Raw genomic sequence first — 72089 nt, forward strand, 5'->3', positions numbered from 1 at the left:
ATTGCAATTGCTTCAATGACTAAGATTATAGTTTATCGGAGCCCAATAAGGTTTATGATTTATACTTTTGCATTGTGAATAGATCATCACTTGAACATAAGTAATCATATGACAAAATCTATATATGTTGCTGTTATGAGAATAATCATGATGCCTTCATGTCCGTATTTTATTTTTATCGACGCCTCTACCTCTAAACATGAGGACATATTTATTGTTATCGGCTTTTCGCTTGAGGACAAGCGAGGTCTAAGCTTGGGGGAGTTGATACGTCCATTTTGCATCATGCTTTTATATTGATATTTATTGCATTATGGACAATACTTATGGCTATTCTCTCTTATTTTATAAGGTTTACATAAGGAGGAAGAATGCCGGCAGCTGGAATTCTGGGCTGGAAAAGGAGCAAATATTAGAGACCTATTCTGCGCAACTCCAAAAGTCCTGAAACTCCACGGAACATCTTAAAATAAATAAAGAAAAATCCTTGCCAAAGATGAAGGCCAGGGGACCCACACCCTGCTCACGAGGGTGGGGGGCGCGGTCCCCCTCCTAGGGCGCGCCCCCTACCTCGTGGGCCCCATGGTGGCTCTCCGACGTCCATCTTCTCCTATATGAAGTCTTTCGATGAGAAAAAAAAGAAGAAGGAACTTTTCGGGACGAGACTCCGCCGCCACGAGGCGCAACCTTGGCGGATCCAATCTAGAGCTCCGGCAGAGCTGTTCTGCCGGGGATACTTCCCTCCCGGAGGGGGAAATCATCACCATCATCATCACCAACGCTCCTCTCATCGGGAGAGGGCAATCTCCATCAACATCTTCACCAGCACCATCTCATATCCAAACCCTAGTTCATCTCTTGTATCCAATTCTTGTCTCAAAGTCCGGGATTTGTGCTAGTAGGTTGCTAGTAGTGTTGATTACTCCTTGTAGTTGATGCTAGTTGGTTTATTTGGTGGAACATCATATGTTCAGATACTATATGCATATTATTACCCCTCTGATTATGAACATGAATATGCTTTGTGAGTAATTACATTTGTTCCTGAGGACAAGGGAGAAGTCTTGCTATTAGTAGTCATGTGAATTTGGTATTCGTTTGATATTTTGATAAGATGTATGTTGTCTAGCCTCTAGTGGTGTTATGTGAACGTCGACTACATAACACTTCACCATTATTTGGGCCTAGAGGAAGTCATTGGGAAGTAATAAGTAGATGATGGGTTGCTAGAGTGATAGAAGCTTAAACCCTAGTTTATCCGTTGCTTCGTAAGGGGCTGATTTGGATCCACATGTTTCATGCTATGGTTAGGTTTACCTTAATACTTTTGTTGTAGTTGCGGATGCTTGCAATAGAGGTTAATCATAAGTGGGATTCTTGTTCAAGTAAGAATAGCGCCCAAGCACCGATCCACCCACATATCAAATTATCAAAGTATCGAATGCGAATCATATGAACGTGATGAAAACTAGCTTGACGATATTCCCATGTGTCCTCGGGAGCGCTTTTCCTTATATAAGAGTTTGTTTTGGCTTGTCCTTTGCTACAAAAAGGATTGGGCCACCTTTCTGTACTTTATTTACTCTTGTTACTTGTTGCTCGTTACAATTTATCTTATCACAAAACTATATGTTACCACTTATTTCAGTACTTGCAGAGAATACCTTGCTGAAAACCGCTTATCATTTCCTTCTGCTCCTCATTGGGTTCGACACTCTTAATTATTGAAAGGACTACGATAGATCCCCTATACTTGTGGGTCATCAGTACACTGGAGGCATTCACGTAGAGTCATATCTTGTTCTAAGTATCGAGTTGTAATTTTTGAGTTGTAAGTAAATAAAGTGTGATGATCATCATTGTTAGAGCATTTTCCCAGTGAGGAAAGGATGATGGAGACTATGATGACCCGACAAGTCGGGATGAGACTCCGGACGAAAAAAGAGGCCCAGAAAAGAGAAGAAAAAAAGAAAATGAGAGAAAAAGAGAGAAGGGACAATGCTACTATCTTTTTTCCACACTTGTGCTTCAAAGTAGCACCATGATCTTCATGATAGAGAGTCTCCTATGATATCACTTTCTTATACTAGTGGGAATTTTTCATTATAGAACTTGGCTTGTATATTCCAATGATGGGCTTCCTCAAATTGCCCTAGGTCTTCATGAGCAAGTAAGTTGGATGCACACCCACTTAGTTTCTTTTGTTGAGCTTTCATACACTTATAGCTCTAGTGCATCCGTTGCATGGCAATCCATACTCACTCACATTGATATCTATTAATGGGCATCTCCATAGCCCGTTGATACGCCTAGTTGATGTGAGACTATCTTCTCCTTTTTGTCTTCTCCACAACCACCATTCTATTCCACATATAGTGCTATATCCATGGCTCACGCTCATATATTGCATGAAGTTTTAAAAAGGTTGAGAACATCAAAAGTATGAAACAATTGCTTGGCTTGTCATCGGGGTTGTGCATGATTTAAATATTTTGTGTGGTGAAGATAGAGCATAGCCAGACTGTATGATTTTGTAGGGATAACTTTCTTTGGCCATGTTATTTTGAGAAGACATGATTGCTTAGTTAGTATGCTTGAAGTATTATTATTTTTATGTCAATATTAAACTTTTGTCTTGAATCTTATGGATCTGAACATTCATGCCATAATAAAGAAAAATTACATTGAGAAATATGTTAGAAAGCATTCCACATCAAAAATTCTTCTTTTATCATTTACCTACTCGAGGACGAGCAGGAATTAAGCTCGGGGATGCTTGATACATCAACAACGTATCTATAATTTTTGATTGCTCCATGCTATTATATTATCTATTTTGGATGTCAATGGGCTTTATTTTACACTTCTATATCATTTTTGGGACTAACCTACTAATCGGAAGCCCAGCCCAAATTGCTGTTTATTTTTTGCCTATTTTAGGGTTTCGAAGAAAAGGAATATCAAACGAGTCCAAACGGAATGAAACCTTCGGGAACGTGATTTTCTCAACAAACATGATCCAGGAGACTTGGAGTGGGCGTTAAGAAACAACAGAGGAGGCCACGAGGTAGGGGGCGCGCCTACCCCCCCTAGGCGCGCCCTCCACCCTCGTGGGGCCCCCGTTGCTCCACCGACGTACTTCTTCCTCCTATATAAGTCCACGTACCACCCAAACATCCAGGAGCACCACGAAAACCTAATTCCACCGCCGCAACCTTCTGCACCCGAGAGATCCCATCTTGGGGCCTTTTCCGGAGCTCCACCGGAGGGGGAATTGATCACGGAGGGCCTCTACATCAACTCCATGGCCTCTCCGGTGATGTGTGAGTAGTTTACTTCAGACCTTCGGGTCCATAGTTATTAGCTAGATGGCTTCTTCTCTCTCTTTGGATCTCAATACAAAGTTCTCCTCGATCTTCTTGGAGATCTATTCGATGTAATCTTCTTTTGCGGTGTGTTTGTCGAGATCCGATGAATTGTGGGTTTATGATGCAGTTTATCTATGAACAATATTTGATTATCCTCTGAATTCTTTTATGTATGATTGGTTTATCTTTGCAAGTCTCTTCGAATTATCAGTTTAGTTTGGCCTACTAGACTGATCTTTCTTGCAATGGGAGAAGTGCTTAACTTTGGGTTCAATTTTGCGGTGTTCGATCCCAGTGATAGAAAGGGAACCGACACGTATTGTATTGTTGCCATCGAGGATAAAAAGATGGGTTTTATATCATATTGCATGAGTTTATCCCTCTACGTCATGTCATCTTCCTTAAAGCATTACTCTGTTCTTATGAACTTAATACTCTAGATGCATGCTGGATAGAGGTCGATGTGTGGAGTAATAGTAGTAGATGCAGAATCGTTTCAGTCTACTAGTCGCAGACGTGATGCCTATATACATGATCATACCTATATATTCTCATAATCATTCGCTTTTCTATCAATTGCTCGACAGTAATTCGTTCACCCACCGTAATACTTATGCTCTTGAGAGAAGCCACTAGTGAAACCTATGGCCCCCGGGTCTATCTTCTATCATATTAATCTTCCAACACTTAGTTATTTCCTTTGCCATTTATTTTACTTTGCATCTTTATTTCTCTTTATCGTAAAAATACCAAAAATATTATCTTATCATATCTATCAGATCTCACTCTCGTAAGTGACCGTGAAGGGATTGACAACCCCTTTATCGCGTTGGTTGCGAGGTTCTTATTTGTTTGTGTAGGTGCGTGGGGCTTGAGCGTGATCTCCTACTAGATTGATAACTTGGTTCTCAAAAACTGAGGGAAATATGTACGCTACTTTACTACATCACCCTTTCCTCTTCAAGGGAAAACCAACGCAGTGCTCAAGAGGTAGTAGAGGCAACCCAATTTTATTTTTGTTTCTTTCTTTCTGTTCCAGTTTAATAATAAATAATTCATCATGCTACAGCTATGATTGTGTTTTTTATGTTTTAATTAGTGTTTGTGCCAAGTAAAGCCTTTAGGATCTTCTTGGATGATTGTTGTTTGATCTTGCTGAAAAAACAGAAAGTATGCGCTCACGAGAATAATTTTCATTTTTAATCAGAGAGCGATAAAATACCAATTCTAACTGAAGCATATTAACATACAAATTACCCAGGCCTTCCTAATTTGGTAGAATTTTTGGAGTTACAGAAGTATTTGAAACTTACAGATTGCTACAGACTGTTCTGTTTTTGACAGATTCTGTTTTTGTGTGTTGTTTGCTTATTTTGATGAATCTATGGCTAGTATCGGGGGGTATGAACCATAGAGAAGTTGGAATACAGTAGGTTTAACACCAATATAAATAAATAATGAGTTCATTACAGTACCTTACAGTGGTGATTTGTTTTTTTATACTAACGGAGCTCATGAGATTTTCTGTTGAGTTTTGTGTTGTGAAGTTTTCAAGTTTTGGATAAAGATTTGATGGATTTTGGAATAAGGAGTGGCAAGAGCCTAAGCTTGGGGATGCGCAAGGCACCCCAAGGTAAAATTCAAGGACAACCAAAAGCCTAAGCTTGGGGATGCCCCGGAAGGCATCCCCTCTTTCGTCTTCGTCCATCGGTAACTTTACTTGAGGCTATATTTTTATTCACCACATGATATGTGTTTTGCTTGGAGCGTCTTGTATGATTTGAGTCTTTGCTTTTTAGTTTACCCCAATCATCCTTGTTGTATACACCTTTTGGAGAGACACACATGAATCGGAATTTATTAGAATACTCTTTGTGCTTCACTTATATCTTTTGAGCTAGATAATTTTGCTCTAGCGCTTCTCTTATATCTTTTAGAGCACGGTGGTGGTTTTATTTTATAGAAATTATTGATCTTGTTGGGAAATGAAGTAATTTAAAAAATTTCCTATGCACACGCAAGATCATGGTGATGGATAGCAACGAGAGGGGAAGAGTGTTGTCCACGTACCCTCGTAGACCGTAAGTGGAAGCGTTATGACAACGCGGTTGATGTAGTCGTACGTCTTCACGATCGACCAATCCTAGTACCGAAAGTATGGCACCTCCATGATCTGCACACGTTCGGCTCGGTGACGTCCCATGAACTCACGATCCAGCAGAGTGTTGAGGGAGAGCTTCGTCAGAATGACGACGCGATGACGGTGATGACGATGTTACCGGAATAGGGCTTCGCCTAAGCACCGCTACGATATGAACGAGGTGATTATGGTGGAAGGGGGCATCGCACACGACTAAGAGATCAATGATCAACTTGTGTATCCATGGGGTTCCCCCTCCCCCGTATATAAAGGAGTGGAGGAGGGGAGGGGCCGGCCCTCTCTATGGCGCGCCCTAGGGGAGTCCTACTCCCACCGGGAGTAGGATTCCCCCCTTCCCTAGTTGGAGTAGGAGAGGAAGGGAAGGAGGAGTTGGAGAGAAGGAAAGCCCCCCCCCCCCAAACCTATTCCAATTTGGCCTCCTGCCCAAGGGGGGCGCACCAGCCCCTTGTGGGCTGGTGTACTTCCTTCTTATGGCCCATAAGGCCCATAACTTCTCCCGGGGGGGTCCGGTAACCTCCCGGTACTCTGGAAAAATGCCCGAACCACTCGGAACCATTCTGATGTCCAAACATAGGCTTCCAATATATCGATCTTTATGTCTCGACCATTTCGAGACTCCTTGTCATGCCCTTGATCACATCCGGGACTCCGAACAACCTTCGGTTCATCAAAACACATAAACTCATAATACCGATCGTCACCGAACGTTAAGCATGCGGACTCTACGGGTTCGAGAACTATGTAGACATGACCGAGACTCACTTCCGGTCAATAACCAATGGCGTAACCTAGATGCTCATATTGGTTCCTACATATTCTACGAAGATCTTTATCGGTCAAACTGCATAACAACATACATTGTTCCCTTTGTCATCGGTATGTTACTTGCCCGGGATTCGATCATCGGTATCTCAATACCTAGTTCAATCTCATTACCGGCAAGTATATTTACTTGTTCCATAATGCATCATCCCGCAACTAACTCATTAGTCACAATGCTTGCAAGGCTTATAGTGATGTGCATTACCGAGAGGGCCCAGAGATACCTCTCCGATAGATGGAGTGACAAATCCTTATCTGGATCTATGCCAACTCAACAAACACCATTGGAGACACCTGTAGAGCATGTTTATAATCACCAAGTTAAGTTGCGACATTTGATAGCACACAAGGTGTCCCTCCGGTATTCGGGAGTTGCATGATCTCATAGTCATAGGAACATGTATAAGTTATGGAGAAATCAATAGCAACAAACTAAACGATCATCGTGCTAAGCTAACGGATGGTTCAAGTCAATCACATCATTCTCTAATGATGTGATCCCGTTAATCAAATGACAACTCATGTATATGGTTAGGAAACATAACCATCATTGATGCAACGAGCTAGTCAAGTAGAGGCAAACTAGTGACACTCTGTTTGTCTATGTATTCACACATGTACTAAGTTTCCGGTTAATACAATTTTAGCATGAATAATAAACATTTATCATGATATAAGGAAATATAAATAACAACTTTATTATTGCCTCTAGGGCATATTTCCTTCAGTCTCCCACTTGCACTAGAGTTAATAATCTAGTTCACATCATCATGTGATTTAACACCAATAGTTCACATCTTTATGTGATTAGTTCACATCTCCATGTGACTAACACCCAAAGGGTTTACTAGAGTCAATAATCTAGTTCACATCGCTATGTGATTAACACCCAAAGTGTGATCATGTTTTGCTTGTGAGAGAAATTTAGTCAACGGGTCCGCCACATTCAGAGTCGTATGTATTTTGCAAATTTTCGATGTCTACAATGCTTTGCATGGAGCTACTCTAGCTAATTGCTCCCACTTTCAATATGTATCTAGATCGAGACTTAGAGTCATCCAGATCGGTGTCAAAGCTTGCATCGACGTAACTCTTTACGACGAAATCTTTGTCACCTCCATAACCGAGAAACATTTCCTTATTCCACTAAGGATATTTTTGACCGCTGTCCAGTGATCCACTCCTAGATCACTATTGTACCCTCTTGCCAAACTTATGGTGAGGTACACAATAGGTCTAGTACACAGCATATCATGCTTTATAGAACCTATGACTGAGGCATAGGGAATGACTTTTCATTCTCTTTCTATTTTCTGCTGTCGTCAGGTTTTGAGTCTTTACTCAACTTCACACCTTGCAACACAGGCAAGAACTCCTTCTTTGACTTTTCCATTTTGAACTACTTCAAAATCTTGTCAAGGTATGTACTCATTCAAAATATATCAAGCGTTTTTATCTATCTCTATAGATCTTGATGCTCAATACGTAAGTAGCTCCATCGAGGTCTTTCTTTGAAAAACTCTTTTCAAACACTCCTGTCGGTGTCAAAACCGGCGGATCTCGGGTAGGGGGTCCCGAACTGTGCGTCAAGGCCGGATGGTAACAAGAGACAAGGGACATGATGTTTTTACCCAGGTTCGGGCCCTCTCGATGGAGGTAATACCCTACTCCTGCTTGATTAATATTGATGATATGGGTAGTACAAGAGTAGATCTACCACGAGATCAAGGAGGCTAAACCCTAGAAGCTAGCCTATGGTATGATTGTTGTATATGGAGTTGATGTCCTACGCACTACAACCCTCTGGTTTATAGATAGGGTTAGGGTTACACAGAGTCGGTTACAATGGTAGGAGATCTTGAATATCCGCATCGCCAAGCTTGCCTTCCACACCAAGGAAAGTCCCATCCGGACACGGGACGAAGTCTTCAATCTTGTATCTTCATAGTCCTGGAGTCCGGCTGAAGGTATAGTCCGGCTACCCGAACACCCCCTAATCCAGGACTCCCTCAGTAGCCCCTGAACCAGGCTTCAATGACGACGAGTCCGGCGCGCAGATTGTCTTCGGCATTGCAAGGCGGGTTCCTCCTCCAAGTCCTTCATAGAAGATTGTAAACACCAAGAGTAGTGTCCGGCTCTGCAAAATAAGTTTCCACATATTGCCATAGAGAGAATAATATTAACACAAATCAAATCTGTTGACGTATTCCGCAGTGCGTCATCACACTACGACCAAGTCCTTTACTCAAATCGTTTTTACTTTTCCACCTCAGCACGTTTTGCGAGGCGGTTTCCTTGGCACGTCTTGTCAAAGCAGAGATCGTGTACCCCTTTTACGGGATTCTCATCAATACGGACGTGGGTAACCTAACCGCGCCATTTATCATGACGCTTGGGAGGCGGGCGAGTTTTACTAGGCTGGTGGGGACGCACAACCGCATCCGCCCATATAAGGGGATAAGGATCCACCTTTTTACCTATGCCTTCTTCCTCCTTTGCCTATCCATCTCCTGCGCGCTCGAGCTCCAGCGCCCAAGCCCGCACTTCCCACCTCAACCTTCTCCAGCAATGTCCGGAGCGGGAGGCAAGTGGATGGTCTCCTCCGCTATGGAGGGCCAAGTCAAGAAGCTAAGGAAGGCCGGATACCTGTCTAAGGACATCGCGCACCGGCTTCCCGAAAAGGGGCAGCTTCTCCCCACCCCGAGGCCCCATGAGAGGGTAGTATTTCTTCCCCACTTCCTCCGCGGACTGGGTTTTCCACTCCACCCATTTGTCCGGGGGCTCATGTTCTACTACGGCCTGGATTTCCACGATCTGGCCCCGAACTTCATCCTCAACATCTCGGCGTTTATCGTCGTGTGCGAGGCTTTCCTCCGCGTCCGCCCTCATTTCGGCCTCTGGCTCAAGACCTTCAACGTCAAGCCCAAGGTGGTGCGCGGCAGCCAGGCGGAGTGCGGAGGCGCCATGGCGGGCAAGATGGCCAACGTCCTATGGTTCGAGGGCTCTTTTGTGGAGACCCTAAAGGGGTGGCAATCCGGGTGGTTTTACATCACCGAGCCACGTGATCCGAACTGGATCGCAGCCCCCGAGTTCCGATCCGGACCCCCCATGCGGCTTATGTCCTGGAAAGAGACGGGCCTGTCGTGGGGTGACAAAAAAGAGGTGACCAGATTGCAAACATGCATCCAGTCCCTGGTGAACAAGCCAATCTGGCTTGTTAATGTAATCCAGGTTATGCTCGTCCACCGGATCCTCCCGTGCCAACAACGGGATTTTAATCTGTGGGAGTTCGACCCGGCGCAGCACCAAACCCTTAGCAGGCTCTTCGACACGATGTACGAAGATGCCTGGAAGGTGCTATTAAAGGGCGCCGAGGCTCCCGCATCCGCTTCTGAGGACCGCGGATACAGCTCGCAGCGTCACGCTAGCGAGGTAAGCTATCTTCACCTTTTACAGGATGTTAAGCTTTTTTCATAGTTTGACTCTATGCGGGATCTAAACTCCCTTACCTTTGACAGGCTTGGTGGGCGATATCCGTACCGATTAACTGTCCGGCTCCGCTGCCCGAAGACCCAGCCCCAGCTCTACTAGTGAAGCTGCTGGTTCCGGTGCCCTATGTGGTGCCGGAGAAGAAGGCCAAGAAGAAGAAGACCACGGGGACTCGAAAGAGTGCCCGTAATGTGGTGGTGTCGGACTCGTCATCCGACGAGTCCGAGACACCCTCTTCCCGTGAAAACGAGGAGGAGGAAGAAGAAAACTCTCCCCCCCAGCGGAGGGAGGAGAGAAGAGGAAGGCCGCCCCAATGGGGGAGGCCGAGGGGTCTAGGAAAAGGAAGACCCCTCCGCCGGACTACTCCCCCGACGCCGAAGAGGGCGAAGAGGAGTGGCCAAACAGGGCCAAGCGTCCAGCGAAATCGTAAGTTCGGATATCATAGTAACTCATGATGTTCCTTTGTTGCATAGCTTTCCCTAATGTCGAACATAATTATGCAGCCCGCCCCGGGCCGAATTCAACGAATCGTCGGGTGGCTCCCTGGACTCATCGGACGTGAACTCAGTTCCGCCCGCTGTCTCCCCCCGCACTGCAGACGACGCCGAAGTGGCGTCGCGACAAGCTCCGGGGCAGGAGGAGGTGGTCCCGGAGGAGCCGCAAGGCAACCTCCCGGACTCCAGGAGTGAAGGGGATAAGGCCCCCCAGGGCTCCAAGTCCGGCTTTGTGCCGGACACCGCACCGGAATCTTCCACAGTTCCGGACCGTGGTAGGCGAACTCCTTCCAAGAGGAGCAAGCCTTCTGAGCCGGCGGCCTCCGTCCAACCGGAGGTGCCGGACAATCTGCTAGAGGTGCTTGACGGCGCCTCCATCGACGAGGGGCACCGTAATATTATGAGTACGGTGATCCAGAAGGTTCGGTCCGCCAAGAGCGGACTGACTGAAGCTTGCGCTAGCCTTCTAATAGGCTTCGAGGTAAGTAAAAATATGTAAAAATATTACCGCATAGACAGTAGCCCCTGATGCTCTGTTTGGCGTTCGGAAAGAAAAGCCGAATAGAGGATCTATTAAATATCGCAGGAGTCTAACAAAAAAGAGTCAATATGCGTATGCAGGCTTCGCTGCTATCCACCGCCGCACTGACTGCGGAGGTGAGTGTCCTGAAGCAGGACCTCGAGCGGACCGAGCAAGAGCTCGGTCTTGCCAAGCGGCGGCTCGAGGAGAAAGAAGGTAAGAAATACCTTACAGAGAAGGTGCCTATAAAAAGGCGTGATTGCAAAAAAATAACAGGATTGTACTGCTTATTGTAGGGGCCACGACTGAGGTGGCGACCCTTAAGCAGGTGTTATCTGAGGCCGAAAAGAAAACGGCCATGGAGCGCACCGAGCGAGACAGACTTGGGGCTCAGGTCGGCAAGGTGCAGCAAGAGCTTCAAGCTCTCATAAAAAAACATGAGGGTTTGGAGCTTGAGTCAAAGGCGCAAGCATCCGAGCTCACGACGGCCCTTGAGACTGCCAAGTCTGCCAAGGCCGAAGCCCAAAAGGCCCTCCAAGAGTTGGAGGAGATGAGGAAGATAGCAGCGGGTAAGGCATTCTTTATGCAAAGCAGAAATATAAAAGTAAACTACTTGTTACTTACCCGAATCCGGAGCTCTCCAGGGGCATTCGCAGATCTTCCCCGCAGCGTATCCGACGCTGACGCATTCTACCGAGCTGAAGAGGGCAGCTCGACAGAGAAGGTGTTCTGGTCTCAGTATTCTGAGGCCGGACACCATGTGCCCTTGAGCGACCAGCTGAAATAGTTGGTCGAGCTCCACAAGGCGGCCGAACAGGCCATGAAGGGCTTCATAGTTCGGCTGTGGCCCAGAGAGGCCCTGCCTGGGAGCTATTTCGGGCTGGTGCGGCGGCTGGTGGAGGCCTGTCCGAGGCTCGAGGTCATCAAGCGCTCCGTCTGCATCGAAGGTGCCCGTCGGGCCCTTGCCCGTGCAAAGGTGCACTGGGGTAAGCTGGACGGTGAGAAGCTTGTGAAGGACGGGCCGCCGCCGGGGAAGGAGCATCGCAAGCCCGAGAACTACTACAAGGATGTTCTTGCAGGTGCCCGTCTTTTGGCGTATGAATGTACCAAGGATGTGATTTTTGAATGAACTCGCTCGTGTTTATCCTGTGCGGTGAAAACTTGTTCATATGCGCTAAGCAATGCTTATTTAATTTAAAATATTACTTTCTCCGCGGCCGTTTATCAAAAAATTGAGAGATGGCCAGTCGTCGGCTTCTGCCCCCATGCCACTAGTGCTGGGGTGTTCGGGATAAACCTGAGCGCTCTTTTTCCCATAGTTGGGTCCTTCGAGGGAGGCGCTCAGCACAACGAACCAGGCAATCGGACTATAATGCTTGAACACTCTCACTTAGCCATAGAACTCTATAATTTTAAATTTCGGCGAAGCCCCTAGTTCGGAAGACCGAGTTTGGGGCGCTATCCACGCCTTGGCCGGACAAAGCCAGCTCCTCGCTCGAAGCGGCATAAGTCTTTAGGGACTAGAAAAACTTCTCGAACAGCGACCGGTCTCTCACCTCATCATGACAGTCAGTTTTAGCTTTCTCCACTGAGGTGCTTAACCCAGCTGAACCGGGGCACAATCGCAGTGGTTCTCCTAGTGCTACCTTAGCCGATATAGCGGAATGTAAGGCACCAAAACATAGGAGCCGGGCAAACCCAACTATTGACCCAAATCATGATTCGGAGCCGATGCATATAGTGCTATAAGTTCGGGGTGCGGCACTTGTGAAAGTGTACGGACTTCTCACACCATAATGAGGGGTACTGAAGCCCCTGGCGTGTTTGCCGTACCATGGTGTACGGGTGCAATCATGTCATTTAATAAACATATATGTGAAAAGAGGATAATGCAAAAAATAGACAAAAAGCTATGCATTGTTTATAGAGAGGCTATTTATCAAAGCCGAACGATATAAATAGTGCGATAAGCAAAAAGATATTGGACTATTTAACATGTCCTGACCAGGGGTAGGCCGCGGAATTGTATTCAAAACAGGTATATTGCTCGTAACAGAGACCACCTGGGAGTTCCATAATGCGGCATGGCTTGTCTGCCTCCCTGGATCTTGCATCGTTTGTGCGGCAGTCGAATTGCCGAACAGGTCGTCCGAAGTATGGAGTCCTGAAAGTAAGAAAAAATTAAAAAAATTAAAAAAAGAATTCGGCAGCCCCTAGTACGTTTTAAGCCGTATTTTGGGCGTGCCGTTATTGTGCCCCTTCCCCTGTGCCCATGGTATTTCAAGGGAGTAGTTATGTATGCGAGGCACTGGTTTCGCTATGTCGCAAGAGCTGGGGTTGGGGCCGCATTGCTACGCTTGCTCAGAGCGTGCCAGGCGGTCCTGCTGTGGGTTACTCCGGGCGCGCTTGGCAGTGTCTGGCTTTTTAACGGCCGGACTGGAGAATTGCCTAAGAAGGCTACTTTGTACTTCCACTGCGAGAGCCACCGTGTGCTCCTCCGTACGGAGGGAGCGTTCGGTGTTTCCGTTGACCGTGATTACTCCTCGAGGGCCTGGCATCTTGAGCTTGAGATATGCGTAGTGCGGCACCGCATTGAACTTTGCGAATGCGGTTCGTCCGAGCAGGGCATGATAGCCACTGCGAAACGGGACTATATCGAAGATTAACTCTTCGCTTCGGAAATTGTCCGGGGATCCGAAGACCACGTCAAGTGTTACTGAGCCTGTACAGTTGGCTTCTACACCTGGTATAACGCCTTTAAAGGTCGTTTTTGTGGGCTTAATCCTTGAGGGATCTATGCCCATTTTCCGCACTGTATCCTGGTAAAGCAGGTTCAGGCTACTGCCGCCGTCCATGAGGACTCTTGTGAGATGAAATCCGTCGATGATTGGGTCGAGAACCAATGCGGCGAAGCCGCCATGACGGATGCTAGTGGGATGGTCCCTTCGATCAAAAGTGATCGGGCAGGAGGACCATGGGTTGAACTTTGGGGCGACTGGCTCCGTCGCGTATACGTCCCGTAGCGCACGCTTCCGCTCCCTCTTGGGAATGTGGGTTGCGTATATCATGTTCACCGTCCGCACTTGTGGGGGAAAGCCCTTCTGTCCATTGTTGTTCGGCGGCCTGGGCTCCTCCTCGTCGTCGCTGTGTAGCCCCTTGTCTTTATTTTCGGCTCTTAACTTGCCTGCCTGCTTGAACACCCAACAATCCCTGTTAGTGTGATTGGCTGGCCTTTCGGGGGTGCCATGTATCTGGCACAAGCGGTCGAGTATTCGGTCCAAACTGGACGGGCCCTGAGTATTCTTTTTGAATGGCTTTTTCCGCTGACCGGATTTATAGCCTCTGAATCCGGCATTGACTGCCGTGTCTTCATTGCTGTCGCTGCTAACGTGACGTTTTTGCTTATTCCGACGTGTCCTGCCACTTTTGTCCTTGGTATCCAAATTACCAGGGTTCTTTGATAAGTTGTTACTGCGAGCTAGCCAGCTGTCTTCTCCCGCGCAAAAGCGGGTCATGAGTGTCGTGAGGGCTACCATAGATTTCGGCTTTTCCTGTCCCAGGTGCCGGGCAAGCCACTCATCGCGGATGTTATGCTTGAAGGCTGCTAGGGCCTCTGCGTCCGGACAGTCGACTATCTAGTTTTTCTTTGTTAGGAACCGTGTCCAGAATTGCCTGGCCGATTCCTCTGGATGCTGAATTATGTGGCTTAAGTCGTCGGCATCCGGTGGTCGCACGTAAGTGCCCTGGAAGTTGTCGAGGAATGCGGTTTCCAGGTCCTCCCAAGAACCGATTGAGTCTGCTGGCAAGCTGTTAAGCCAATGCCGGGCCGGTCCTTTAAGTTTGAGCGGGAGGTATTTGATGGCATGTAGATCATTGCCGCGTGCCATGTGGATGTGAAGGAGATAATCCTTGATCCATACCGCCGGATCTGTTGTGCCATCGTATGATTCGATGTTTACGGGTTTGAAACCCTCTGGGATTTTATGATCCATTACTTCATCCGTGAAGCATAGCGGGTGTGCGGCGCCTCTGTACTGGGCTATATCACGACGCAGCTCGGAAGAGCTATGTATGTTGTGTTCGGCCCGGCCAGATTTGTTGTATCCGAAGTGAAGATCATTGTTACGTGCCGTAGGGCGCCTGCGCGATCCGTAGATCGATCTTGTTTGTCTTGCCTTATCCTCCAGTATGTCTTGCAGGCTGGCGCATTTTCCCGTGCCTTAGTCGAGCGGCGTCGGGGCATGGCTTGGGTGGAGGGCCAAGAGGCCTCTCTGTCGCGGCCGCAAGGTGGCCGGTCTGCCATGTCGTGTGCTAGTGATGTAGGTGCTTCCTCCTCTGATCGGGGTAGCGGCCTGCGCTTTGGGTAACTCTTGGAGGGGCGTTCGAGTTCATACTCTTCAGCCGCAAGGACTTCAGTCCATCTGTCAGCTAGCAAGTCTTGGTCAGCTCTAAGCTGTTGCTGCTTTTTCTTGAGGCTGCTTGCCGTGGCTAAAAGCCTGCGTTTGAAACTCTCTTGTTCGGCGGGGTCTGATGGTACGACGAATTCGTCGTCATCGAGGCTTGCCTCGTCTTCAGAGGGAGGCATATAGTTATCATCCTCGACCTCTCGGTCTGCCGCTCTCTCATGAGGGCTGGCTTCTCCATCTTCCTGTGCCGAATCTTGCTGGGGTGGGTGTTCTTCGGCGCTATCCGGGGTAGTATTATCTCCCGTGCCGGAATCACCGTTTTTGCTTTGGCGGGATTTAGAGCGGCGCCGCTGACGCCGGCGCTTTGGCTGTTTCTTGGAGGTGTCATCCCCCGCTGTTCCATCGCCATCTCCATCTTTTGGAGTATCCACCATATATATGTCATATGACGAGGTGGCCTTCCAGCGCCCTACAGGTGCTGGTTCCTGTTCGTCTCCTACATCGTCGTCCATACCGTCGATGTCTTCGGAGCCGAAGTCAAGCATGTCGGTTAAATCGTCGACAGTGGCTACAAAGTGGGTGGTGGGTGGGCTTTGAACTTCTTCATCGTCTGTATCCCATCCTCGCTGACCGTAATCCGGCCAGGGCTCTCCTGATAAAGAGAGAGACTTGAGAGAATTCAGGATGTCGCCAAAAGGCGAGTGCTGAAAGATGTCCGCGGCGGTGAACTCCATTATCGGCGCCCAATCGGATTCGATTGGCAGGGGCGCGGGGGGTTCGGAGTCCAGGGAGGAGTCCGGATCCTCGGAGTCACGGGTCATGCAGAGTGCGGGGATGGCGCTCGGCTCGATCGCCTTTGAGATCGCAGCCCCCGAGGTGACGTCCAACCGCTCATCCTCGATTAGCGCAATAGGCTCCGAGTTAGGGGTCGGAACCGGTGCGTGTGCGGCCTCTAGGACACTGTCCGGAGGCAGAGCTAGATCATGCCCCTCGAGACAGTGTGGCGCGCTTGGCCGTGGCTCGAACCCGTCGAAGATCAAGTCTCCGCGGATGTCAGCCGTGTAGTTTAAGCTTCCAAACCTGACTTGATGGCCAGGGGCGTAGCTTTCGATCTGCTCCAGGTGGCCAAGCGAATTGGCCCGCAGTGCGAAGCCGCCGAAGACGAAGATCTGTCCGGGGAGAAAAGTCTCACCCTGGACCGCATCGTTGTTGATGATCAAAGGGGCCATCGGGCCTAAAGGTGACGACACAGAGGAACTCTCAATGAAAGCACCAATGTCGGTGTCAAAACCGGCGGATCTCGGGTAGGGGGTCCCGAACTATGCGTCAAGGCCGGATGGTAACAGGAGACAAGGGACATAATGTTTTTACCCAGGTTCGGGCCCTCTCGATGGAGGTAATACCCTACTCTTGCTTGATTAATATTGATGATATGGGTAGTACAAGAGTAGATCTACCACGAGATCAAGGAGGCTAAACCCTAGAAGCTAGCCTATGGTATGATTGTTGTATATGGAGCTGATGTCCTACAGACTACAACCCTCCGGTTTATATAGACACCGGATAGGGTTAGGGTTACACAGAGTCGGTTACAATGGTAGGAGATCTTGAATATCCGCATCGCCAAGCTTGCCTTCCACGCCAAGGAAAGTCCCATCCGGACATGGGATGAAGTCTTCAATCTTGTATCTTCATAGTCCCGGAGTCCGGCTGAAGGTATAGTCCGGCTACCCGAACACCCCCTAATCCAGGACTCCCTCAACTCCTCTATGCTTTCCAAAAAATTCTACATTATTTTAGATCAACAATATGTCACTCACATATACTTATCAGAAATGTTGTAGTGCTCCCACTCACTTTCTTGTAAATACAGGCTTCACGGCAAGTCTGTATAAAACCATATGTTTTGATCACTTTATCAAAGCATATATTCCAACTCCGAGATAATTGCACCAGTCCATAGATGGATCGCTGGAGCTTGCACACTTTGCTAGCACCTTTAGGATTGACAAAACCTTCTTGTTGCATCATATACAACTCTTCTTTAAGAAATCCATTAAGGAATGTAGTTTTGACATCCATTTGCCAGATTTCATAAAATACGGCAACTGCTAACATGATTCGGGCAAACTTTTAAGCATCGATACAAGTGAGAAAATCTCATCGTAGTCAACACCTTGATCTTGTCAAAAACGTTTTGCGACAATTCAAGCTTTGTAGATGGTAACTCTACTATCATCGCCCGTCTTCCTCTTGAAGATCCATTTATTCTCAATGACTCACCGGTCATCGGGAAAGTCAATCAAAGTCCATACTTTGTTCTCATACATGGATCCCATCTTAGATTTCATGGCCTCAAGCCATTTTGCGGAATCTGGGCTCATCATCGCTTCCTCATAGTTCATAGGTTTGTCATGGTCTAGTAACATGACTTCTAGAACAGGATTACCGTACCACTCTGGTGCAGACCGTACTCTGGTTGACCTACGAGGTTCGGTAGTAACTTGATCTGAAGTTTCATGATCATCATCATTAGCTTCCTCACTAATTGGTGTAGGAATCACTGGAACTGATTTCTATGATGATCTACTTTCCAATTCAGGAGAAGGTACAATTACCTCATCAAGTTCTACTTTCCTCCCACTCACTTCTTTTGAGAGAAACTCCTTCTCTAGAAAGGATCCATTCTTAGCAACAAAATATCTCGCCTTCGGATCTGTGATAGAAAGTGTACCCAACAGTTTCTTTTGGGTCTCCTATGAAGACGCACTACTCCGATTTGGGTTCGAGCTTATCAGTTTGAAACTTTTTCACATAAGCATCGCAACCCAAAACTTTCAGAAACGACAGCTTTGGTTTCTTGCCAAACCATAGTTCATACGGTGTCATCTCAACGGATTTAGATGGTTCCCTATTTGACATGAATGCAGCTGTCTCTAATGCATAACCCCAAAACGATAGTGGTAAATCGGTAAGAGACATCATAGATTGCACTATATCCAATAAAGTATGGTTATGACATTCGGACACACCATTATGCTGTGGTGTTCCAGGTGGCATGAATTTGTGAAACTATTCCACATTGTTTTAGTTGAAGACCAAACTCGTAACTCAAATATTCGTCTCCATGATCAGATCATAGAAACTTTATTTTCTTGTTACGATGATTTTCCACTTCACTCTGAAATTCTTTGAACTTTTCAAACGTTTCAGACTTATGTTTCATCAAGTAGATATACCCATATGTGCTCAAATCATCTGTGAAGGTCAGAAAATAACGATACCCGCCGCGAGCCTCAATACTCATCGGACTGCATACATCAGTATGTATTATTTCCAATAGGTCAGTTATTCGCTCCATTGTTCCAAAGAACAGAGTCTTAGTGATCTTGCCCTTGAGGCATGGTTCGCAAGCATCAAGTGATTCATAATCAAGTGATTCCAAAAGCCCATCCGCATGGAGTTTCTTCATGCACTTTACACCAATATGACCTAAACGGCAGTGCCACAAATAAGTTGCGCTATCATTATTAACTTTGCATCTTTTGGCTTCAATATTGTGAATATGTGTATCACTACGATCGAGATTCAATAAACCATTTATTTTGAGTGTATGACCATAGAAGGTTTTATTCATGTAAATAGAACACCAATTATTCTTTGACTTAAATGAATAACCGTATTGCAATAAACATGATCCAATCATATTCATGCTCAACGCAAACACCAAATAACATTTATTTTAGGTTCAACACTAACCCCGATGGTAAAGGGAGTGTGCGATGGTGATCTTATCAACCTTGGAATCATTTCCAACACACATCGTCACCTCGTCCTCAACTAGTCTTTGTTTATTTTGCAACTACCGTTTCGAGTTACTACTCTTAGCAACTGAACTAGTATCAAATACTGAGGGGTTTGCTATAAACACTAGTAAAGTACACATCAATAACATGTATATCAAATATACCTTTGTTCACTTTGCCATCCTTATTATCCGCCAAGTATCTAGGGCAATTCCACTTCCAGTGACCATTTCCTTTGCAGTAGAAGCACTCAGTTTCAAGCTTGGGTCTAGCTTTGGGCTTCTTCATGGAGGTGACAACTTGCTTTCCATTCTTCTTTAAGTTCCCTTTCTTTCCCTTACCCTTTTACTTGAAACTAGTGGTCTTGTCAACCATCAACACTTGATGCTTTTTCTTGATTTCTACCTTCGCCGGTTTTAGCATCGCAAAGAGCTTTGGGAATTGTTTCCGTTATCCCTTGCATATTATAGTTCATCATGAAGTTCTAGTAACTTGGTGATAGTGACTAGAGAAATCTGTCAATCACTATCTTATCGGGAAGATTAACTCCCACTTGATTCAAGTGATTGTAGTACTCAGACATTCTGAGCACATGCTCACTCGTTGAGCTATTCTCCTCCATCTTGTAGGCAACTGTCAGAGGTCTCATGCCTCTTGACATGGGCATGAGTATGAGATACCAATTTCAACTCTTGGAACATCTTATATGCTTCGTGGCGTTCAAAACATTTCTGAAGTCCCGGTTCTAAGCCATAAAGCATGTTGCACTAAACTATCAAGTAGTCATCATACCGAGCTTGTCAAACATTCATAACGTCTGCATCTGCTCCTGCAATAGGTCTGTCACCTAGCGGTGCATCAAGGACATCTGTGCAGCAATGAGGATAATCCTCAGATCACGGACCTAGTCCGCATCATTCCTATTATCATCTTTCAACATAGTTTTTCTCTAGGAACATATCAAAATAAACGGGGAGCTACATCGCGAGCTATTGATCTACAACATAGTTATGCAAATACTATCAGGACTAAGTTCATGATAAATTAAAGTTCAGTTAATCATATTACTTAAGAACTCCCACTTAGATAGACATCCCTCTAGTCATCTAAATGATCACGTGATCCAAATCAACTAACCATGTCCGATCATCACGTGAGATGGAGTAGTTTTCAATGGTGAACATCACTATGTTGATCATATCTACTATATGATTCACGCTCGACCTTTTGGGTCTCCAGTGTTCCGAGGCCATATCTGCATATGCTAGGCTCGTCAAGTTTAACCTGAGTATTCCACGTGTGCAAAATTGGCTTGCACCCGTTGTATGTGAACGTAGAGCTTATCACACCCGATCATCACGTGGTGTCTCAGCACGACGAACTGTCGCAACGGTGCATACTCAGGGAGAACACTTATACCTTGAAATTTAGTGAAAGATCATCTTATAATGCTACCGCTGTACTAAGCAAAATAAGAAGCATAAAAGATAAACATCACATGTAATCAAAATATGTGACATGATATGGTCATCATCATCTTGTGCCTTTGATCTCCATCTCCAAAGTACCGTCATGATCTCCATTGTCACCGGCATGACACCATGATCTCCATCATCTTGATCTCTATCAACGTGTCGTCACATGGTCGTCTCGCCAACTATTGCTTTTGCAACTATTGCTATCGCATAGCGATAAAGTAAAGCAATTGTATGGTGCTTGCATCTTATGCAATAAAGAGACAACCATAAGGCTTCTGCCAGTTGCCAATAACTCCATTACAAAACATGATCATCTCATACAATAAAATTTAGCATCATGTCTTGACCATATCACATCAGAACATGCCCCGCAAAAATAAGTTAGACGTCCTCTACTTTGTTGTTGCAAGTTTTATGTGGCTGCTACGGGCTGAGCAAGAACCGTTCTTACCTATGCATCAAAAACCACAACATGGTATAGTGATTGCTTTTTGATCTTCAGAAAGAACCTTGTTCATTGAATCCGATTCAACTAAAGTTGGAGAAACTGACACCCACCAGCCACCTGTGTGCGAAGCACGTCGGTAGAACCAGTCTCGCGTAAGCGTACGCGTAATGTCGGTCTGGGCCGCTTCATCCAACAATACCGCCGAATCAAGAAACAACTAGTGACGGCAAGCAATATGTATATACCCACGCCCACAACTCCTTTGTGTTCTACTTGTGCATATAACATCTACGCATAGACCTGGCTCGGATGCCACTATTTGGAAACGCAGTAATTTTAAAAATTTACTACGCACACGCAAGATCATGGTGATGCATAGCAACGAGAGAGGAAGAGTGTTGTCCACGTACCCTCGTAGACTGTAAGCGGAAACGTTATGACAACACGGTTGATGTAGTCGTACATCTTCATGATCGACCGATCCTAGTACCGAAAGTACGGCACCTCCGCGATCTGCACACGTTCGGCTCGGTGACGTCCCATGAACTCACGATCCAGCAGAGTGTCGAGGGAAAGCTTCGACAGCACGACGACGTGATGACGGTGATGATGATGCTACTGGAACAGGGCTTCGCCTAAGCACCGCTACGATATGACCGAGGTGGATTATGGTGGAAGGGGGAACCGCACACGGCTAAGATATCAATGATCCACTTGTGTGTCCATGGGGTGCCCTCCTCCCCCGTATATAACGGAGTTGAGGAGGGGAGGGGCCGACCCTCTCTATGGTGCGCCCTAGGGGAGTCCTACTCCCACCGGGAGTAGGATTCCCCACCTTCCCTAGTTGGAGTAGGAGAGGAAGGGAAGGAGGACTAGGAGAGAAGGAAAGCCCCCCCCCCCCCAAACCTATTCCAATTCGGCCTCGTCCCAAGGGGGCGCACCAGCCCCTTGTGGGCTGGTGTACTTCCTTATTATGGCCCATAAGGCCCATAACTTCTCCCGGGGCGTTCCGGTAACCTCTCAGTACTCCGGAAAAATGCCCGAACCACTCGGAACCATTCCGATGATCAAACATAGGCTTCAAATATATCGATCTTTATGTCTCAACCATTTCAAGACTTCTCGTCATGCCCGTGATCACATCCGGGATTCCTAACAACCTTCCGTTCATAAAAACACATAAACTCATAATACCGATCGTCACCAAACGTTAAGCATGCGGACCCTACGGGTTCGAGAACTATGTAGACATGACCGAGACTCACTTCCGGTCAATAACCAATAGCGTAACCTGGATGCTCATATTGGTTCCTACATATTCTACAAAGATCTTTATCGGTCAAACCGCATAACAACATATGTTGTTCCCTTTGTCATTGGTATGTTACTTGCCCGAGATTCGATCGTTGGTATCTCAATACCTAGTTTAATCTCGTTACCGGCAAGTCTCTTTACTCGTTCCATAATGCATCATCCCGCAACTAACTCATTAGTCACAATGCTTGCAAGGCTTATAGTGATGTGCATTACCGAGAGGGCCCAGAGATACCTCTCCGATAGACGGGGTGACAAATCCTAATCTCGATCTATGCCAACTTAACAAACACCATTGGGGACACCTGTAGAGCATCTTTATAATCACCGAGTTACGTTGTGACGTTTGATATCACACAAGGTGTTCCTCAGGTATTCAGGAGTTGCATGATCTCATAGTCATAGGAACATGTATAAGTTATGGAGAAAGCAATAGCAACAAACTAATCGATCATCGTGTTAAGCTAACGGATGGGTCAAGTCAATCACATCATTCTCTAATGATGTGATCCCGTTAATCAAATGACAACTCATGTCTATGGTTAGGAAACATAATCATCATTGATTCAACGAGCTAGTCAAGTAGAGGCAAACTAGTGACACTCTGTTTGTCTATGTATTCACACATGTACTAAGTTTGCGGTTAATACAATTTTAGCATGAATAATAAACATTTATCATGATATAAGGAAATATAAATAACAACTTTATTATTGCCTCTAGGGCATATTTCCTTCAGATCTCTCATGCTTCACTTATATTATTTTGAGAGTCCCTTCGAACAGCATGGTAATTTTCTTTGGCTATAAAATTAGTCCTAATATGATAGGCATCCAAGATGGGTATAATAAAAACTTTCATATAGAGTGCATTGAATACTATGAGAAGTTTGATACTTGATGATTGTTTTGAGATATGAAGATGGTAACATTAGAGCCATGCTAGTTGAGTAGTTGTGAATTTGAGAAGTACTTGTGTTAGAGTTTGCAAGTCCCGTAGCATGAACGTATGGTGAACATTGTGTGACAAATTTGAAGCATGAGGTGTTTCTTTGATTATCCTCCTTATGAGTGGCGGTCGGGGATGAGCGATGGTCTTTTCCTACCAATCTATACCCCTAGGAGCATGCGTGTAATGCTTGGTTTTTGATGACTTGTAGATTTTTGCAATAAGTATGTGAGTTCTTTATGACTAATGTTGAGTCCATGGATTATACGTACTCTCACCTTCCCATCATTGCTAGCCTCTTCGGGTACCGTGCATTGCCCTTTCTCACCTTGAGAGTTGGTGCAAACTTTGCTGGTACATCCAACCCCCGTGATATGATACGCTCTATCACACATAAACCTCCTTATATCTTCCTTAAAACAGCCACCATACCTACCTATTATGGCATTTCCATAGCCATTCCGAGATATATTGCCATGCAACTTTCCACCTTTACGTTTATTATGACACACTCCATCATTGTCATATTGCCATGCATGATCATGTAGTTGACATCGTAATTGTGGCAAAGACACCATGCATATTTTCACACATGTCACTCTTGATTCATTGCCCATCCCGGTACACCGCCGGAGGCATTCATATAGAGTCTTACTTTGTTCTAGTATCGAGTTGTAATCTTTGAGTTGTAAATAAATAGAAGTGTGATGACCATCATTAATAGAGCATGGTCCCAAAAAAAAGAGAAAGGCCAAATAAAAAAAGGCCAAATAAAAATAAATAAAAGGGACAATGCTACTATCCTTTTTCCACACTTGTGCTTCAAAGTAGCACCATGATCTTCATGATAGAGAGTCTCTTATATTGTCACTTTCATATACTAGTGGGAATTTTTCATTATAGAACTTGGCTTGTATATTCCTACAATGGGCTTCCTCAGATGCCCTAGGTCTTCGTGAGCAAGCAATTTGGATGCACACCCACTTAGTTTCTTTTGTTGAGCTTTCATACATTTACAACTCTAGTGCATCCGTTCCATGGCAATCCCTACTCCTAGCATTGACATCAATTGATGGGCATCTCCATAGCCCATTGATTAGCCGTGTCAATGTGAGACTTTCTCCTTTTTTGTCTTGTCCAGACAACCCCCATCATTATATTCTATTCCACCCATAGTGCTATGTCCACGGCTCACGCTCATGTATTGCATGAAAGTTGAAAAAAGTTTGAGATTACTAAAGTATGAAACGGTTGCTTGGCTTGTCGTCGGGGTTGTGCATGATGAGATCATTTTTGTGTGACGAAAATGAAGCATAGCCAAACTATATGATTTTGTAGGGATAAGCTTTATTTGGCCATGTTATTTTGAGAAGACATAATTGCTTAGTTAGTATTCTTGAAGTATTATTATCTTTATGTAAATATTAAACTTTTGTCTTGAATCTTTTGGATCGGAACATTCATGCCACAATAAAGAAAATTACATTGAAAATTATGTTAGGTAGCATTCCACATCAAAAATTCTGTTTTTATCATTTACCTACTCGAGGACGAGCAGGAATTAAGCTTGGGGATGCTTGATACGTCTCCAACGTATCTATAATTTTTTATTGTTCCATGCTATTATATTATCTGTTTTGGATGTTCAATGGGATTTACTATGCACTTTTATATTATTTTTGGGACTAACCTATTTACCGAAGGCCCAGTGCAAATTGTTGTTTTTTTGCCTATTTCAGTGTTTCGCAGAAAAGTAATATCAAATGGAATCCAAAACGGAATAAAACCTTCGCGGGGATCATTTTTGGAACAAACGCAATCCAGGAGACTTGGAGTGGATGTCAAGGAAGCAGCGAGGAAGCCACGAGGCAAGAGGGCGTTCCCCCACCCTCATGGGCCCCTCGCAGCTCCACCGACCTACTTCTTTCGCCTATATATACTCTTATACCCTGAAACCTTTGGGGAGAGCCACGAAACACCTTTTCCACCGCCGCAATCTTCTGTACCCATGAAATCCCATCTTGGGGCCTTTTCCGGCGCTCCGCCGGAGAGGGGTTCGACCACGGAGGGCTTCTACATCAACACCATAGCCTCTCCGATGATGTGTGAGTAGTTTACCACAAACCTTCGGGTCCGTAGTTATTAGCTAGATGGCTTCTTCTCTCTCTTTGGATCTCAATACAAAGTTCTCCTCGATCTTCTTGGAGATCTATTCGATGTAACTCTTTTTGCGGTGTGTTTGCCAAGATCCGATGAATTGTGGGTTTATGAACTTGATTATCTATGAATATTATTTGATTCTTCTCTAAATTCTTATATGCATGATTTGATATCTTTGCAAGTCTCTTCAAATTATCGGTTTGGTTTGGCCTACTAGATTGATCTTTGTTGCAATGGGAGAAGTGCTTAGCTTTGGGTTCAATCTTGCGGTGCTCAATCCCAGTGACAAAAAGGGAAATGACACGTATTGTATTGTTGCCGTCGAGGATAAAAAGATGGGGTTTATTTCATATTGTTTGAGTTTATCCCTCTACATCATGTCATCTTGCCTAATGCGTTACTTCGTTCTTATGAACTTAATACTCTAGATGCATGCTGGATAGCAGTCGATGTGTGGAGTAATAGTAGTAGATGCAGAATCGTTTCGGTCTACTCGTCACGGACGTGATGCCTATATTCATGATCATTGCCTTAGATATCATCATAACTATGTGCTTTTCTATCAATTTCTCGGGAGTAATTTGTTCACCCACCGTAATACATGCTATCTTGAGAGAAACCACTAGTGAAACCTATGGCCCCCGGGTCTACTTTACATCATATAACTTTCCAATCTATAATTCTGGTTTACTATTTATTTTGCAATGTTTATTTTCCAATCTATACCATAAAAATACCAAAAAAAATTATCTTATTATCTTTATCAGATCTCACTTTTACAAGTGGCCGTGAAGGGATTGACAACCCCTTTATCGCGTTGGTTGCAAGGTTCTTGATTGTTTGTGCAGGTACTAGGCGACTTGCGTGTAGTCTCCTACAGGATTGATACCTTGGTTCTCAAAAACTAAGGAAAATACTTACGCTACTTTGCTGCATCACCCTTTCCTCTTCAAGGGAAAACCAACGCATGCTCAAGAGGTAGCAGCTATCACCCGGTTTACCTCTGACAAGTCACTGGTCTCTGCACCAGGTGTGTTGAAGAGGTTCCTTGCCTCGTAAACCGGAGGAAGACGACTCTGGTGCCTTCTCCTCATGACTTCGTTTGAAGCATTCTGATCCAACGAGAGCCGGAATGAATCAGCCTGGATCCGTTATGCCTGAGCATCCAGTGCAGCCCACTCCACAGTCATCCTCGCGTCCTCATCCGCCAGATTTTCCTTAGCCTGAGCTATCTCATCTCGCAGTTTTGCAACTTCCGCATTATGCTGAGTTTGATTTGCCGGGTTAACTTCTGTTGTTAACAATGTTGTCAAGGTGTCCAATATGTCGGACAAGACCTGAGCCGGCAGGCGCGCAGGGCCACCTGCCCCGGCCGCTGTCGTCGTTGCTGACCCGGAAACTATTGCCGCTGCAGTCAAAGAATTCTGCCCTGGGCTGTGTACCGGCCATGAAAATCGCAACCGGGTTTGGTGGCTCATAGGGGTCCGGAATACTATCGCCATTGGAAAGCCCCCAAGCCCGTCGTCTTGCAGTTGATACAAAGAAGTAGTCTCGCACGTCGATGACTCACCATCAGAATAGATGGCCGTCTCACCACCAGACATGGATCCTTCCTCAAATTCCACCCCATGGATGAATCCAACGAAGGCGTGCTTTACGGTGGGTTGAACCTGGGCGGGTCGTGCACGCTGAGCCGTCTCGATGATGTCGGTGCAGATGTCCGGCTCAGGGCCCGGTTCGCCGATCTTGCAGATGAAGACGTGAATTCCGCCGAAGGGGACCCGATACCCGTACTCAATTGAGCCAACCTCGGGGCCCCAGCCTGCATCGTCGATGCAGAGCTTGCCGCGGCGACTCTTGGTCATCCGGCCCACATCATATCCCTTGATCCCTTCGAAGTTGCCCTTCAAGAATCAAAACCACCATGCGCTGGCCCCACGATGGGCGCCAACTATCGTGGAATTGTCACGATAGATGTCCTAGTGTGAGGACTTAGTCGTCGAGCCATCGCAACTAGGTTAGCTTAAAGGGGTTAAATGGGACAAAGGACACAGGGAGTTTATACTGGTTCGGCCCCTTGCGGTGACGGTAAAGGCCTAATCCATTTTGAGGTGGTATTGCTTATGTCTCGATTACCAGGGAGTGAATACGCTTGACCTAACTTTCGATCGGTTGTCTCTTGCCCTAAGCCACCGCCGGGTTGTCCCTTTATATACACAGGTTGATGCCCCGTGACTTACAGAGTCCTGGTCGGCTCATAAACAACGTGTCCGGCCCGGTGACTAATTACACTTGCCTTACAATATAAGTTATACACATATGGCGGTTTACACCTATGGGTCTTAAGCCGCCTTTGGGCTTTGGGCCCTTTTAGTAAGTCTTCTTCATGAACCGCCATCTTCAACATCATCATGGGCTTTGTATTGATGAACCGCCATTAGGATAACCCGGCCCCTCCTGGGCGGGTCAACCCAATAGTTATATCCCCAACACACCGTGTCCCTAGTAAGCCTCTACTAGACTAGCTTGTTAATCAAAGATGGTTAAGTTTCCTAACCATAGACATGTGTTGTCATTTGATGAATGGGATCACATCATTAGGAGAATGATGTGATGGACAAGACCCATCCATTAGCTTAGCATGTTGACCGTTCAGTTTTATTGCTACAGCTTTCTTCATATCGTATACATATTCCTTCTACTATGAGATTATGCAACTCCCGGATACCGGAGGAATACCTTGTGTGCTATCAAACGTCACAACATAACTGGGTGATTATAAAGATGCTCTATAGGTATCTCCGAAGGTGTTTGTTGGGTTGGCATAGATCGTGATTAGGATTTGTCACTCCGAGTATCGGAGAGGTATCTTTGGGCCCTCTCAGTAATGCACATCATAATAAGCCTGGCAAGCAATGTGACTAATGAGTTAGTTGCGGGATGATGTATTACAGAACAAGTAAAGAGACTTGCCGGTAACGAGATTGAACTAGGTATGAAGATATCAACGACCGAATCTCGGGCAAGTAACATACCGATGATAAAGGGAATAACGTATGTTGTCATTATGGTACGACTGATAAAGATCTTCGTAGAATATGTGGGAACCAATATGAGAATCCAGGTTCCGCTATTGGTTATTGACCGGAGAGGTGTCTCGGTCATGTCTACATAGTTCTCGAACCCGTAGGGTCCACACGCTTAACGTTCAATGACAATTTTGTATTATATGAGTTATGTGATTTGGGGACCGAATGTTGTTCGGAGTCCCGGATGAGATCACGGACATGACAAGGAGTTTCAAAATGGTCGAGAGGTAAAGATTCATATATTGGACGATGGTATTTGGACACCAGAAGTGTTCCGGGGGTACCGGGTACATATCGGGTCACTGGAAAGGGTTCTGGGCATCCCCCCCGGCAACTACATGGGCCTTAATGGGCCAAGAAGGGGACAGACCGACCCCTAAGGGGCTGGTGCGCCCCATGTAGGCCAAACTAAGGGGGAAGGAAAGAAGAGAAGGGAGAAAGGAATGGGAGAGATCCCCTCGTCCTTCCTTCCCCCCTCCTCCTTCCTTCCCCCTCCCGATGGATATGGAAGGGGGGAGGCTGAATTGGGAGGCGCCCAAGTAGGATTCCTCCTACTTGGGGCGCCCCCTTGGCTGCCTCTCCTCCCCTCCAACCTATATATATATATATATAACGGGGGGCACCGCTAGAACACACAACAACGATTGTTAGCCATGTGTGGCGCCCCCCTCCGCGGTTTACATCTCTGGTCATATTGTCGTAGTGCTTAGGCGAAGCCCTGCGCGGATCACTTCACCATCACCGTCACCACGCCATCGTGCTGACGAAACTCTCCCTCGACACTTTGCTGGATCAAGAGTTCGAGGGACATCATCGAGCTGAACATGTGCAGAACTCGGAGGTGTCGTACGTTCGATGCTTGATTGGTCAGAACGAGAAGAAGTTCGACTACATCAATCGCGTTGTCAAACGCTTCCGCTTTTGGTCTATGAGGGACGTGGACACACTCTCTCCCTCTCATTGCTATGAATTTCCTAGATAGATCTTGCGTGAGCGTAGGATTTTTTTTTTTTGAAATTGCATGCTACGTTCCCAACAAAGAAAATTCAGGGTAGACTGAATTTGACATGGGAGGAGGCCATTAAGAGACACCTGAAGCATTGGAGTATCACCAAAGAACTAGCTATGGACGGGGTGCGTAGAAGCTAACTATCCATGTGCTAGAGCCACGAGTTGGTTGCAAGATTTTATGGGTTTCATCTCTAGTCTACCTAAACTTGTTTGTGTTGGAACACGCGGTATGCTATGCTAGCGCCAAATAAAATTTTCTGCCATGCACCCAAGATCATGCTGCTGGAAATAGATTACAAGATCGGGTTTACCACTAGACGCGCAGTCACCGCATCGAAAGTAGAGTTGGTGATGCGTGTAGCCGATCTCCCGGGCCATCTCCTCCTCGCGTCGCCGATCTCCCTCGAATAGCGAAGACCCATGAATGGTGATCTCCCGCGAATAGCAAAGACCCGTGGACGGTGATCTCCTGCCAACAGCACCTCGCGGTTCCCTCGAACGGTTCGTCCAAGCACCGCAGATGCGATGCCTCCAAGGTATCCACACGTGTGGGGAGTAGCGTCAAGTGACAGACTGCTAGGTCCGGTCGTGCGGCATGGGCGTGGGGAGTGGCAGTGGCTAACCAGGGTCAGATTAGATCAACCCTAGGTGGTGCGCCCACTCCCCTTTATATAGACCTCTGAGGTGGGGTCAACGCTTGAGCCCACTAGGAGTCCACATCCATTTTCCACTCGGATCCAATCTGAATAGGCTGCAACCCCTTAAGTGTGCGACCCTATAGGTTCACGTACGCATGGACACGACCAAGTCGATAGTTGGTAGCGGCTCCTAGCAGAACGTGCCAACTCCCATGTGTGCGTAAAGTCGTTTGACGAACCTCGTTTGCCTCACGATATTTGTTGTCGAGCTCAAGGTGAGTACTTGTCACCCTTGTGATAGCTCGACCTCTCTTCTCGAAACTGTGATACAGATTCCTGAACTAGGTTAACACTTAACCCAAGTCGCATGGCCATGCTTTCCGAATCTGATCACTCGAGAGGGCCCAGAGAATATCTCTCCAAATAGGAGGGGCAAACCCCATCTTGGTCAATCATGTCTCGCGGCATGTCTCACGACTCACCCGGAAGCTACCTTTATGAATACCCAGTTACGGAGTAGCGTTTGATATACCCTAAGTGAGTCGATCCTCATCCGAGAACATGTGAGGACCTCAGGTCTAGGACATGGCATAGACATTGTACTTGAGACTAACAGATGACCATATCTCGCTGCGTCTCAAAGTGGGTCTGTCTGACTCGATGATCTCCATCCCCGAGTCCATACTATCGGTTTAGCATCTCCATGCACATGACTTGTGAAACATAGTCATCAACCGAGTCGTATACTAGTCAAGGATATGTGTCCGCATAACCTTATCAACTAGGGACCATTAGAACAATCATCATACAATACATAGTTCCACAAACAAGTCACATACTTATTGATACATATCATTGATGATGTTCAAGGACAATACAAAGGACTCATGAATACAAAAGACTTCGTCGTCGTCGTTGTTGTTTATTCAAAAAATATTCGTGATACCAAATGTTTACAATATAAAAAATTGTTCATGAATCTCTAAAAATGATCATAATATTCAATAAATGTTCGGGAGTTTAGAAATTGTTCCAAAATTTTGAAAAATGTTCAAAAAATTAAAAGAACGTTCGCTGATTCAAAAAGTATTCATGAACTCAAAAGAATATTCGTCAAAAATAAAAATTATTCCTGAATTTAAAAAATTATTCCCAAATTTAAAAAAATGCTCGCCGGTACAAAAAAATTGTCTAGGTGTTCCAAAAATGTATGCAATTCCAAAAAATCATGAATATGAAAAAAGTTTACAAATTTGTAAAAAAATCATGAATTTGAAAATGTCCACGATTTCAAAAAAAGTTAATGTATTTGCAAGATGTTCATGATTTCAAAATATGTTTACGGTTTCAAAAGATGTTCACGTATTTGAAAGATGTTCGCAGATTGAAAAGGATAAAGAAAAAGGAAAATAGAAAATAAAAATAAAAAGAATAAGAAAGAACAAAAAGAAGAAAAAACCGAAAGAAAAAACCGATTCGAGGAAGGTTCTAGAACCTTCCCAAAACCGGTGGAGATGAAATCGGGAAATAGGCCGGCCCATACGAATGCACATCGCATGAGGGGGTATGCGCTAGGTCGGCAGCGACCTGCGTGCTAAATAGGAGGTGTGAATGAGAGTTTTTTAGACTATCGACACGAGAGCTTGACGAACTCCGGCGACGATGCCCTCGATTTTGCAACTGGGCCAGCCACCAGTGACATTGGACCGACATTTACCGTCTGAAGGACCAGAGTGGTTTGGGCATCATGATGTCTAAAAATGAATATTGCTCTGCTCATAAAATGGTTGTGGTGCATCGCTAATAACAAGGGTGGTCTTTGGTTGGACCTATTAAGGCCAAATATCTTCGTGGCCAACTGCCGACGTTCCGCCAACGGTCGGGAGGCTGCCAGTTCTGGCAATCTCTCATCCAACTTTTACCTTTCCTTCGCATTGGGTTCTTGATCTTGGTGGGGTCCGAATCGTTGACCCAGTTCTAGTTTTGACCGGTGGGTTAGTACCCACCCCTTTGTCGTGTGGTTTCCAAAGTTATTCTCCATGTGTGTTGAACCCTGCATGTTTGTCGAGACTGTCCTTATTGATCTAGGCGGCTTGGTAGGATATGCCGGACTGTCTCGCTCTTCACACCCCATGCATTGAGCCGGACCAAGTCTCATGGTGTCTTAAGCATAGCGGACCTTTCTCGACTAGGTCACTATACCAGGCCAATGCGCCCTCTCCAGGGCCAGAACCTCTTACCCTGTTATGGTAGGTTAGGCTCCCGTTAAAGATTAGGATATTTCTATGACAATGGGTTCGCGACCGAGTATCTTCATGGGTGGAGGTCCACAAAAGAAATGGCCTCGGGGATGGCATTTGCCCCTTATGTGACACGGATGAGGACTCCAATCACATATTCCTCCTCACTACCACTCTTTTTTTTGAGTTGTTTCAAGGAAGTTATGGGCCGCGAGTGGTGTCATTCAAACTTCCCCGACTTATCTGAGGAATTGCAAGCATCCTCGGTGGGTCCCGCCACATTAGGTGGTTGGGGATTGGGATCCTCACTTGAACGTTGTGGACAATATGCAACAAGCTTGTTATAGAGCGATCTCCTTTTTTGTCAGCCTATTGATGCCATTTACAAAATGTGTGGTTTTTGCAGCTGCGGAAGCCGCCTAGTCGCGCACCGGACCGCAACACCATCGACACTCTCACTCCAAGACTACGAGCGTTCGCTCTTCGGTTGGCGCCGCCGCTTTTTGCCCCCCTACACCGAACCCAGACTAGTTCTCTGGTCCTCTGTGTGGCATCTGCCACGTTTTTTCTCCTTTCCTTAGGGCTTGTTGAGCTGGTGCACTCAGCAGAACCCTTTGTGTGGAACCTTTCATTTGCATACTTTGATGGGGTGTATATGCTACTTTGTGAGACCTTGTTTGTGCTTCTGGCGATTTGCTTTATATATAAAGCGGGGAGAAAACCTATCTCGGTATATCGATACCTACTAATCTGTACCTAATAATAAAGCACGTATGGCTTCTATTCATCCGTCGCACATTTTTGCGAAAAGCCTCTACAGTTTGTTGAAATCAACCCGTAGTCCATCTTTAAGGCGTGACGAATTGTTTTTCTCATTTTACCAAAAAAAACCATGACTTTTATACTAATCAACATGCTGTCCAACTTTAAGTCACAACGAATTGGTTTTAATTTTTTTTACATTCCCTAATATTTGCGTTAATCAACCCACAATACACCTGGAATAAATATATTGTATTTTTTAAATAATCATATCTTTTAAATCCTGACTCCAATTTTAATATGTTATATATGAAATCCGATTAGAGAAACGTGTAGAATTTGAATATGATGTTATTTTTATCTATTAACTAATTAAAAAAATGCTATTTAAGATGCAACCTAAATCAATGGCGCATGGTCCGTTATTCCTTTGTACTGGCATCGATTCGTATTGCAAATGAACATGCCACATGCATTGCTTTGTGCTGCCTGGCAAGGACCGAGTGAGGGAAATGATTACAATGAATCAATTACAATCTGTAGGCATGTTGTACTTCCATCATCCCTCTCTCTTTGTATACATGTCCTATGGCTTGGCGGTCGGTGGGTTTTTCTAACACAAGGACCAAATGACTAGCCCGAGAGAAGGCCCAACATATTACGGCCCATGCAGCTCTTCACTGACTGACCAAACCCCAACGCCTCCGGAGTATAAAATCGCCCACCCCTCGCAATCACCTGCCTACGCCGCCGCCGCTCCTCCCTGATCCCGCCGCCGCCGCCGCCGCCGCGCTCTCACCAGGCACCACCGCAAGCATGGCTGCCGTCCTCACCCGCCCGACGCCGGGCACGGTCCAGTGCTTCGGGCGCAAGAAGACGGCGGTGGCCGTCGCGTACACCAAGCCAGGGCGCGGGCTCATCAAGGTGAACGGCGCCCCCATCGAGCTGATCCGCCCAGAGATGCTCCGCCTCAAGGCCTTCGAGCCCATCATGCTCGCCGGCCGCTCCCGCTTCAAGGACATCGACATGAGGATCCGCGTCCGCGGCGGCGGGAAGACCTCCCAGATCTACGCCATCCGCCAGGCCGTCGCCAAGGCGCTCGTGGCCTACTACCAGAAGTATGTCGACGAGGCCGCCAAGAAGGAGGTCAAGGACATCTTCGCCCGCTACGACCGTACCCTCCTCGTCGCCGACCCCCGTCGCTGCGAGCCCAAGAAGTTCGGTGGTCGCGGCGCCCGCGCGAGGTTCCAGAAGTCTTACCGTTGATCGGCCTGCAGGATCGTCGTCTATTGGGTGGTTTTCTCTGCTTTACCTCCCCAGTTTTAGACTCCGTATGATTAGTTCCGGACCTTGGCAAGATATTGTGGTATGATGTGCTGTGAGATGTTTTAAGACTACTACTGGGTAGTTGCTCGATTTGTGTTTTTTACTGTTATGTTAAGGAATTTTGATATGGTTGCGTACTTGCACTATATTTTATGCTATGTTTCAGGTTTCATGCTGAATGATGTTGTCTGATGACTGATGTCGTGTTTAAGTTAGCCGGATGAGTTGAATGGGGCAAATACAATCACTTTGATCATCTAGGAAATGCCCATGTTGCTCTTTATTCTCTGCATCTTCCATTGGGTCTTCAGTATAATTTATATAAGAGTGTTAAGACTGATTTGCTTAGGATGATACGGTTGATTTCTGTGCTTTACCTCGCAAATTCTAGAATGTTGATGCTTTGCTCCGGCTCGTGTATAGACATCATGATATGAATGTGATGTGAGATGTTTGTGGATATCGGTTAGTTGCTGCAATACGACTTTGCTTGATACCCAATTTGAGGAATTTAGATATCATTACCTTGTATTGATGCTATGCCAGTTGATGCCATGTTTCTAGTTTCATTAGATTGTTGCAAATAAATATCATTTTGATCAACTATGAATTGCCCATTTTGCTGTTGTTCTGCACATCTTTGGTTAGGAGTGATCTGTCCGGGCATGTTGTGCTAACTGGTATTCAACTATATCTGCACTCGGGTGTTGCATATTGTGTGTATATTGATGATGTCAAGTAGCAAATGATGCTTGTTATCATCTATGGCAAAAGCACAGCGTTTAGTTCATCTTCCTGTTTTGTTTAACTAGCCTATAGGTAGAAGTTTTGACTGATGGAAACATAGTGTAGCTCCTTACATACATGTCGAACACGTATCACTGTGTTGCTAGTTCTATGTTATGTCTGTGATCTCTAAATTAAGTTACCTACATAGAGCATTTCATCATTTGGTTAGCTTTTAAAATTTGTACTATAGTTCAGAATGTTTGTAAACAGGTGAAAAATCCACTTCTGGAATGGTGCTCAGCAACACAGTGCAAAATGCTGCCATTCCTGACTATCTGCTAGCAGTCTAGTATTTGGTATGCTTGCATTCTACTGCTGTGTTGAGGTTTAGTTTGAAACAAGTCATTGCTTCAAATTTATACTGTAGTTTTGGTTTCTGATCTCAGTGCAACATTGTAGCATTGGCTATGCTTCTCCTGTGTCATCTGCTGCGTGTTTGATCTGCGTTATATCTGATGTTACAAGGATTTTGCTACACTGTGATGCAGAATCCATTCCTGTTGTTTCTGAAATCACCTGGTGGAGAGCAGCAGCTTCGTGAGCTTCTTCTCACATTAGTTGTCCCAATTCTTGTTTCATTTTTGAGTGTGCCTTAGTTTTTTCTCTTAACTGATGTGAGTTGCGGTAAATGTAATGCAGTCGGGACGATGTATTGCACGTTGGATACCTAGCACCAGGTAGAGATTTGTAGAGCCAATAGCGTGGGCTCCCAGCTTGCAGGCAATGCTTTGTTCGGACAGCTCTGTGTTTTAAGATCCATGACTACCGTTTTGCTTCAGACCTGTGAACTAGTTAGGCTGTTTTGCTTCAGATCTGCTGACGTGGTTAGACTGCTGTGGAACGTATGCAATGGTTAGACTGCCGTGGAACGTGTTGTGCATGCTGATTGTGAATTATGGAAGCTTTGTTGTAAAATATTGACTTTTGAAATATGAAATGTACTCCCTCTGTCTCAAAATGTAGTGTTGGAAAACATCTTACATTTTGAGTAATAATCTTTGTTATGATTTTTCATATTCTCAGTCGCTGGTCTGGGGCCTAAAGAAAAATTCCTTGAACAAAAGAAAGCCGGGCACTCGGCAATATGCACCACTGCCATGAATGCAGTAGAAATGTGGCACTTACACACCTGCGAATTCGATAACCAAATTTTAGCTCATTTGGGCGATCTGAATAGCACTTGTTTAGCCAAATTTCCGGATGGGAATGGGCCGACCTGGCCCTGGCCCTTGTGGCCCCAAGGTCAATTTAAGAGGCCATGGGTCGACCCATATAAAGAATACTCAGCGACTTCGTTGGCTCAATATTTCGTGTCGATTCAAATTCTTGCTTTACATTGTCTTGGACAAACAGGATGTTAAAATTAGGCACAGTTTAATGGAATCCGTGTAAAATTAAGATTTCTAATACGTGGTTAACAAAAAAAAAATCAAGTCGTTTGCTTGTGGTTTTGTACATGTGCATCTTGCCGAAACATATCAACACAATTTTGTTGTTCATATACACAAGTGTTGGCCCCGTCGCGACGACGATTGCAGCTGCTGTGAGATACAGTATAGTAGTAAGACTATAAGGTGGTTTGACCCACTAAACCAATTAGTCACTCGGTGCCAGCTATGTTGACCCAAATCTCGTTTGAGACCGACCCACATGACCCATTGACTTCGAATTTTTGGGTCGGGTCAACGACCTAGCTGGCCGACTCGCCCCATTCCCATCTTGAGCCTAACTCAACAAGTGCAGGCCATTTCCAGATTTAACTAGCCAGTCACCAAACTATTTCACAGGGAATTGTTTTTGTTCCATCATCCTCATTGCCAGTCTCCTTCCTTAGAGCATAACAACCGAACGCCACATATCCGCCCCAAATGCCCGGCCTGTCCTGTCACCGTCCGAGCGCAAAATTGTCACCCAACTGGCCACCCCAAGCGCAGTCCAAACGCCTGGACTGACAGGCAATCCCCATACCCAGCCCATATGTGGGGCGGCTATGAGGACGCCCGGACGCGTCCGCCGCGTCAAATCCGACCCACTATGGCCCACCCGACCCCACATATATTCATCCCTATCCACTCTCCACACCAAACCCTAGCCAATCAACTCCACTTCACTCCCTTCCTCACATAGATCCTTTTTGGCGAACTCCGGCCTACTCCAGCATGGCGGGCAGTGGATCTGACTCTAAGAGGTCCGGATCCGTCGACTGGGGGCTTGTCATCTGCGGCCTTGAGGAGGAGATGGCCGTCTGCACTACTCTCCAATGCTCCTGGGAGGAGTGCTCTCCTCGCCCCGATGCCGGAATCGATCCGTCGGGAATACAATGCCTCCGCTCAAATGGCGATAGGATCCGTGGGGCCAATGGCTCAAGGCGCGTGACCGCGACCTTGTAGGAGGCGGTGACCACCGCATGACGGGGCAACCCTGCTCTGCCGACGGAATCGTTTAGGTGCCGCCTCATCCCCGCGACGTCGGCCGCCGAAACAGAGGCCATAGCAGCCACCATGGTTTACGGCCAAACTGTCTAGGAGGCGCCGCGGGCAGTGGGATGACGCAGCAACCCTTGAGATGGAGGCTGCTTTGGCAGCCCACGAGGCGGGGTCGGTGAAATCGCATGCTAGTATGGGCAAGGACGACCAAGCCCTCCTTGCCCACATAGCCAAGAAGCGGCAAAAGAAGGGCGGTTTGTGCCATGGAAAAAGAGCAAAGCAGGGCGGTCTGTGCCATGGATGGACTACGCCGACATGAGGAGAAGGACGAGGGCAACGATGGATCCGATAACTTCGACAGTGAGTAGACCCGTCTCGACCCGTTTTGAGTCCTCGACCAGTACTCCTGCAAGGAAGACGGCAAGGGCAAGGGTGACCGTGGATGAACTTCTTCCATTGTCATTTCATTCGTAGTTAGTAGAACATGTCAAATTTTGGTAATATGATGACATATGTGTTCAAATACGTGTGTAATTTACCCAGGTTCAGGTCCTTGTTATACGAGGTAATACCCTACTCTTGATCATGTATATTGATTGTATAGGGGTTACAAAGATCGAGGGATTGAGTAAATCTCTAGGGTTCTAATGAGTTATGTATACGCAACTAGCTTGACCTCGACTTATATTGGTATCGGGCTCTGGGGTTACATGTTCTAAGTTGGTTAGGAGGAGACCTCCGGATGCCGGTTGTCTTGTCTTGTACTCCAAGAATTCTGGGCCCACCACATTGTGAGGCCATGGGGCGGGCTGATTGGCCCATGACATAACCAGCCTAGGGGCTCTAGGTCGGCCTAGTCAGGCTGGCTTCTAGTAAGGTGAAGCGCCCCGCTGTAACACCACCAGTATTTGTGACATTCAAGCAAGTCTCAAGCAATCATTGCATTCTAAGCTTAAGACTTGGGGGCTATATAAATATATATGAGTAGAGACAACAAGTTTTACCTCATATTTTCTCTTCTGGAGGTTGACTATTGCACCTTCAGTTTCCCAGCTCTCAGACAACCGGGCCCGATAGCTTTGATGGAGCGAATTCACATCCAAATTTTCAAACGCCTCTAAATGAAGGCTGGCCTTCTATTTATCCCGGCTTGGCGACTTGTCGTTGGCCACTATTTTCGCCAAGACGGTTGAAGACTCTGGAGGAGCGCCATGGCTTTCACCAGTGATAGGCACATCATCATGAGCCTTTTTAGTTGGCTGCTCCAATATTGGATCGTCTTTTTGCTCCTCCACAACAGGAGGAGTGGCAACGAGAGCAGGGCTACCGGGTTGTCCTGGTGAGCCGGCTCTTCTTGAACAACCGGGTCATCCTAGGGTTTCGGGTTGTCCGTCACCATGTCATGGGAAGGGACTCCCATCTTAGTGTCTACCACGTCGGCAGAAGAGTTACCGACTCTCTTCTTCACAAAGGCTTTGGCCCTAAAAATTGCAAATACATGATGATCAATAGATGAAAGAAGCATGTTATGAGTTGACAAGTTCTTTATACAACTTACCCGTGATTGATGTTGAAAGCCGACAGTTGGTTGGCGCTGGACTCGTCAGACAAGGGTGAAGTCGTTTGGTACTCACTAGGACGGTATGTTTAAGTTGAATGACTTCCTCACTAGGACAGTAAATGAATGCCCCATGTGAGACCCGTGGTTCGGTGAGATGCCAAAGGGATAAGAAGTTCTTCATAGATCCGCCGAATGACTTCCTCACTAGGACGGTATGTTTAAGTTGAGCATGTTCTGATTGAGTTTCATATGTGATGTATACGGTTGTGCCCAAAATTGTCTAACTAGCAAGTTGCTTATTTCAATTTTGCTCAGGTCATCCCTTGCGGGGCAAGGCGTGACTTCTTAGAGAAGTTTCGAGTTCCAGTAGATGCCACTATCACATTCTAGTGCACCCTCATGAAGATGCTGACGGCCCAACAATTCAATTGTCTTGTCACCAATGAGGCAAACCGCACCTATTTCAGTTGCCCTGGTTGGAAAGCCCTTGCAACTGCTTACGAGATGGAAGCTGGAGAAAGAGCCACGTTCTACCTCGACTACGATTGTGATGAGATCATGGTCTACTACAGGCCTACTGGCAGCGACGATGGTTCACTTACTCCATACTATGCTGACTCCGCCCGCCGAAAAGTCTAGTTAGCTAGTTGGCATGCATGGAAGATCTCATGTTATTATAACCTCTATTTATTTGAACTTTGTGACGCCCCCGATTCAATCGTACACTAATCATACACGCAAACGTGTACGATCAAGATCAGGGACTCACGGGAAGATATCACAACACAACTCTACAAATAAAATAAGTCATACAAGCATCATATTACCAGCCAGGAGCCTCGAAGGCTCGAATACAAGAGCTCGATCATAGATGAGTCAGCAGAAGCAACAACATCTGAGTACAGACATAAGTTAAACAAGTTTGCCTTAAGAAGGCTAGCACAAACTGGGATACAGATCGAAAGAGGTGCATGCCTCCTGCCTGGGATCCTCCTAAACTACTCCTAGTCGTCGTAAAGCGGGCTGCACGTAGTAGTAGGCACATCCCGAGTAGTAGTAGTCGTCATCGACGGTGGCGTCTGGCTCCTGGGCTCCAACGTCTGGTCACAGCAATCGGGTATAGAAAGGAGGAAAAGAGGGAGCAAAGCAACCGTGAGTACTCATCCAAAGTACTCGCAAGCAAGGAGCTACACTACATATGTATGCACTGGTATCAAATGGAATAAGGGTATCATATGTGGACTGAACTGCAGAAAGCTGAAATAAAAGGGGGATAGCTAGTCCTGTCGAAGACTACGCTTCTGGCCACCTCCATCTTGCAGAATGTAGAAGAGAGTAGATGGTAAGTTCACCAAGTAGCATCGTGTAGCATAATCCTAACCGATGATCCTCCCCTCGTCGCCCTGTGAGAGAGCGATCACCGGTTGTATCTGGCACTTGGAAGGGTGTGTTTTATTAAGTATCTAGTTCTAGTTGTCATAAGGTCAAGGTACAACTCCGGGTCGTCCTTTTACCGAGGGACACGACTATTCGAATAGATCAACTTCCCTGCAGGGGTGCACCACATTTCCCAACACGCTCGATCCCCTTTGTCCGGACACACTTTTCTGGGTCATGCCCGGCCTCGGAAGATCAACACGTCGCAGCCCTACCTAGGCACAACAGAGGTCAGCACGCCAGTCTAAATCCTATGGCGCAGGGGTCTGGGCCCATCGCCCTTTGCACACCTGCACGTTGCGTACGCGGCCGGAAGCAGAACTAGCCCCCTTAATACAAGAGAAGGCTTATGGTCCAATCCGGCGCGCGCCGCTTAGTCGCTGACGCCACGAAGGCTTCGGCTGATACCACGACGTCGAGTTCCCATAACTGTCCCCACGTAGATGGTTAGTGCGTATAGGCCAGTGGCCAGACTCAGATCAAATACCAAGATCTCGTTAAACGTGTTATCTTGAAATAACCGCGAATGCCGACCAGGGCCAGGCCCACCTCTCTCCTAGGTGGTCTCAATCTACCCTGTCGCCCCGCCACAAAGATCCACTCAGAGGGCCGTCGGGACTAACGTACTTTCGGACCCAATCCGTGAATCACTCGCGGGTACTCCTACGAGCCGACCCGTCTTTAGTCACCACAAGTATCATATATTATGTATATAAGTATATACCCGTGACCACCTCCCGAGTGATCACGACCCGATAGTATAGCATGGCAGACGGACAAGAATGTAGGGCCACTGATGGCAACTAGCATCCTATACTAAGCATTTAGGATTGCAGGTAAGGTGTCAACAACTATAGCAACAATGACAGGCTATGCATCAGAATAGGATTAATGGAAACCAGTAACATGCTACACTACTCTAATGCAAGCAGTATAGAGAAGAGTAGGCGATATCTGGTGATCAAGGGGGGGCTTGCCTGGTTGCTCTGGCAAGAGAGAGGGGTCGTCAACACCGTAGTCGTACTGGGTAGCAGCGGCGTCGGTCTCAGTGTCTAGCGAGAGAAGATGGGGAAGAAACAATAAATATAATGCAAACAAATGCATGACGATGCATGACATGACAAAGCGTGATGCTAGGTGTGCCCTAACGCGGTACGAGGTGGTACCGGTGAAGGGGGAAAACATCCAGGAAAGTATTCCCGGTGTTTCGCGTTTTCAGACAGATGAACCGGAGGGGGAAAGTTGTGTGTTTGCTATGCTAGGGATGCGTGGCGGACGAACGGGCTACGTTTCCGGATTCGTCTCGTCGTTCTGAGCAACTTTCATGTACAAAGTTTTTCGATCCGAGCTACGGTTTATTTTATATTAATTTTAAAAGATTTAAATTATTTTTAGGATTTATTTAAGTAATTAAATCAACATTATCCAGAATAGTGTTTGCTAACGTCAGCATGGCGTCAGCAGTTGACCTGGTCAAGCTGACAGGTGGGTCCCGTTCGTCATTGACTGTTTAGTCTAATTAGGGTTTAATTAACTTAACTAATTGATTAGATTAATTAAACATGAGTAATTAACTTAATTCATTAATTAATTAATTTAATTATTATTATTATATATTATTTATTTATTTATTTAATTCTTTTTTTTCATTTTCGTTCTGGGGCTAGGCCCCACATGTCATTGGCCCTAGGGGCCAATGCGGTTGCGGGTATCGGGCGATGGATGCGGGCGCATGGGCGCCCGTTACGGTGCTCGCCCAGGGGCGCGCGGGGCGGGATGCAGATGGCAGCAACCAGCGGGCGCGGCGAGCCGGCCTCAGGCGAAAGGGCGACGCTGGCGCGGCCTGGCGCAGTAGGGGGGGAGGCGGCACGGGTCAGGCGATGGCGCGCCGTAAATCGCGGCAGCAGCAGGGGAGCATGTGTGCGCGGGGCGAGCGATGGTGGCGGTTGGAGCCGGCGGACGCAGGAGTAGGGGAGCGGAGCGGGGTGCACTGCAGGGCGCGGGGGGCGGCAAGCAATGACGGGGCGCGGTGCGGCCGCGGCGATTAGAGGAGGCAGCTGCAGCAGGGCCGCACGCAAGGGGCACTGGCGGGCGAGGTGGGGCGGAGTAGAGGTCGGGCCGCGGCGGCGAACGCGGGGCTTCAGGCGCGGTGCGCGGTGACAACAGCAACGACAGTTGCGGGGCGCGGGCGCGTGAGCGGCTGCCGGCGGACGAGGCCAGGCAGAGCGGGAGCGGGGCGGGGTACGTCGTCTGGGCGCGAGAGCGTGAGCGCGTGGTTGTGCGCTGAGCGCGGCGAGCAGGGCCAGTGGAACCGGGCGCTGGCGCGCGGGAGGGCACCGCAACGCGCGCGCGGGCAGGGGCTTGAGGAGCACGGCCACGGCAGCGGCAGCGATCGTGAGCTACGGCGTGGGAGCAGACAACCGCGACGGAGGGCTGCGACAGAGGAGGAGAGGGGAGGTCGAGGCTCACGGCGGGTGTAGGGATCGGGGCAATGGGGCGTGAGGGGGAAGACGGAGACGACGGCGGAGAGGAAGCAGGCCGGCGAGGAAGGTCCGACGGGGAAGCTTCGGCGGCGGCGTCCAACGGCGACGGGCGGCGCGGTCGTCATGGCGAGGGCGAGGCGGCGACCTCCTCCTCTCAATCCCGATCCAATCGGGGGAGAGGGGGCGGATATTTTTGCGGGGGGGGGGGGGGGGGGAGTGGGGGCGTGTTGGTGGGGGTCTGGGTAGTGGGGGGGGGGGGGGTTATGAAGATGGCCGGTTGGGCCTGAGGGGCCAGTGGGCTGGCCAGCAGCTGGGCCGGCTGGCCCAGTGGGAGGGGGGTTCTGTTTTATTTTATTTTTTTGTTTTGTTTTGTTTTCTTTATTTTATTTACATTTCTGTTTTATTTCATTTAAAATATTTATGCATTTTCTAAACATGTGTTTTCTTCACCATAATTAACTATGTAATATTATGCACAAACTGGACATTTTTGTTTTAACGTTTGTGTAAGTGCATCTAGTGCCACCCCTAGTTGGTTTTGGAGTATTGACGACAAACCTAGTTGAGGGACTAATGTGTTTGTGAGAATTGCAGGATAACACAGGTAGAAGTCCCTCATTGATTCGGTTTTCCTACCAGAGATGACCCCTAAAAATGTATGAAGACATTGAAGTCAAAGGTGGTATGTGAAGACATTCACATTGAAGTCTATGACAAGAGAAGACATCACATGAAGACTATGGAGCGCGAAGACTTAGTTGTTTCCTCGTTCTTTTTCTTCTTTGTTGAGTCATAGGAACCACCGTACTATTAAGTGGGGTCCAAGTGAACCAGTCAGAATGACTGAAGTGATGCTTAACCAAAATCCTATGTCTTCGAGTGAAGACTATGGGAGCAAATCTTGTCCAGAGTTGGATAAGTCAGCTTTGCTTGTAGCCCAAGTAAAGTTGCCGTGTGTGTTTGAAATCTGACCGTTGGAACACGTGTCAGTTCCTTAGTGACCGAGGATCATTTCGGACAAATCAGGTCGGGTTGCCTAGTGGCTATAAATAGCCCACCCCCTACAACCATAAATGGTTGGCTGCTCAGAGTTAGTGTACGGATTTTGTCGTTTGAGAGCAACCCACCTCGAAGCCTTTGAGAGAGAATTCCTTGCGAGGATAAAGCCCTAACCACCCAGAGCCAAAGAGAGTTAGGCATCACTGAAGTCTTCCTGTCTGTGTGATCTGAAGACTTATTACACTTGAGGACTATGAATCCTCCAGCCGGTTAGGCGTCGCGTTCAGAGCATCCAAGAGTCATTGTGGATCGCCGGTGAACGAAGTCTGTGAAGGTTTGGAAGTCTACCTTGAAGACTTACCAGAGTGATTGGGTAAGGACTGGGTGTCCTTAGCTCAAGGGGAATAAGGTGAAGACGCGGTCTTCTGAGTTGAATCTCAGCCTCCCTAACCAGACGTACAGTTGTCAAAGCAACTGGAACTGGTCCAACAAATCATTGTATTCAACGAGTCACTGGTTTCATCCTTCCCATTCCTTTACTTACTGTTGGCCCTGGTGAAGCCATTGCATGATTGCATTATCTTTTGTCTTCATTGAGTGACTGCTTGTTCTGATTGGCTTCACTATATCTTCCTACCTGATCTTTACTGCCTAGCTGCTATTAGTCATTGTGCTTTCACTTCATTGAATACTTGACTATGGTTTGCCTAGTGTAGTCTACCTTCCGCTGCATGGTAATAGGTTTATTTCTATCGTTTGTCTTCGAAACTTCCACGTTTTGAAGGCTTTCATAAAAATCGCCTATTCACCCCCCTCTAGTCGGTCACTAGCACTTTCAATTGGTATCATAGCAAGGTACTCCCTTGTTCTATATGATTAGGTTTAACCACCTGGAGTTTTAGCTATGTCGACTGCAGGGATAATCAAAGTCTCCGCTCCGTGCCCAGTCTTCGATGGAACTGAATAACCCTACTGGAAGAATAAGATGCGCATGCATCTTGAAGCCATTGATGTCGACCTATGGTATGTCGTCAAGAATGGCGTTCCCAAGGCTGGTGAAGGTGTCATCGCTGCTGATGTCAAGAAGTTCGTTCAACTGGACTCCACTGCCAAGAACATCATCTGTGGTCATCTGACCAAAGGACAGTATGGCCGTGTGAGTGCTTTGGAAACATCTAAGCTAGTCTGGGACTGGCTCTCCAAGGTCAACGAAGACGTCTCAACCCAGAGAGATCAGAGAATCAGTGTCCTTCGCAATCTCTTCAACCGCTTCAAGAGAAATGACAATGAGAATGTTCAGCTCACGTTTGATCGACTCACTGACATCATAAATGAGCTTCAAGCCCTCGGCGCCACTGAGATCACCAAGCATGAAGTCGTCAAGACACACCTGAGATCACTTGACAGCTCGTTTGACACCCTATCCCTGATGATTCAAGAACGTCCTGACTTCAAAACACTCGATCTGTCTGACATACTTGAGAGGCTCAACACACACGAGTTTCAGCTTTCTGAGAAAAGAGACATCTACGGTCCTAACTATGGGCGAACTCGTGCCTTGAAGGCAAAAACTGTCTCCTCATCTGAAGAAGAGTCTGACAGCAGTTCTGATGATCCTGAAGACATTGGAAAGGAGCTTGCTATGCTTGTGAAGAAGTTCCAAAAATTCACCAAGAAGAAAGGCTTCAGAAAGTCCTCACGATCAAGCTCAAGGAATGATGAAGCTTCTGCTCATGACTACAAGAAGAGAACATGCCACAAGTGCAAGAAACCTGGCCACTACATCTCTGAGTGTCCGCAGTGGGACAATGAGAACAAGAAGAAAAAGAAGAACAAGGAGTATGATTCTGACGAAAAGAAGAAGAAGAAATACACAAAGTCTTCTTCCAAGTCCTCCTCAAAGTCTTCATCACACAAGAAGAGCTCATCTGGCAAGGCACGTGCGTTTGTTGGCAAGGAAATGGATTCAGAGGAGGAGCCCGCTTCTGAGGAGGCGGAGGTGGAGTCTGAGGATGAGTCCGATTCTGGCGTTGCGAGTCTGGCTACGGCATACGTTGCCAAGTCCATCTTCAACACTGAAGACAATGACTCCGTCACCGACACCGATGCAAATGACAAGGACTACTCCGCTCCTACCTACTGCTTCATGGCACGCGGTGCCAAGGTAAACACACGCACTACTCACTATCAAACTTCCAGTGAAGATGACTCTGATTGTGGTTCCAAACCCAGCTACAAAACACTTGCTAAAATTGCAACTGAACAACAGAAAGCTATGGAACATATTCAAAAACTGTTAGACAAAAGCGATGACCTGTTAGACGCTGAAATGACTCGATCTCAGTCCTTAATTGAAGACATAAAAAATCTTCACGTTAAGTATGAGGAACTTGAAAGTCATCATGAAACGCTCTCAACAACTCATGAAAAGCTTTCCTATGATTATCTTTAAAGGAAGCAAGATCTTGAGAAATTGAGAGCGGCTCATGAAGATCTTCAAAAGGAAAACGAGTCACTTCGTGCCAAATAGATCAGTTCCTCTTAGGAAGGATTTGAACCACCATGTCTTAAATGTATTGAGCGTGACAATGCTACTTCTGTTGCTGGTTGTTCTACTGTTGCTACTATTGCAATATCTTCAACTGCTGGTGTGCCAACTAACCCCTCTGCTGAGGATGCCACTGCTATTGCTGATGAGAATGCTAGGTTGAAGACATTGCTTGAAACTGGGATGTTCAAAAGCCTCAAAGGGCATCAGACACTATGTGATGTCCTCAAAAGGCAGATCCTAAACCGAAACCCTAGGAAAGAGGGTGTTGGGTTCGAAAGGAAAATGAATGCTAATGGCTCTTACTGGAAACCTGAGCAGTACCCCAAAACCACATGGGTTGCTTCAAAGGGACCTTCAGTGGATCCATCCACCCTATCTGGCTTCACTTGTGCTAATCCCATTGTTATTGATGAATCCTTTGATGTAAACTATAAACAGTTTAAGAATCAGAAGGGTGAAGTGTTTGCCAGGTATATTGGTACTAACTGCAGGAATGGACCGCCTATGAAGAAGGTCTGGGTGCCGAAAAGGTGTTTGGAGAATCTTCCTGTGAATGTCGTCATGACACCGCATGTGAAGAAGACAAACCCTAGACCACAGGCTTCATACGGTCCAAAGGCTTCATATAGACAGAGGACTCACCTGAGTCGCACTAACGCAAATGTTTTGCAGGGAAGCCATACTCAGGCCTATGAATATGAGCGCGTTTCATCAAACCGCCATGTTCATAAGAAAGAACTATTTTGCTTATTCTTATGAGTACTATTGTCCACCTGCAAGTTTTTTATCTAGGGCTCCAAAGCCAAAGTTCTCAGATGCTGCACTTAGACTCATTGCTTCAAAGCCACCCTTGAAGATGTGGGTGGCTAAGAAAGCTTAACTCTCTTTTGCAGGGAAAGGTCTCCAGCCGAAAACCAAAATCGTCTGAAGCTATTGCTGGGGACCTTAAACATCTTGTAGGGCGCAAGATCAAATGCCCAAATGGTCTTATTATGTATTTTGTTCCAGAGTCGCTTGCTACTTTCCCTATCAGTCCTAACCTCGATCTAAGCTTTCATAATCCACTTGCTCGTCAAATGTTTTTGCTTCACAACTCTCTTCGTGAAGCCTATCCCCCTAACTGCACTGTAGGGTACGACACCAACTACTTCAGAATGGATTATTGATAGTGGGTGTACTAATCACATGACTGGCAAGCGAAGTCTTCTTATGGACTCAACCTTACGTCCATCCGACAAAAGTCACATCCATTTGCTGACACTGGTAAAAGTAAGGTATTGGGTATAGGTAGAGTTGCAATCTCAAAGGATCAACACATGGATAAAGTCATGCTTGTTGAATCCCTTGGTTTCAACTTAATGTCTGTCTCAATGCTTTGCGATTTAAACATGATTGTGATGTTTGGAAAATATCGTTGCCTTGTTCTAATGGAATCTGACAAGTCTCTAGTGTTTGAAGGGTATCGGAAAGATGATTTGTACGTGGTAGATTTCTCAGCAGGACCACAACTTGCCGTATGTCTTCTAGCAAAAGCTTCAGAATGTTGGCTCTGGCATCGGAGGCTAGGGCATGCTGGCATGAGGAACTTGCACACTCTTGCAAGAAAGAAGCATGTCATAGGCATCGAGGGCATCAAGTTCAAGAAGGATCACTTATGCGGTGCCTGTGAAGCAGGAAAGATGACGAGGGCCAAGCATCCCTCGAAGACAATCATGACAACGACTCAACCCTTCGAACTGCTCCACATGGACCTTTTCGGTCCCACTCATTACTCAAATCTTACTACTACCGCTTGTCTCTATGGCTTTGTCATTGTTGATGATTATTCAAGATATCCTTGGGTGCATATAATCCTCTACAAGACTGAAGTGCAGGATGTCTTCAGACGCTTCGCCAATCGAGCCATGAACAACTATGGCGTCAAGATAAAGCACATCAGAAGTGACAATGGCACTGATGTTGGGGAACGTTGCAGAAAACAAAAATTTTCCTACACGTTTCACCAAGATCATCTAGGAGTTCATCTAGCAACGAGTCATCGGATGCATCTACATACCTTTGTAGATGGCGCACGGAAGCGTTCAAAAGAACGGTGATGATGTAGTCGTACTCGACGTGATCCAAATCACCGATGACCAGCGCCGAACAGACGGCACTTCCGCGTTCAACACACGTACGGGACGGGAGACGTCTCCTCCTTCTTGATCCAGCAAGGGGGAAGGAGAGGTTGATGAAGGTCCAGCAGCACGACGGCGTGGTGGTGGATGCAGGGCGTCACAGAAGCAGGGCTCCGCCAAGACTACGAGGGAGAGACGTAACGGGGGGAGATGGAGGCGCCAGGGGCTGGTGTGAAATCCCTCCTCTTCCCCCCACTATATATAGGGGTGCCATGGGGGGGGCGCCGGCCCTAGTAGATGAGATCTACTAGGGGGGCGGCGGCCAAGGGGAGGTTTCCCTCCCCCCCAAGGCACCTAGGGGTGCCTTCCACCACATGGACTCTTCCATGGTGGAAACCCTAGGCGCATGGGCCTATAGGGGCTGGCGCCCCAGCCCACTATGGGCTGGGTTCCCTCCTATTTCAGCCCATGGGGCCCTCCGGGATAGGTGGCCCCACCCGGTGGACCCCCGGGACCCTTCCGGTGGTCCCGGTACAATACCGATAACCCCGAAACTTGTCCCGATGCCCGAAACAGCACTTCCTATATATAATTCTTTACCTCCGGACAATTCCGGAACTCCTCGTGACGTCCGGTATCTCATCCGGGACTCTGAACAACATTCGGGTTACTGCATATACATATCTTCACAACCCTAGCGTCACCGAACCTTAAGTGTGTAGACCCTACGGGTTCGGGAGACAAGCAGACATGACCGAGACGACTCTCCAGTCAATAACCAACAGCGGGATCTGGATACCCATGTTGGCTCCCACATGCTCCACGATGATCTCATCGGATGAACCACGATGTCGAGGATTCAATCAACCCCGTACTCAATTCCCTTTGTCAATCGATATGTTACTTGCCCAAGATTCGATCGTCGGTATCCCAATACCTCGTTCAATCTCGTTACCGACAAGTCACTTTACTCGTACCGTAATGCATGATCCCGTGACCAGACACTTGGTCACTTTGAGATCATTATGATGATGCATTACCGAGTGGGCCCAGCGATACCTCTCCGTCATACGGAGTGACAAATCCCAGTCTTGATCCATGTCAACCCAACAGACACTTTCGGAGATACCCGCAGTCTACCTTTATAGTCACCCAGTTACGTTGTGACGTTTGGTATACCCAAAGCACTCCTACGGTATCCGGGAGTTACACGATCTCATGGTCTAAGGAAAAGATACTTTGACATTGGAAAACTCTAGCAAACGAACTATACAATCTTGTGCTATGTTTAGGATTGGGTCTTGTCCATCACATCATTCTCCTAATGATGTGATCTCGTTATCAATGAGATCCAATGTCCATAGTCAGGAAACCATGACTATCTGTTGATCAACGAGCTAGTCAACTAGAGGCTTACTAGGGACATGTTGGTGTCTGTTATTCACACATGTGTTACGATTTCCAGATAACACAATTATAGCATGAATAAAGACAATTATCATGAACAAGGAAATATAATAATAATGCTTTTATTATTGCCTCTAGGGCATATTTCCAACAGTCTCCCACTTGCACTAGAGTCAATAATCTAGTTACATTGTGATGAATCGAACACCCATGGAATTCTGGTGTTGATCATGTTTTGCTCTAGGGAGAGGTTTAGTCAACGGATCTGCTACATTCAGGTCCGTGTGCACTTTACAAATTTCTATGCCTCCATTTTGAACATTTTCATGAATGGAGTTGAAGCGACGCTTGATGTGCCTTGTCTTCTTGTGAAACCTGGGCTCCTTGGCAAGAGCAATAGCTCCAGTGTTGTCACAGAAGAGCTTGATCGGCCCCGACGCATTGGGTATGACTCCTAGGTCGGTGATGAACTCCTTCACCCATATTGCTTCATGTGCTGCCTCCGAGGCTGCCATGTACTCCGCTTCACATGTAGATCCCGCCACGACGCTTTGCTTGCAATTGCACCAGCTTACTGCCCCACCATTCAAAATATACACGTATCCGGTTTGTGACTTAGAGTCATCCAGATCTGTGTCGAAGCTAGCGTCGACGTAACCCTTTACGACGAGCTCTTCATCACCTCCATAAACGAGAAACATTTCCTTAGTCCTTTTCAGGTACTTCAGGATATTCTTGACCGCTGTCCAGTGTTCCTTGCCGGGATTACTTTGGTACCTTCCTACCAAACTTACGGCAAGGTTTACATCAGGTCTGGTACACAGCATGGCATACATAATAGAACCTATGGCTGAGGCATAGGGGATGACACTCATCTCTTCTATTTCTTCTGCCGTGGTCGGACATTGAGCTGAGCTCAATTTCATACCCTGCAACACAGGCAAGAACCCCTTCTTAGACTGATACATATTGAACTTCTTCAATATCTTATCAAGGTATGTGCTTTGTGAAAGACCTATGAGGCATCTCGATCTATCTCTATAGATTTTGATGCCTAATATATAAGCAGCTTCTCCAAGGTCCTTCATTGAAAAACTTTTATTCAAGTAGGCCTTGATGCTGTCCAAGAGTTCTATATCATTTCCCATCAAAAGTATGTCATCTACATATAATATGAGAAATGCTACAGAGCTCCCACTCACTTTCTTGTAAACGCAGGCTTCTCCATAAGTCTACGTGAACCCAAACGCTTTGATCATCTCATCAAAGTGAATGTTCCAACTCCGAGATGCTTGCACCAGCCCATAAATCGAGCGTTGGAGCTTGCACACCTTGTCAGCATTCTTAGGATCGACAAAACCTTCCGGCTGCATCATATACAATTCTTCCTTAAGGAAACCATTAAGGAATGCCGTTTTGACGTCCATTTGCCATATCTCGTAATCGTAGAATGCGGCAATTGCTAACATGATTCGGACGGACTTCAGCTTCGCTACCGGTGAGAAAGTCTCATCGTAGTCAACCCCTTGAACTTGTCGATAACCCTTAGCGACAAGCCGAGCTTTATAGATGGTCACATTACCATCCGCGTCTGTCTTCTTCTTAAAGATCCATTTATTTTCTATGGCTCGCCGTTCAACGGGCAAGTCAGTCAAAGTCCATACTTCGTTTTCATACATGGATCCTATCTCAGATTTCATGGCTTCCAGCCATTTTTCGGAATCCGGGCCCGGCATCGCTTCTTCATAGTTCGAAGGTTCACCGTTGTCTAACAACATGATTTCCAAGACAGGGTTGCCGTACCACTCTGGTGCGGAACGTGTCCTTGTGGACCTTCGAATTTCAGTAGGAGCTTGATCAGAAGTATCTTGATCATTATCATTAACTTCCTCTCTAGTCGGTGCAGGCACCTCAGGAACATTTTCTTGAGTTGCGCCATTTTCCGGTTCAAGAGGTAATACTTCATCAAGCTCTACTTTCCTCCCACTTACTTCTTTCGAGAGGAACTCTTTCTCTAGAAAGGACCCATTCTTGGCAACAAAGATCTTGCCTTCGGATCTGAGGTAGAAGGTGTACCCAATAGTTTCTTTTGGGTATCCTATGAAGACGCATTTTTCCGACTTGGGTTCGAGCTTCTCAGGTTGAAGTTTCTTCACATAAGCATCGCATCCCCAAACTTTTAGAAACGACAGCTTAGGTTTCTTCCCAAACCATAATTCATACGGTGTCGTCTCAACGGATTTCGACGGAGCCCTATTTAAAGTGAATGCGGCAGTCTCTAAAGCATAGCCCCAAAAAGATAGCGGTAAATCAGTAAGAGACATCATAGACCGCACCATATCCAATAGAGTGCGATTACGACGTTCGGACACACCATTACATTGAGGTGTTCCAGGCGGCGTGAGTTGTGAAACTATTCCACATTTTCTTAAGTGCGTGCCAAATTCGTGACTCAAGTATTCTCCTCCACGATCTGATCGTAGAAACTTGATTTTCCTGTCACGTTGATTTTCAACCTCACTCTGAAATTCCTTGAACTTTTCAAAGGTTTCAGACTTGTGTTTCATTAAGTAGATATACCCATACCTACTTAAATCATCATTGAGGGTGAGAACATAACGATAGCCACCACGAGCCTCAACACTCATTGGACCGCACACATCAGTATGTATGATTTCCAATAAGTCGGTTGCTCGCTCCATTGTTCCTGAGAACGGAGTCTTGGTCATTTTACCCATACGACATGGTTCGCATGTGTCAAATGATTCATAATCAAGAGACTCTAAAAGTCCATCTGCATGGAGCTTCTTCATGCGTTTGACACCTATGTGACCAAGGCGGCAGTGCCACAAGTATGTGGGACTATCATTATCAACCTTACTTCTTTTGGTACTCACATTATGAACATGTGTAGCATCACGTTCGAGATTCATAAGGAATAAACCATTCACCATAGGAGCATGACCATAAAACATATCTCTCATAAAAATGGAACAACCATTATTCTCAGATTTAAAAGAGTAGCCATCTCGAATTAAACGAGATCCCGATACAATGTTCATGCTCAAAGCTGGCACTAAATAACAATTATTAAGGTTTAAAACTAATCCCGAAGGGAGATGCAGAGGCAGCGTGCCGACGGCGATCACATTGACCTTGGAACCATTCCCGACGCGCATCGTTACCTCGTCCTTTGCCAGTTTCCGCTTATTCCGCAGCCCCTGCTTTGAGTTACAAATGTGAGCAACTGCACCGGTATCAAATACCCAGGAGCTACTACGGGCACTAGTAAGGTACACATCAATTACATGTATATCACATATACCTTTTGTTTTGCCGGCCTTTTTATCCGCTAAGTACTTAGGGCAGTTCCGCTTCCAGTGACCGCTTCCCTTGCAATAAAAGCACTCAGTCTCGGGCTTGGGTCCATTCTTTGGCTTCTTCCCAGCAGCTTGCTTGCCAGGTGCGGCAACCTCCTTGCCGTCCTTCTTGAAGTTCTTTTTACCCTTGCCTTTCTTAAACTTAGTGGTTTTATTGACCATCAACACTTGATGTTCCTTCTTGACTTCTACCTCCGCTGATTTCAGCATAGAGAACAACTCAGGAATGGTCTTTTGCATCCCCTGCATGTTGAAGTTCATCACAAAGCTCTTGTAGCTTGGTGGAAGCGACTGGAGGATTCTGTCAATGACCGCATCATCCGGGAGATTAACTCCCAGCTGAGACAAGCGGTTATGTAACCCAGACATAGTGAGTATGTGCTCACTGACAGAACTATTTTCCTCCATCTTACAGCTGAAGAACTTATCGGAGACTTCATATCTCTCGATCCGAGCATGAGCTTGAAAAACCATTTTCAGCTCTTCGAACATCTCATATGCTCCATGTCTCTCAAAACGCTTTTGGAGCCCCGGCTCTAAGCTGTAAAGCATGCCACACTGAACAAGGGAGTAGTCGTCAACACGTGTCTGCCAAGCGTTCATAACGTCTTGGTTCTGTGGGACGGGAGGATCACCTAGCGGTGCTTGTAGGACATAATCTTTCTTGGCAGCTATGAGGATGATCCTCAGGTTCCGGACCCAGTCCGTATAGTTGCTGCCATCGTCTTTCAGCTTGGTTTTCTCTAGGAACGCGTTGAAGTTGAGGACTACGTTGGCCATTTGATCTACAAGACATATTGCAAAGATTTTAGACTAAGTTCATGATAATTAAGTTCATCTAATCAAATTATTAATGAACTCCCACTTAGATTAGACATCCCTCTAGTCATCTAAGTATTACATGATCCGAGTTAACTAGACCGTGTCCGATCATCACGTGAGACGGACTAGTCAACGTCGGTGAACATCTTCATGTTGATCGTATCTTCTGTACGACTCATGCTCGACCTTTCGGTCTTCTGTGTTCCGAGGCCATGTCTGTACATGCTAGGCTCATCAAGTCAACCTAAGTGTTTGCATGTGTAAATCTGTCTTACACCCGTTGTATGTGAACGTCTGAATAAAACACCCGATCATCACGTGGTGTTTTGAAACAGCGAACTGTCGCAACGGTGCACAGTTAGGGGGAACACTTCTTGAAATTATTATGAGGGATCATCTTATTTACTACCGTCGTTCTAAGTAAACAAGATGCATAACATGATAAACATCACATGCAATCAATTAATAAACGTGACATGATATGGCCAATATCACATAGCTCCTTTGATCTCCATCTTGGGGCTCCATGATCATCTTGTCACCGGCTTGACACTATGATCTCCATCATCATGATCTCCATCATCATGTCTCCATGAAGTTGCTCGCCAACTATTACTTCTACTACTATGGCTAACGCGTTTAGCAATAAAGTAAAGTAATTTACATGGCGTTCCTCGATGACACGCAGGTCATATAAAAGAATAAAGACAACTCCTATGGCTCCTGCCGGTTGTCATACTCATCGACATGCAAGTCGTGATTCCTATTACAATAGCATGAACATCTCATACATCACATATAGATCATTCATCATTCATCACAACTTTGGCCATATCATATCACAAACCAGTTGCTGCAAAAACAAGTTAGAGGTCCTCTAATTGTTGTTGCAAGTTTTACGTGGCTGAATTAGGGTTCTAGCAAGAATGTCTTCTTACCTACGTTAAAGCCACAACGTGATTTGTCAACTTCTATTTACCCTTCATAAGGACCCTGTTCATCGAATCCGCTCCAACTAAAGTGGGAGAGACAGACACCCGCCAGCCACCTTATGCAACTAGTGCATGTTAGTCGGTGGAACCGGTCTCACGTAAGCGTACGTGTAAGGTTGGTCCGGGCCGCTTCATCCCACAATACCGCTGAAGAAAGAAAAGACTAGTAACGGCAAGAAAGTTGACAAATCTATGCCCACAACTCATTGTGTTCTACTCGCGCAAGAAGAACTACGCATAGACCTAGCTCATGATGCCACTGTTGGGGAACGTTGCAGAAAACAAAAATTTTCCTACTCGTTTCACCAAGATCATCTAGGAGTTCATCTAGCAACGAGTCATCGGATGCATCTACATACCTTTGTAGATGGCGCACGGAAGCGTTCAAAAGAACGGTGATGATGTAGTCGTACTCGACGTGATCCAAATCACCGATGACCAGCGCCGAACGGACGGCACCTCCGCGTTCAACACACGTACGGGACGGGAGACGTCTCCTCCTTCTTGATCCAGCATGGGGGAAGGAGAGGTTGATGAAGGTCCAGCAGCACGACGGCGTGGTGGTGGATGCAGGGCGTCACAGAAGCAGGGCTTCGCCAAGACTACGAGGGAGAGACGTAACGGGGGGAGATGGAGGCGCCAGGGGCTGGTGTGAAATCCCTCCTCTTCCCCCCACTATATATAGGGGTGCCATGGGGGGGGCGCCGGCCCTAGTAGATGAGATCTACTAGGGGGGGCGGCGGCCAAGGGGAGGTTTCCCTCCCCCCCAAGGCACCTAGGGGTGCCTTCCACCACATGGACTCTTCCATGGTGGAAACCCTAGGCGCATGGGCCTATAGGGGCTGGCGCCCCAGCCCACTATGGGCTGGGTTCCCTCCTATTTCAGCCCATGGGGCCCTCTGGGATAGGTGGCCCCACCCGGTGGACCCCCGGGACCCTTCCGGTGGTCCCGGTACAATACCGATAACCCCGAAACTTGTCCCGATGCCCGAAACAGCACTTCCTATATATAATTCTTTACCTCCGGACCATTCCGGAACTCCTCGTGACATCCGGGATCTCATCCGGGACTCCGAACAACATTCGGGTTACTGCATATACATATCTTCACAACCCTAGCGTCACCGAACCTTAAGTGTGTAGACCCTACGGGTTCGGGAGACAAGCAGACATGACCGAGACGACTCTCCAGTCAATAACCAACAGCGGGATCTGGATACCCATGTTGGCTCCCACATGCTCCACGATGATCTCATCGGATGAACCACGATGTCGAGGATTCAATCAACCCCGTACTCAATTCCCTTTGTCAATCGATATGTTACTTGCCCGAGATTCGATCGTCGGTATCCCAATACCTCGTTCAATCTCGTTACCGACAAGTCACTTTACTCGTACCGTAATGCATGATCCCGTGACCAGACACTTGGTCACTTTGAGCTCATTATGATGATGCATTACCGAGTGGGCCCAGCGATACCTCTCCGTCATACGGAGTGACAAATCCCAGTCTTGATCCATGTCAACCCAACAGACACTTTCGGAGATACCCGTAGTCTACCTTTATAGTCACCCAGTTACGTTGTGACGTTTGGTATACCCAAAGCACTCCTACGGTATCCGGGAGTTACACGATCTCATGGTCTAAGGAAAAGATACTTTGACATTGGAAAACTCTAGCAAACGAACTATACGATCTTGTGCTATGTTTAGGATTGGGTCTTGTCCATCACATTATTCTCCTAATGATGTGATCTCGTTATCAATGACATCCAATGTCCATAGTCAGGAAACCATGACTATCTGTTGATCAACGAGCTAGTCAACTAGAGGCTTACTAGGGACATGTTGGTGTCTGTTATTCACACATGTGTTACGATTTCCGGATAACACAATTATAGCATGAATAAAGATAATTATCATGAACAAGGAAATATAATAATAATGCTTTTATTATTGCCTCTAGGGCATATTTCCAACAACTGAATTCAAGAACACTGCGCTAGATACATATCTTGATACCTTGGGCATCACACATGAATTCTCAGCTCCGTACACGCCACAGCAGAATGGCGTCGTCGAACGCAAGAACAGAACACTTATTGAGATGGCTCGGATGATGCTTGATGAATACAAGACTCCAAGAAAATTCTGGCCTAAAGGCATTGATACTGCATGCCATATCATCAACCGTGTTTATCTTCACAAGCTTCTGAACAAGACATCCTATGAGCTCCTTACTGGCAAGAAGCCAAATGTCAGTTACTTCAGAGTATTTGGTGCCAGGTGCTGGATCAAGGATCCACATCACACTTCAAAATTTGCACCAAAAGCACATGAAGGTTTTATGCTTGGATATGGAAAGGATTCGCACTCCTACAGAGTCTTCAACCTCTTTCACTATAAAGTGGTTGAAACTGTGGATGTGCGGTTCGATGAGACTAATGGCTCGCAAAGAGAGCACCTGCCAAATGTGCTAGATGAAGTTCCATCCAGTGAATCAATCAAACTTATGGGAACTGGAGAAATCATACAATCTGAAGCTCAGCCTGAAGAGGAACTTATCATCTCCGCACCTGATCAACCTGAAGACAATGCTCAGCCTGAAGACAATCCTTCTAACGATGAAAATGATCAGCAAGAGCAAAATCTTCGTCCTATACATCCTCGTGTTGCAAATGAAGTACAGATTGAGAGAATAATTGATAGCATCAATGCACCAGGTCCACTCACTCATTCAAGGGCAACATAGCTAGCTAATTTCCATGGGCACTTCGCATTCATATCAATATCTGAACCCAAGAAAGTTGATGAAGCCTTCATGGAGCCTGAATGGATTCAAGATATGCAAGAAGAGCTTCAGCAATTTGAACTGAATAATGTATGGGAACTGGTTAAGCGTCCTGATCCTCGCAAGCACAATATAATAGGCACCAAATGGATATATCGCAACAAGCAAGATGAGCATGGTCAAGTTGTTAGAAACAAAGCTCATCTCGTTGCTCAAGGATACACTCAAGTTGAAGGGATTGACTTCGATGAAACATTTGCTCCTGTGGCTAGACTTGAAGCCATACGCATACTGCTGGACTATGCAAATCATCATAACATTCTTCTGCATCAAATGGATGTGAAGAGCGCTTTTCTCAATGGCAAGATTGACGAAGAAGTGTATGTTGCACAACCGCCTGGCTTTGAAGATCCAAAACATCCTGATATGGTGTACAAGCTCAACAAGGCACTGTATGGCCTCAAACAAGCCCCTAGGGCTTGGTATGACACACTCAAAGACTTCCTGAAGAGCAAAGGCTTCAAACCTGGTTCCCTCAACCCCACTCTCTTCACGAAGACGTATGATGGTGAACTGTTTGTGTGCCAAATATATGTGGATGACATTATCTTTGGCTGCACCAATCAGAAATACACTGATGAGTTTGGATATATGATGCAAGAGCAATATAAGATGTCCATGATGGGAGAGCTGAAGTTCTTCCTTAGTCTTCAAATACGTCAGCAACGCAACGACATCTTTATATCTCAAGAGAAATACCTCAAAGATTGCCTGAAGAAATTTGGAATGCAAGATTGCAAAGGCTACACGACGCCAATGCCAGCCAAACATCATCTGGGTCCCGACGACAATGGTAAAGAGTTTGATCAAAAGGTATATCGCTCCATGATTGGTTCCTTGCTTTATTTATGTGCATCTAGGCTAGATATCATGCTTAGTGTTTGCATGTGTGCCCGATTCCAAGCGGCACCAAAGGAATTGCATCACTTAGCTGTGAAGCGAATTCTCAGATATTTGGCTCACACCCCAACACTAGGATTATGGTATCCAAAGGGCTCAGAGTTTGATCTAGTTGGATTCTCGGATGCTGATTATGCTGGTGACAAGGTGGATCGCAAGTCTACATCAGGCACATGTCATTTTCTGGGACGATCACTTGTATGTTGGTCTTCAAAGAAGCAGAACTGTGTATCTCTCTCCACTGCTGAATCTGAATACATTGCTGCTGGATCTTGTTGCGCTCAGCTTCTATGGATGAAGCAAACACTCAAAGACTATGGCATTCACCTGAAGCAAGTGCCACTCTATTGCGACAACGAAAGCACCATCAAGATTGCCAACAACCCAGTTCAGCACTCGAAGACAAAGCACATTGAAATTTGTCATCACTTTCTCAGAGATCATGTTGTGAAGGAAGATATTGATATCATACACGTCAACACTGAAGAGCAATTGGTAGATATCTTCACCAACCCTTGGATGAGAAGAGGTTTTGCAAGTTACGGTGTGAGCTAAATATCTTGGAATCCTCAAATGTCCTGTGATCAGGCACACATCCTAACACTTATGCATGTTGATGACTTAGATGTGCAACACACGAAGTAAAGTATATCTTCAATATATGAAGACTTACATTCTGAGTGTGAATACATTAACGTGGAATTTGACTTCGGAGCACCACAATAATTGTGTGCCGTGTCTGGGTCTAATACTTCCTATACGGTGGGTAACGCCACCACCAAATTCTTCTATTGAAGTGTTTTACCCATGGCGTTACATTTGCTATGTCTTCACATTTGGTTTGTCTTCATTTTCAACTTGTCTTAATGATTATCTTCACTATGTTGATATGATTGTCTTTTGGTATATACTGCTTTGGTTTGGTTTCTGTCCTCTACAGCATTCACTTATAGCTATGGCTTCTTGATGAATCTTTTGAACTAAGTGAATGTGATCGGACCCTAACCCCTCTATGCTTCTTTCCTAAGTCTATCTATTCAAATCATATGCATTCTATTGACACTATCAAATGTCTTCTCTGCCTCAATGTCAGCAGAAGACACAGAGACAAACATTAATCCATTTTCAATGCTAAATCCTTTCACCTGAAACCCGGAGAAGTGGAAACGACCACCCGACAATCCAGGCGTGCGTGGGAACGTGGAACAACCTCCGATGTGTCGCATGATAGCCACGTGTCCCTCAGATGTGAATTGCCAGGGGCACTTGTGTAATAACTTTGTGCTGTCCCTATCCTACACGCCTCACCACAGACATTATCCTTTCTTCCACTCTCGCACAAACCCTAGAGCCACCGCTAGCCCTCGACGACACCGGTGATGAAGCGCTTAGCTGCCGCGACCTCACCAACGCCGTCTTCACGCCGGCCGCGGACATCGTCTTCTCCGCCGTCGCCGTAGGTGACCTCCGTCGCCAAGTTAGGGCACGGACGATCGAACTGCTCGGCCTCCTCTCCCACTCCGTCTAGCAGTTCTTCGTGTGGTAAATAAAACTTCCTTTTTATGGCCCCCTTTGATCCTATAGATTCATCACTTTCTACCATAAGAAGTTTCTATTCACACAACTGACTGACTGAATTTTGCCGGGGCCTACTGCTATACCTTCTCTCGATATAATATGTCCAAGGAACCCGACTTCCTTCGACCAAAATTCGCATTTGCTAAACTTAGCATACAACTGGTGTTCCCCGACTTTCTCGAGAACTAAGTGCAAATGCTCCTTGTGCTCCTCCTTGTTCTTCGAGTATACCATAATATCATCAATAAACACCAGAACAAACTTGTCCAAATACTCCATGAACACCTTGTTCATCATGCTCATGAAATAGGCAGGGGCGTTAGTTAGTCCAAATGACATGACCGTGTACTCGTATAATCCATATCGTGTTGTGAACGCTGTCTTCAGTATGTCCTTCTCTCGTATCTTCAACTGATGATACCCCGATCGCAAATCGATCTTCGAAAACACTTTAGCTCCTTGCAACTGATCAAACAGATCGTTGATCATCGGCAGTGGGTACTTGTTCTTAATCGTCACTTCATTTAATGCTCGATAATCAACAACCATCCTCAGGGATTTATCCTTCTTCTCAACCAAAAGTACTGGGGCTCCCCAAGGTGATGAACTTCTTCGGATGTATCCTTTCTCCAATAATTCCTTGATCTGTTTCTTAATTTCTTCTAGATCATTTGCGGGCATCCAATAGGGTCTCTTGGATATTGGTCCTGTACCTGGCAACATCTCTATCAAAAACTCAATGTATCTATCCGGTGGCATGCCTGGTAACTCCTCTGGAAAAACATCCGGGTAATCCTTCACTACAGGCACTTCCTCCTGAACAACTCCCGTAAGGGCATTCACTTGACTCCTCCTAGGCACATGCCTAGATACATACTTAATCCTTTTTCCTTCCGGGGTGGTGAGATAAATCGACTTACTAGCACAGTCAATGCTTCCTCCAAATTTTGACATCCAGTCCATACCCAATATCACATCCAATCCTTGTGACTCCAAGATAATTAGGTCGGACGGAAAAACATGTGTACCAATGGTTAAGGGTATCTGGTCACACCATCGGCTGGCCATGTACTCTGCTCCGGGTGAACTTACTAAAAGAGGGGTCCTAAGGGTTTGGGTTGCTAGTTTAAACTTATCCACGAATCCCCTTGATATGTATGAATGCGATGCACCAGTATCGAAAAGAACAAGAGCGGTAAATGACTTAACCAAAAACTTACCTATTACCGCGTCTGGCTGCTCTTCAACCTCCTCCACGTTAACGTGGTTCACTTGTCCTTTGTTGAATGGATTTGGCTTCTTCCCAGTGCTCCCATTTCCATTTCCATTCTTTCCTTCAGGGCACTCCGTGGCGTAGTGTCCAGTCTTCCCGCACTTGAAACAAGTAACATGACTTAAGTCCCTTTTGGTGGGTGTGGCTGGGTTGGGGCGGTTATGATTATTGTTGGTTCCATTCCCATTCCCATTCTTAGAACCATTGTGGTTATGCGATCCTCCTCCAGTGTGGTTGTGACCTCCATGGTTATGAACAAGTCCTCTCGAGTTCGGGGCTAGGCGAGGTTTCTGCTGAGCTCCTGAGTTATACTTTCCTTGTCCATACTTCCTCTTGCGGCTCTCAATCTGATGTTGCTTCCCTTCAATCATAAGAGCCTTATCTACCAACTCCTGGTAGTTGTTGAAGGTTGCTACCATCAACTGCATACTCATCTCATCATTCAGCCCTTCCATAAACTTCTCCTGCTTCGTGACATCTGTGGCCACATCATCAGGGGCGTAGCGAGATAACTTGCTAAACTCATCCACGTACTGAGCCACAGTACGGTTCCCCTGGCGTAGGTTGCGGAACCCCCGCTTCTTCATTTGCATAGCTCAAGTGGAGACATGGGCTGTGCGGAAAGCTTGCTGAAACTGGTCCCAAGTGACATTGGCTATAGGAAAAGTGGCTATATAATTCTCCCACCATGAGGCTGCTGGTCCATCTAATTGATGTGCGGCAAAGCGCACTCTCTCAGCATCTGTGCAACCTGCGGTGGTCAACTCCCTTCCAATACAGCGTAGCCAACCGTCCGCAACTATGGGCTCGGTGCTACTGGAAAACACCGGTGGCTGTAACCTTAGAAAATGGGCTAGGTTGTCCACGGGCGGCGGATTGTTGTTGGTGTTGTTGTTATTGTTGCCCTGATTCTGAACTAGCAATTGCATCAACGTATTCTGCTATTGGATCAACTGGGTGAGCTCCGGTGGGAAGGCAAAACCGGTGTCACGTCTCAGAGGCATCCGAGGGGTTTAGATGGAAGAGATTTAGAATAGAAAAGAGGTCTAATGAGAAAACACTACCCATATGCACATGAGACAAACACAATCATTTCACTCAATCAATCAAGCAAGGGCATACAAACGATCTAGAACTATCGCACAAGTGTTCAACTACTACTAAATACATGGGGGAATACTAGTGATATATGGCAGTCATCTAGAAATTTTGATCGGTGGAAGACTCCATGATGTCTGCTTCGGCTTCATCTTCATAGTCATCATCACTAGGATCGGAATCGGTGTCGTCGATGATGATGTAGTTGTCCGGGCAAGTGGGATCTTCATCTTCGTCTCCCGGTGCTGGTCCTCCCATGATTACTCCGATCTTCTTGACTAGGTCATCATTCTTATCTAGTAGTGTCTTGATTTCCTCCTCATACCCATCGCGTGTAAACTTGAGTTCTTCCTCTAGCTCGATGATCCTAGTCTTCGCCTTCTTTAAGTCCATCATGTCTGCGCACATCTGGTTCTCCTGGCGTCGAATGTGCTGGTTTAACTCCTGAATGAAGGCTGCAATGGATCTATCCCTCCTGGTGCTGATTACTTCTCATTGCTCGTCTTGGCGCCCACATATTTGGTAAATAGTGTCCTTAAGCTCCCTGTTGTAAACTTCTCCAATGCGTCCAATGGTAATGTGGGCTGCCATGCTCTTGCCTAGACTCCAGGTGGGTGCTTCGAAAGAAAACTTTATGGGTTTAGAAGTTGGCGAGAACGTCCTTCCTGGAACTTGTACTTGAATCATCCAGCGCTCCTCTTCAGGTAAAGTGGCGTTGTACGTCCCGGTGAAGCTTGGTATTCCAATGTTCAAGTACCTAGTGACTTCCTTCAAGTGACGTCAAAAAGGTGTTTCTTCATCCGGTTGTGCAAACTTGTTCTTCATCTCCGTCATCCTAAAGAGTAGAAAATGGAGAGGAGTCAGAAATGAGAAGAGAGGTGTGACCTAGGGTTTATCTTAGTGGTCGTGTCCTACACTCAGCGTGTGCTCTGATACCATCTTGTAGCGACCCGACCTCAGATGGTCAAGTCTCTGTGCTTCAGTGTCATCCCTGGATCGGTAATGCTGACACACACAGTACTCGAAGGATTTACAGCAGAGTAGCAATCACACACTTATTACATCGAATGTCTCAAGAGAGAACTTATTACAATAATATGGCTTAAGGCCATCTAATACGATAATAGCGGAAGGCTTGGAAGATAAGGTGAGTCGATCAACTCCAACGGCATAACTGAGCTGCACAACAACGACCTAACGAACCTTACTCCTCGTCTGAAAAGTCTGCAACATAATACGTTGCAGCCCGAAAACGGGTCAGCACATGGAATATGCTGGCAAAGTAACACAGTAGAGCAAGAACAGAATAATGCTATCACTACATGCATATATGGCTCGTGGAAAGCTCTATGGTTACAGTTTTGCAAAAAGCCATTTTTTTCCTACAACAAAGGAATAGATTTTAAATTTTACTATCATGGTAGTTGAAACATTATTGAGAAGGTTCCTCCAACTCAATCCCTATTAAAGTGATTAACAACCCAACAATATTAATTAAACATGATGAGATACATGTGATAACCCAAGTACTAGATACTCAAGAATTGTCCATAACCGGGGACATGGCTAACCATGATTAGATTGTACACTCTGCAGAGGTTTGCGCACTTTTCCCCACAAGACTCGATCTCCTCCGTTGGATTTCTCGCACTACAGGGTGTTTGAGAAACGGATGACCGAGACACAGTCTTTCAGAAACATTAACTCTCTACTCCGGATAGACCATACCAAACCTACATCCCACTACCTGCTGATCTGCCTCTTTAACAGCTTCACGTAACTTACTCAACTATGCTAGAGCCCATAATAGCTTGTGGCCGCACACGCAAGTTTCTAGCATGAATCATCTCAGTTCCCTTTGAGCTTGATTGGCGGTCCATTGGAAGATCACACGAGTACTCCGGGATTTCCAAAAAAATACAGGCAACACTGGGTACTCCAGGTGCCTCAATCCACCCAGTTATTTGATTAAGTTGCCACCTTAAGTTGAACCATTAATTTAACAATCTCACATCTGTCATGGATTTCACTCAAACCCAAACCACGTCTACGAGCATAGCATAGCATAGTAATATAAGCAACACATAGAGTAACTCCCAAGGGTTTGAATGTAACAGGGCAATAGGTTCTACCTCATCAACTACTTCCCAACCCACAAGTTAATGACATCCTAATCATGCAATGTTTGAGGATTGGAACTAATGCATAAAAACTGGGTGATAAAGGGGTATGATCAAAGTGTTACTTGCCTTGCTGACGATCTGCGAAACCTAGGGACTCGTAGTAGCATGCTTCGCACTCCGGGTGTTCTATCGCAAGCAAACAATAGCATACATAAGTAACAAGCAACGATGCACAAGCAAAACTCAAATAAAAGAGGTTGACCAGAAAGTTCAAATTAAGAACTCTGGTTCGCAAAAAGAATCAAATCAAACGGAGCAATTAAACTCAAACGGCGAAAGAAAGAAGCTTCGTTTACTAATCTGAAACTAGGTCAAATTTTACACTAGAGAAAACTTGTTTGAGTTGATTAAACGGAAAGAGGGTTTCGAGATGAAACTCTAGGTGCTTGAATCGCCTGATTCCGACTAACGAGCGAAAAGATAAACAGAAACTATGATCGGATCAGAAATCACGATCAGAGAAAATCGTGGATTAAATCCGATAAAAGAAAACTGACGAACAGACTAACGAACGAGCATTCGTTAGCTGTATCTAACGGGCGAAGTACCGTTCGTTAACACGAACGTTCGGACGAACGTCCGCTAATTAGAAGAACCGAGAAAAATCGGCGAATCCGAAAAAAACAGATCTAGGGTTTCAAAAAATTCGAATGGTTTTATAAAAAACCGGCGGCAGAGTCCGGCGACTACCTCCGGCGAGGGGCCGACGAGGCGAGGTGCGGCGGTGGAGCGGCGGCTCGCGGGGGCGGTGGCGGCGTTCGGCGGCGGCGACAAGGCGGTGGCGGCGCTCGGCTGCGGCGGCTAGGCGCGGCGCGGGCGGCGTGGCTAGGCGCGGCGCAGCGGTGGGGCTAGGCGGCGCAGCGGTGGCTGCGGCGGCGGTGGCGGTGGCGTTTGGGGCGGGGTGGCGGCGTATATAAAGGGGCGGGGCGGGGCGGGGCGGCTTGGAGGAGGGGTCAAGGCGGCGGCGGAGGAGTGGAGTCCGGCTCGGACTCCTTGTCCGAGTCGGCGGCGCGCGCGCGGGGGCGGCGGCCTGGCTCGGCTGGGCCTTAGGCCCAGTCGGGCGCGGGAACTTAAAATAAATAATTCACCGACCGTAAAATCCTAGAAAAATAAATAAAAAACTAGAAATGCCAAAATAAATTTTCACCGTCTAAATAAAATATTTAGAACGAGATGAACATTTTCTTGGCCCTAAAATGCAATTTTGAAAACGTGCAATTTTTCTAATGCAAACAAAATTGCAATAAAGTCCAAATGGAACAAATATTTGATTTTAGTATTTTTCCTCCAATATTTCATTTATTTTGGAGAAGTCATATTATCTCTTCTCTTGTATTTTAATATGAAATATTTTCGGAGAGAAAAATAATTAAAACCAAAATCCTCGTTTCAAAATTTGATAGAAGAATCAAATATGAAAACCGGAAAATCCCCAACTCTCTGTGAGGGTCCTTGAGTTGCTTAGGATTTCGGGATTACGGAACGGAAAAGCAATAAAACATGATATGCAATGATGATCTAATGTATAACATTCCAAATTGAAAATTTGGGATGTTACAAACCTACCCCCCTTAAGATGAATCTCGCCCTCGAGATTCAGGCTGGCTAGAAAATAGGTGCGGGTGGTCTTTGCGGAGATCATCCTCTCGTTCCCAGGTGGCTTCGTCCTCGGTATGGTGGCTCCACTAAACTTTACACAACTTGATAACCTTACTTCGGGTGATTTTGCTGGCAAACTCAAGAATCTTAACTTGTTTCTCCTCAAAAGTCAAATCACTGTCCAACTGAATCGCCTCCAGGGGTACTGTATCTCTTAGCGGTATATCTGCCATCTCAGCATGACGCTTCTTCAGCTGTGAAACATGAAACACGTCATGAACTCCTGACAGTCCCTCAGGTAACTCCAACTTGTAGGCAACTTCTCCCATCCGTTCCAAAATACGATACGGTCCTACAAATCTCGGGGCTAACTTTCCCTTAACTCCAAAACATTTCACTCCTCGCAAGGGTGACACTTGCAGATATGCTCGATCTCCAATTTCATAGGTTACCTCCTTGCGTTTTGAGTCAGCATAACTCTTCTGCCTAGACTGAGCAATCTTCAGTCTGTCTCGAATCAATTTAACCTTCTCTTCGGACTCCTTGATCAAGTCTGGTCCAAACAACTGTCGGTCTCCTACCTCGTCCCAAATCAACGGTGTTCTGCACCTTCGTCCATACAGGGCTTCAAACGGTGCCATCTTCAAACTGGCTTGATAGCTATTGTTGTAGGAAAACTTTGCGTATGGAAAATTTTCATCCCAACTAGATCCATAATCTTGCGCACAGGCTCACAACATGTCCTCGAAAATTTGGTTGACTCTCTCTGTTTGTCCATCCGTCTGCGGGTGAAATGCTGTACTAAACTCCAATCTCGTCCCCAAGGTCTGGTGCAACTGGTGCCAAATCTTTGAGGTAAACTGTGTTCCTCGATCTGATACGATGGTCCTCGGAACTCCATGCAGACATACTATCCTGGACATATATATCTTGGCCAGCTTTGCACTCGTATAGGTGGTTTTCACTGGGATGAAGTGAGCTACTTTGGTCAAGCGATCAACTACTACCCATATGGAATCATATCCTGCTTTGGTCCTGGGCAATCCGGTGATAAAGTCCATGCCCAGTTTATCCCACTTCCATTCGGGTATCGGCATAGGCTGTAACAGTCCTGCTGGCTTCTGATGCTCTGCCTTCACGCGTTGACATACATCACATACAGCGACATACTCGGCAATATCCTTCTTCATACCGGTCCACCAGAAACGTTCCTTCAAATCCAAATGCATCTTAGTGTTTCCGGGGTGTATCGGTATGGTGAGTCATGGGCCTCTTGAAGTATTAACTTCCTGATCTCCTGGTTATTGGGCACATAAACTCGGTCCTTAAACCATAGGGTATCATGCTCATCTTCACGAAAACCTTTGCCTTTCCTTTGCTCATCTTATCCTTTATCTCAGCAATCTCCTTGTCCTCTTTCCGGGCTTCCCGAATCTTGTCCAGCAATGTCGTCTGGACCTCCATTGTTGCAATAAATCCTCTAGGAACAATCTCCAATCGAAGTTCCATGATGTCCTCTGCTAATTCCTTCGACAGTCCCTTACTTTCAAGGATATTAGCATAACTCTTCCGGCTCAAAGCGTCTGCTACGACATTGGCCTTCCCTGGATGATAGTGTAGCTTCATGTCATAATCCTTTATAAGTTCCAACCATCTCCTCTGTCTAAGGTTTAGTTCCTTCTGGGTGAAAATGTACTTCAAACTCTTATGGTCCGTGTACACATCACAACGGTTTCCAATAAGTTAATGTCTCCAGGTCTTCAATGCATGTACTACGGCTGCTAACTCCAAATCATGCGTGGCATAGTTCAACTCATGAGGTTTTAGTTGACGTGAGGCATATGAAACAACTCTCCCGTCCTGCATAAGCACACATCCAAGTCCTAAGCGTGAGGCATCGCAGTACACTTGGAACTCCTTATGTATATCTGGCAGTGTTAGTACTGGCGCTGTAGTCAAACGTTTCTTCAATTGCTGGAAACTTGCCTCGCAATCTTCTGTCCATTTAAACTTAGTATCCTTCCTCAACAGTTCAGTCATTGGCTTTGCAATCTTGGAAAAATTCTCGATGAATCTCCGGTAGTATCCTGCGAGTCCAAGAAAACTGCGGATCTCGCTAACTAAAGTGGGTGCCAACCATTCAGTGACTGACTGAATTTTGCTGGGGTCTACTGCTATACCTTCTCCCGATATAACATGTCCAAGGAACCCGACTTCCTTCAACCAAAATTCGCATTTTCTAAACTTAGCATACAACTGGTGTTCCCTGACTTTCTTGAGAACTAAGTGCAAATGCTCCTTGTGCTCCTCCTCGTTCTTCGAGCATACCATAATATCATCAATAAACACCAGAACAAACTTGTCCAAATACTCCATGAACACCTTGTTCATCATGCTCATGAAATAGGCAGGGGCGTTAGTCAGTCCAAATGACATGACCGTGTACTCGTATAATCCATATCGTGCTGTGAACGCTGTCTTTGGTATGTCCTTCTCTCGTATCTTCAACTAATGATACCCCGATCGCAAATCGATCTTCGAAAACACTTTAGCTCCTTGCAACTGATCAAACAGATCGTTGATCATCGGCAATGGGTACTTGTTCTTAATTGTCACTTCATTTAATGCTTGATAATCAACAACCATCCTCAAGGATTTATCCTTCTTCTCAACCAAAAGTACTGGGGCTCCCCAAGGTGATGAACTTCTTCGGATGTATCCTTTTTCCAATAATTCCTTGTTCTATTTCTTAATTTCTTCTAGATCATTTGCGGGCATCCGATAGGGTCTCTTGGATATTGGTCCTGTACCTGGCAACAGCTCTATCAAAAACTCAATATCTCTATCCGGTGGCATGCCTAGTAACTCCTCTGGAAAAACATCCGGGTAATCCTTCACTACAGGCACTTCCTCCTGAACAACTCCCGTAAGGGCATTCACTTGAATCCTCCTAGGCACATGCCTAGATACATACTTAATCCTTTTTCCTTCTGGGGTGGTGAGATAAATCGACTTACTAGCACAGTCAATGCTTCCTCCAAATTTTGACATCCAGTCCATACCCAATATCACATCCAATCCTTGTGACTCCAAGATAATTAGGTCGAACGGAAAAACATGTGTACCAATGGTTAAGGGTATCTGGTCACACCATCGGCTGGCCATATACTCTGCTCCAGGTGAACTTACTAAAAGAGGGGTCCTAAGGGTTTGGGTTGGTAGTTTAAACTTATCCATGAATCCCCTTGATATGTATGAATGCGATGCACCAGTATCGAAAAGAACAAGAGCGGTAAATGACTTGACCAAAAACTTACCTATTACCGCGTCTGGCTGCTCTTCAACCTCCTCCACGTTAACGTGGTTCACTTGTCCTTTGTTGAATGGTTTGGCTTCTTCCCAGCGCTCCATTTCCATTTCCATTCTTTCCTTCAGGGCACTCCGTGGCGTAGTGTCCAGTCTTCCCGCACTTGAAACAAGTAACATGACTTAAGTCCCTTTTGGTGGGTGTGGCTGGGTTGGGGCGGTTATGATTATTGTTGGTTCCGTTCCCATTCCCATTCTTAGAACCATTGTGGTTATGCGATCCTCCTCCAGTGTGGTTGTGACCTCCATGGTTATGAACAAGTCCTCTCGAGTTCGGGGCTAGGCGAGGTTTCTGCTGAGCTCCTGAGTTATACTTTCCTTGTCCATACTTCCTCTTGCGGCTCTCAATCTGCTGTTGCTTCCCTTCAATCATAAGAGCCTTATCTACCAACTCCTGGTAGTTGTTGAAGGTTGCTACCATCAACTGGATACTCATCTCATCATTCAGTCCTTCCATAAACTTCTCCTGCTTCGCGGCATCTGTGGCCACATCATCAGGGGCGTAGCGAGATAACTTGCTAAACTCATCCACGTACTGAGCCACAGTACAGTTCCCCTGGCGTAGGTTGCGGAACTCCCGCTTCTTCATTTGCATAGCTCCAGTGGAGACATGGGCTGTGCGGAAAGCTTGCTGAAACTGGTCCCAAGTGACATTGGCTATAGGAAAAGTGGCTGTGTAATTCTACCACCATGAGGCTGCTGGTCCATCCAATTGATGTGCGGCAAAGCGCACTCTCTCAGTATCTGTGCAACCTGCGGTGGTCAACTCCCTTCCAATACGACGTAGCCAATCGTCCGCAACTATGGGCTCGGTGCTACTGGAAAACACCGATGGCTGTAACCTTAGAAAACGGGCTAGGTTGTCCACGGGCGGCGGGTTGTTGTTGTTGTTGCCCTGATTCTGAACTAGCAATTGCATCAACGTATTCTGCTGTTGGATCAACTGGGTGAGCTCCGGTGGGAAGGCAAAACCGGTGTCACATCTCGGAGGCTTCTGAGGGGTTTAGATGGAAGAGATTTAGAATAGAAAAGAGGTCTAATGAGAAAACACTACCCATATGCACATGAGACAGACACAATCATTTCACTCAATCAATCAAGCAAGGGCATACAAACGATCTAGAACTATCGCACAAGTGTTCAACTACTACTAAATACATGGGGGAATACTAGTGATATATGGCAGTCATCTAGAAATTTTTATCGGTGGAAGACTCCATGATGTCTGCTCCGGCTTCATCTTCATAGTCATCATCACTAGGATCGGAATCGGTGTCGTCGATGATGATGTAGTTGTCCGGGCAAGTGGGATCTTTGTCTTCGTCTCCTGGTGCTGGTCCTCCCATGATTACTCCGATCTTCTTGACTAGGTCGTCATTCTTATCCAGTAGTGTCTTGATTTCCTCCTCATACCCATCGCGTGTAAACTTGAGTTCTTCCTCTAGCTCGATGATCCTAGTCTTCGCCTTCTTTAAGTCCATCATGTCTGCGCACATCTGGTTCTCCTGGCGTCGAATGTGCTGGTTTAACTCTTGAATGAAGGCTGCAATGGATCTATCCCTCCTGGTGCTGATTACTTCCCATTGCTCGTCTTGGCGCCCACATATTTGGTAAATAGTGTCCTTAAGCTCCCTGTTGTAAACTTCTCCAATGCGTCCAATGGTAATGTGGGCTGCCATGCTCTTGCCTAGACTCCAGGTGGGTGCTTCAAAAGAAAACTTTATGGGTTTAGAAGTTGGCGAGAACGTCCTTCCTGGAACTTGTACTTGAATCATCCAGCGCTCCTCTTCAGGTAAA

At 46.2% G+C, this 72089-nt stretch overlaps 1 protein-coding gene across 1 annotated transcript; it reads left to right on the plus strand.

Moving 5' to 3' along the window:
- The first annotated feature begins 33876 nt into the window (after window positions 1-33876).
- LOC125508640 (small ribosomal subunit protein uS9) lies at window positions 33877-34659 on the plus strand. The gene has a single exon (XM_048673397.2). The coding sequence runs from the start codon at window positions 33971-33973 to the stop codon at window positions 34418-34420; it is 450 nt and encodes a 149-aa protein (XP_048529354.1). The 5' UTR covers window positions 33877-33970; the 3' UTR covers window positions 34421-34659.
- The last annotated feature ends 37430 nt before the right edge of the window (window positions 34660-72089 follow it).

The sequence above is a fragment of the Triticum urartu genome, chromosome 5A (genome assembly GCF_056163025.1).
Source record: "Triticum urartu cultivar PI428250 chromosome 5A, HENAU_Tu73, whole genome shotgun sequence".
In the NCBI taxonomy this organism is placed as follows: Eukaryota; Viridiplantae; Streptophyta; class Magnoliopsida; order Poales; family Poaceae; genus Triticum; species Triticum urartu.

Bases quoted from the DNA above. Each gene is read 5' to 3' on its own strand.
- LOC125508640 (XM_048673397.2), top strand. From the start codon at position 33,971: ATGGCTGCCGTCCTCACCCGCCCGACGCCGGGCACGGTCCAGTGCTTC.